At 39.7% G+C, this 72,089-nt stretch overlaps 4 protein-coding genes across 5 annotated transcripts in view; 3 read left to right on the forward strand and 1 right to left on the reverse strand.

The window, feature by feature from the left end:
* Positions 1-27,389: 27,389 nt before the first annotated feature.
* foxq1b (forkhead box Q1b) lies at positions 27,390-29,076 on the forward strand. Its single transcript, XM_037537698.1, has 2 exons — positions 27,390-28,388; positions 28,612-29,076. Exon 1 carries the CDS (start codon positions 27,438-27,440, stop codon positions 28,251-28,253), a length of 816 nt encoding a protein of 271 aa, XP_037393595.1. The 5' UTR covers positions 27,390-27,437; the 3' UTR covers positions 28,254-28,388; positions 28,612-29,076.
* A 5,826-nt stretch (positions 29,077-34,902) lies between these two features.
* Positions 34,903-38,594, forward strand: foxf2b (forkhead box F2b). The gene is made up of 2 exons (XM_017682038.2): positions 34,903-36,149; positions 38,159-38,594. The coding sequence occupies exons 1-2, from the start codon at positions 35,228-35,230 to the stop codon at positions 38,335-38,337; spliced, it is 1,101 nt and encodes a 366-aa protein (XP_017537527.1). The 5' UTR covers positions 34,903-35,227; the 3' UTR covers positions 38,338-38,594.
* A 6,660-nt stretch (positions 38,595-45,254) lies between these two features.
* Positions 45,255-47,128, forward strand: foxc1b (forkhead box C1b). Its single transcript, XM_017725735.2, has one exon. It carries the CDS (start codon positions 45,568-45,570, stop codon positions 46,744-46,746), a length of 1,179 nt encoding a protein of 392 aa, XP_017581224.1. The 5' UTR covers positions 45,255-45,567; the 3' UTR covers positions 46,747-47,128.
* Positions 47,129-55,275: 8,147 nt separating this feature from the next.
* Positions 55,276-72,089, reverse strand: part of gmds (GDP-mannose 4,6-dehydratase) — a 70,033-nt gene continuing 53,219 nt past the window's right edge. For both annotated transcript variants that reach the window (XM_017682025.2, XM_017682016.2), the window contains 4 exons: positions 71,728-71,846; positions 71,515-71,611; positions 56,275-56,343; positions 55,276-55,907 (listed from right to left, as the gene is read on the reverse strand). In XM_017682025.2, the coding sequence (XP_017537514.1) occupies positions 55,845-55,907; positions 56,275-56,343; positions 71,515-71,611; positions 71,728-71,846 (348 nt within the window). In that variant the 3' untranslated portion in view covers positions 55,276-55,844. The remainder of the gene's footprint in view (positions 55,908-56,274; positions 56,344-71,514; positions 71,612-71,727; positions 71,847-72,089) is intronic.

Below are 72,089 nucleotides of genomic sequence, written 5' to 3' on the forward strand. Positions count from 1 at the left end.
TATAACAGTAATATTTTTTGAAACATCAGTCAGGATCTGAATAAATATCCCACATGAAGAACTGTGCTGATAACATTCTGTCAGCATTACTGTCATGTTCATGCAGTAACTCAAAGAGCTTCTCGATTTATGCCTCAAACACACTAACACACTAAAAACATGGATCTGATTAACAAGCGTGTACTTTAAAAGCTCAGACAGATAAAGACTTGAGAACAGAGGTTGAAAACTTTTTCCTTTAATGGCTCCGTGTAATCCCTTTTAACATAAAGCAAAAGGAAATGGGGAGATAAGGCAATCATTTGGTAAATAGACAATAAAGGCCTTATTTATGAGCACCGATTCAAGTGCTGCCAGCATAGGCACACTAATTGTGATTAAAGTAACAAGGGAAAAACATTTAAAGAGACAGTTATCTAAAAAAGGATGAGATGGTTTTGAATAATTTTTTTATTTTTCAGGCATCTCCTCAGAATTACAGTGGAAATTAATTTGTTTTAGAAGGGATTGAAGCCATGAGACGCTGATAGCTGGTGAAATAGGTCAGTGGTAAAGGGACATTTTCTGGCTGCATTTTCACTCTGGATTATGCAGTGCAGTATGTGCAGGTAGTAATAGCTTTTCATTTTTTTGTTAGCTTTCCATGGTGAAACTTTCACACTTTAGTTGCTATGAAACTGATATGAAACTGAATTTTATGTATGTAGCATTATGTAAAGCTGCCTGCAATTTTCTGAAATACTCAATTTCAATTGTCTCAACCTTGTAAATCAACCAAAGTGTGAATAACTGCCACCAAACAATGTCATGTCAGCTGATTAATTTCAATCAACACCACAAAAGCCATAAAAATAAAACTCAGGATGGTCTTTTGTGGGATTCAACAAGGAGCTGCTTCTGATTGGCTTGCAACTGTTGCTAGCATCCTGCAACTCACTTGAAACTCAATCGCAACATTTGTAAACTTCTTAACTTCTTGGCACAAGTTTCATGAAACAGCTAATGAAAATGTTGACAGTGCATCATGTGATTGTGTCAAACAACATATTTTCAAAAGATTCATTTCAAACTAGCCAGCTAATGTCAACAGCTATTTAAATGGTCATGTGAGTCACCATTTTATCTTCTTTGTTAGCCTGCTGTTATCACAATCTACATAGCCAGAATTATTTTCTCCAATCTTGTTATCCCCTTATTTTTACACAGAGCTCAGACACATTTGAGATACAAAAGTTGAAAATGATTACAGATGAAAAGACAAAGATGCACTCCTTAATTATGTTGTGCTTCTAGGACAAATGAATGACTTTAAATATAGAGAACAATATGGTGTATCAAAAGTATGCTGTACAAAATTAAGCTGTTAATTTAGCTAGTAGGGTAATCAAAACTGTTTTTTTAGTTTTATTTATGTAACTATCAAGTTGCATGCAACTCACAATGTGCAATTAGCTGCATGAAAGTTTTACAGTATAAAGCCAGCCTTAGGATGAATACCTGGTAATATGCCGGTATTTAAAGGCGTCAATAATAGTTTGAAGCCATCACGTGGACGCGATACTTTAACACTGAGACTTTTTTATGAGCTGAAATGATTGTTAGAAGGGTAGTTGAAGGAAGGTGCACCCGTTTGGAGTGAGATGCCTCTAGGACACTGCTTTCCTTGTTATTTCCTAAGCTGACAGATTTATTTAGGACTGTTGGCCTATTATGTTATCACCCTGGCTGTGCTGCTTTGCTATGTGTGCAGTTTGTCAAACATGCACCTCTCTTCATCTTCCAATGCCTCGAGACAGAGGGACAGAATTTAAAAATGTTTAAAAGCAGATGAGAGATGTATTTGTGTGAGCCCCATCAGATATATTTGAATGGTAATTACTCACTGGCATGTACTTATATAATATGGATTGGATGCAAACATAGTTTCACTGTCATTCCATTCCATGAAATCAGCTCAGTGTTCATTTTCAGTTACTCTATGACTGATAATATAGCAGAATTGGTGCTATGCTAATATGCTCTCTGTTTCAAAGACCATCACCAGCTGAAAGTCATTATAACTAGTCAGAACATGATGACTAAAAGTACCATATTTTTACAACTGTGAGGTGCCTAGAAACCAATCACATACCAACTGAAAGAGGGGGTCATAGAGTTTCTGTCTCTCACCGGAAGATGTCTTGGTCTTCCGTCCTGCAAGGCCTTCAGTCTGCAAGAAGAGTTTTGCATTCTCCACTTCATTAAGAATGAATCTGTCACGACTGAGAAACATGATTTTCGCCAGCAATGAACCTCCAACAGCTCAGAACGTTCATTGTTGGTTCCACAAAACTGGATGATCTGGAAATCGCACTGAAAGAGCCATGAGTACAGTGACACCTGACATGCTCAATCAAGTATGGGATGAATTCGACTGTCATGTTGATCTTGTCTGTACAGCTGGAGGAGGTCATATTCAGCACTTGTAAAATTACAATATAAACGTTATGCTCACTTAAACCATTTATTATTTACGGCGTTGTTCTGTAATGATTTACAAGTGAAATAAATCATTTTGAAATCAGATTTTTTTATCTCCCTCTATTTTTACTGTGAAAGTACTGTAAAATGTAATGGTTTAATAACAACACTGTGAAGTTGACTTTGTCCTTCTTCATTACCACAGTTGCTCCAATAATAGTTCAGACAACTCTTTCAGAAGAATGCTTTGTTGATGGCATATCAAAAGAACACTGGATAAACATTGCTGAAATCTGCTGAAACATCTAGTCCCTGCAACGTCACCAGAGATAAAAAGTTAACAACTCGGAGTGTCCTCTTTCTTACATATTTGCTTGACTCAGATATGCCATCTGTTACACCTGGTATCCTCTTTCACTTTTGTGAGTGTTTGTTGTTTGATGCTTTTTCCTTTTAGTCACTATATTTCAAAAGAAACATCTATACTTTCTACTCAAAACAGGCTCATTACTCTATGTTTTTTTATTTACAAATAAGTCATGGAATTTAAAGAAAGCGGTAGTGGCGAGCCAGCGAATGTTTGACCTACAATAACTGACCTATAAAACAAACACAAAAACCCTGATATTAAAATCTGTCATTTCTATTACTTTCCCAATAATGCATACAGCTCAGACATACAAATTACTTATGCTTACTGTCATGGTTGTATATATTTGACAATTTATCATTTATAATAATAAAGAATATCTTTTTTTGGAAAATAAATAAAAACTTCTTTTTTTGACAGATATTTTTTTTTCATTTTTACTTTAAGTACACCTGGAGGATGTCTTTTTATAGTTTTGCCTAAAAAAATTGCCAGGGTCTATCTGTATCACAATCAAATCAATAAAATCTACAGTAAAACATAAATGAAACATACTGTATCATCTCAGTGTAAGTGTAGGTTACAGTGGTGGACTGCTATGAAACAAAAGAATGAAGCCCCTTAAAACAATAATCTCCACAGTACAAACTTCTTAAACCACATAGTTTTGTCAAGGGTTTACCACAGATGAAGAACAGAGTGCAGACGTAGAGGAAAGTAAAGTTAAACAACTTGAGGTAGACATTGTGTGTTATTATATCATGTTTCAGTCAATTCCATTCTAGTTTATAAAGTGTGTGCATGTGTGTGTTTACACTCTCAGCAAAACGTTTCTATATCGTACCAAAAAGAGAATATTTTCTCTACATTTTTGTAAAATGTACTTTTATTTAACAGAATCATCATATTGCATTTAAACTCTGCATTTACTTGAGTAATATTCATATTTCATTGCTAAGTTTTGGTTGAAAAGAGTTAAAATTATCCAAAGCTTCTAAAATGATATTTTCTAGGATGATACAGCCAAACAAGCTCTCTCACTGGTTAGGTATTTAGGATCTAGATAGAAGGCCTTACATGTTAGATTGACAATCAACATTATTAAGTGACAGAGAAATCACTAAATGCTAAACCTTCTATGAATCCTAGATACTGACTGTGAACACCAGCAGTAGTTAGAGGCAGAAAGCAGAGGCAGCAGTTGCCTCTTTGGTGGTGCTCTTTACTGAAACAATTACCATAAAACTGCAGCATACACAATACAATATCTGTAAAAGTCTGGGGCAAGCTTTAAAGAAAACATATACAATGTCTTTCAAAAGTTTCAAATGGTCTGTGTTTAATCCAGGACCACCAAAAATGTCCAAGAGTACCAGCATTAGTATTAGAAATCCCAATGGAAATTAGCATAGGTTTTTCATGTTTTTACCAAGTTTTTATAGTCTTGGTGGCTGTAGATGATGGCTAGTTTAGGTAAAGAAGTCAGCAATAAGAAAAAAAAAACTTTCAGAAATGTTTTTTGTGGTGAAAAACATGATGACACAAAATATGGGATCATAGCCACTGCAGATCCTAATGTGGCAAAACCATTATATGTGGTGTGCACAGAGAAGATAGAGAGTTAGGCTATGAAACTATCAAAATTTTGCCATGTGGAGAGAAAAACCACAAGGTCGAGCAGGCACAAATTTACTAACTGTCAGTTTGAATATTTCTTTATATCTTGTTAAACTGTGATAGTTTCCATACTCGTTTGGTGTGGGCCTACTAAACGTCTTCTTCAGTTTGGTCCAATTTGACATGTGAACCCTCCACCTGTATACAAGCCCACACCAGACAAGTTTTATTCCGCTGCTTAGTGGATGCTGGTTTAGTGTGCTTCTGGAGGAAATGCATGTTTAAGGTGGTCCAAACCAAACAAGTGAATTCAACAACAGAGGGAAAACCCTTCAGAGCTGTGGTATGGTCAGTAAATGGAGAATATAATAACTGACCATGTTAATCAGGAACCTGATACAATGACACACTTAAAAATGAAACCGTTTCTGAACAGCATTTTCAACATTCAATATTCTACATAGGACCTTTTCTTCACAATGGAACTTTGAAGAACCCTTTTTAAGAGTGTGTGTGTCACCTAGCTTCGTAAAGCAAGCACACCTGGGCCACGCCCAAACACAAACACTGACAGGGCCCGACAACCACTTCAAAAAGAAAAAGGTGAGCAGAGGAGCAGAGAAATGAGAGTAAAGAGATGTTTGCAGGAGGATTGTATCGTTTCCCTCAGAGCAGAACAGCCGAGCTAGTCTGAACACTGTTTGATGTCTCTGTGTGTAAGTCTCTCTGAATAGAATCGAGTCACTGAAACAAGAATGAAAAAGGAAAAAAGATAGAAAGCAAAAGATAGAGAGAGAGAAAGAGAGAGAGGGAGAGAGAAAAAGAGAAATAGAGAGGTACAGGGTGATGTTTAAGAGCGTATATCTTCTGTTAACCTGCACTGAACAAAGAGAGGTTTACACCGCAGAGGGATTCAAAGAACTTTTGTCAGAGAAAGAGCGAGACAATGGAGGCAAAGCCGAGAGCGGGCCTGACTCTAAATCTGCCACATTGTGCTGCAGGCTTTGATCCCCTCAAACTTGCCCGCATGTGTATGCTTTTCAGAAGAGCCACACTTTAAATACATTAAGACTTGAGGCGCAGGATGAATATTTGCCCAAAGATTAGTTTACTTAAAAACACAGCGAGAGACACAAATGGGCCCTTTCAAAAGCCCAACACACAGCCTAATCTGCCAGGCAGAAGAGTATCACTACTTTGTGTTGTGTTTGTGTTACATGTGTGTGTGTGCCTCTGTGTGTGTGTGTGTGTGTGTGTGTGTGTATTAGTGTGAGTTAGAGGATCAAAAGACTCTAATTTGTTCAGCGGTGAAGTATTTTGTATAACATTTGATCCGGGAGCAGCAAAGATATACACATGACAATCGCAGAGTCAGGGTCTTACAGAGAACTGAGAGAGAGAGAGAGAGAGAGAGAGAGAGTGAGAGAGAGAGAGAGAAAGTGAGTGTGTGAGTGTATGTTTACCCCACTGTGAATAAGCTTGCAGTGTTGTTGTCCCAAAGCATATTTAAAAGAGTCACTGAAGCAAGTATGAGCAATTTGAATGTACTTAACTAAACAGCAAACAACACAAAACACTGACTTGACTTCATAATAACTACATTCTAATCTCTAGAAAATATGTGCTACATTGCGACATTGTAGTTAAACTTGTGTGCTTTGGCATTATGTTAACATGCAAAAAAATATGCGTATCTATTGGTCTGTTGGTGTATACACACACACACACACACACACACACACACACACACACACACACACACACACACACACACATACACACACACATATATATATCCATCCATCCATTTTCTAAGCCGCTTCTCCGTCAGGGTCGCGGGGGGTGCTGGAGCCTATCCCAGCAGTCTTCGGGCGGAAGGCAGGATACACCCTGGATGGGCCGCCAGTCCATCGCAGGGCAGACAGACAGACACAGACAGTCACTCACACACTCACACCTAGGGGCAATTTAGCATGTCCAATTGGCCTGACTGCATGTCTTTGGACTGTGGGAGGAAACCGGAGAACCCGGAGGAAACCCACGCATATATATATATATATATATATATATATACCTATGTATGATGATAATTTTCAAAGCCCAACTCTAAACCAAACCCTAGCCGAAAAACCATAACCAAAAAAATAGGTTTTTTACAAACAAAAAAAGCATTTTGTTGGTGCAGTAGATCTGCACTTCTTTCATCCAGAATGTGAATGAAAACAAACACACAAACACACACACACACACACACACACGTGTTTTTGCAGCTAAAAAGCAAGCTAGTCACCACTGTCTACATATTTTTCCAGCCTAAGACAAGGGGCCATGTAACGCTATACTCTTTGTATCATCCTCAGATCTTCACCTTTCATCCCTAGAACATGGCTATTGTGATGCAGTCAAAGTTACCAGTTTTCAGAATGGTCATTTCTTTGATATTTAGGAGATCCATGGTTCATTATCTGTAATTGCTGTGTTTGGTGAAAATATAAACTTTTTTCCTAGGACTGCTGGATATATTATTAAAACAATCTGCACACACACACACACACACACACACACACACACACACACACACACACACACACACACACACACACACACACTTTTTGCAGCTAAAAGCGAGTCAGTTTCCAGTGTCTAAATGTTCTACCAGACTAAGACAAGAGGCCATAATGTTATACTCTTGCCACTTGCTGACAGGTTATGGGGTAATTAGGGTGAGGCCAGGTCATACCAACCCAGAGATTTGGAAGTCAAAGGTGAAGTCTTCGAAAACCGATTTGCCACTCAAAAACCTTTGTGAATAAGATGCATATATGCTCCACTGAGCTTTAGCCTAAGATTCACTTTCTGTAAGTGACAATTACACTATAATTTACAAGATAAACAGTAAGATTTCAGTTTTCTCTGATTTTGTCAGCTGCTGTCAAACATCCCTATTGTATAAATTAATGGTATGTGATTAAAGACACTGTACTTTTGTTAATGCAGTAATCATTTAAATCTTGTTCCAAATATGCATACCCAACTTTTTGACTGATACTACAGTATATACACAACTAGACAGAAGATTACTCAGAAATGAATAATGGTCTAAGCAAGAATGAACATCTTATAGTTGCACACCTTCATTGAGAATGAAGTAGAATGAAAAGTATGAAAAGTATTAAAGTCTGTATAAATATTCAAATGTTGTGGATTCACTGCAAACCTTTTGTTTAGATGAACATGAGCAATGTTTTATATAATATATAATGTTATATAACTCAATCTTCAAATTAGTTTAAAGAATTAGTCCAGCATGCTAAATTACCCCTGGGTGTGAATGTGTGAGTGACTGTCTGTGTCTGTCTGTCTGCCCTGCGATAGACTGGCGACCTGTCCAGGGTGTATCCTGCCTTCCGCCCGAAGACTGCTGGGATAGGCTCCGGCACCCCCCCCCGCGACCCTGACGGAGAAGCGGCTAAGAAAATGGATGGATGGATGGATGGATGGAATTAGTCCAGGGTTTTTCAGCCTTACAAAGTATAAGGAATGCATCATTATTATTGTCTGTGTGAAGTGATTGGATGTTACAGATGTGGCAAAAAGAGATCAGTTTAAACAATTCTGGATTATTGCTTCAATATTTCCTCTTCTAGTACATGATTATGGCAGTGAAATACAAGCTGATGCCACAGCGAACATGTTTCCTGTCATGGTGAGAGTGATTTATTTCCTGGTGTGTTTGGGGTTGTTCACTTGCTGTCTGATGCTCTAATCCCAGCTACCGTCTGCTTAGTCACTTAACACATCTTAAGAAAACAAGTCATCAATTCGAACACACACAGTTCTCATGCAGCCAAGCCAAACACACACACACATGCAAAGACAGACAGATACACACACACATGCACACACACATATGTTTGAGTCCAGCCTTTATTGTTCTGAATGTTTTTTGTTTTGAGTGATAGTGAGTGTTTGAACTTATCTGATTTGTCAGTTTTTTCTTCCTTTTTTTTCCTTTCTTGAAAAACAGTTTGAGTTTGAAGATATGCTTTCAAGCCCAATGATTCATTTTGTAGGAAAGCACAGCCTCCCCATTGATGTCCATTGATCCTCCATGACGACTAATTACTGCTTTACATGTTTGTTTCTTTTATAATGGTTTGATTAAATTGGGAAAGAAATGAGCAGGACACCTCCTTCACTCCACAGGACATTCAGCATGCCTGAAGTTCACTTGCTTCGCTCAATCAGGCCAGATAAAGCAAACTGACGTCACACACAGCATTCCACAAAAACAGAGGAACCATCATACAGTTCTAATCTTACATGTTTTCTAAGCTGCTTATTCTTCAGGAAACACCCTGGACAGGTCACTAGTCTATCACAGAGCATCTAATCTTACAGAGAAAATTATTTCTAATGTTGATTCCCTTTGAAATTTAGTGCAAAAATATGTTTACTGTGTAACTGGAAAACCATAAGGGAATCTAGGCAGAGACCTGAAGTTATCAGATTAACTAACATGTTTAGGGTCAGACAGTGAACATTGCTTTACAATGCAGCTAAACCTGTGAGACTAAAAACGTCTTCTGGAAGACCTGCACTCAATACCTGACCAATGCTTTTTAGACAGACAGAAAACATCCACAACGCTACACCAGTTTGTCTGTAACAAGCCTCAAATAAAATGTGGAATGTCTCTTACATTCATTAAATGAATGTGTTTAGTAGAGAACAGCTGAAAAATGTTGATATGAATCACCATTAACTTAGTGCTTACATACTCCTAGAATCCCATAGGGGCACTGCTAGAAATTAGTACTGCCATAGAAATGTTTTTGACTGTTTGAGGTATGTTTGCCCCAGACTGAAGGCCAATGTCTAATAGCCATGTTTCCTCACTGTGGAAAACAAATATAGGTTTCTGTCAGTAATTCACTACGCAAAATTCTGACAAGTCCTGCCTCCCTTAGTTAACATCTATCTGTAAACTTTTACCTCTTTAAAAAGAAATACTTTTTTTTGTTTTAGTCTATACATTTAATCTAGTGAGCTTTCATTTCACATTGTAATTTGGCAAGTGCACTAAATAACTTTACCTATATCCATACCTATGTCCTGTCGTCATCATCACCTAAATAGGCCGTGTTTACCCATACTTAACACTGATTGGTTTGTAGAGTAGCATGCGTCTGTCGTTGGCATTTTGTCAGTTTGGCGAGTAACCATTTAGGTTTGAGTGGAGAAAGATTAATATCCTTTTTGCTTCTTTCCTGGTTCTTACTCTTCTTCTGTTGTTTAATGGGTGAAGTGTTTTCACACTGTAGACAAACTGAAGCATGGTTCAGTTTGATGCGGACCGAGACCTCCTCCCTTGTGTCAGACCAAATTTTGGTCCTTTGGTCTGGACTGTGGTCACCTTTCATACCAGCTATTTTGTTGTAGACCAACAAAAAAAGTCTAGATGTGATAACACCCCTAGACACACACTGCAAAGTACATTTTAAGCAAACAATTTAATATTCAAAAATAAACTAAAAGCTTTGCAGGGAAAGTTTTTATTAAGTGCATGTTAAATTGACAGGTTTTCATGTCTAATGAGGATAAGGTTTATGCAACAGAAGCAATTTCTTCAAATGAGCTAACACTAACACTGGAGCTAGTCAATGCAACATTACATGTTAAATCAAACCTTGAGTGTTAAAATAACCACGCTTGAGACCATTAACCTTTTCAATTCCTTGGGACCACCGGTGGTTCCAAAATGCACTTCATCATATTCGTCATAACTTTTATATTTCATAAGCTTCATTCAGAAGGTGGGTGTCATACGAGAGCTGTAAATGTCTTCTTTCCTGTCAAATAGATGGGTAATGTAATTTTAAAATTTGAATAAGCTGAACTAACAATTTTTTTTCTACTGAAAGTTGACCCATTTTCCACAAATCAGTGCTATAAACTGGATCCCAGATGGCGTCTCTTCAGTGAGCTGCTCCGTAATATTTGTTTTTATAAAATAATACAAAGAGCATCTAAGATTTTTGTCTTTCAGCAGTAAATTGTAAGCATAGAGCTATATGTGTATGATCATGAAACACATTTTCTGTTAATTTGAAGGGAACCTTTACAAAAAATAAATAAGTAAAATAAAATAAAAATTTACGTTCATTTCATGCAGTTACTGAATAATTCGCCTTGCGATTTGGGCATGTAAATTCAGTTAGAAAAACCAAAATATACCATGGTCAATAAGCATCACAAACTATCCCAGAGAACTTCCCTTCTGCAGTTTGATCAATCTTTGTGTTTCACACACTAATCTATTACTTTAGTCAACTATGTCAACCACATTGTGTTTTCAATCTGAGTTGAAACTGAGCTCTCTATGTTGGTAGATCTCTAGCAGAAGGTTGATTGAATATTCCACCCTTGGCTCTATCCCTCTGACTAAGGGGCCACCTAGTAGTTTTGTTTATGGACCTCGCAGCGCGTGATGTTTCATTTAGCCTGGATGACGCAAGCGCAGTGCCTGAGAAGAGTTTGTGTATGAGAGACTTACACTGGAAATGCGAGGCACTTCCAAGTGTAAAAGCCCAAAAGGGATGACCATAAAGTCGGTACCGTGATCACAAATCTGGTTATATAATTCTCCCACGTCCCATCTTAGTTGTAAAAGTTTGATCACAGGAGTCAAATTGATTTTCATGGAAAAATAATGTTGTACATATAATATCCATCCATCCATCCATTTTCTAAGCCGCTTCTCCATCAGGATCGCAGGGGGGTGCTGGAGCCTATGTTGTACATATAATATTTCTGTGAAAATTCAGAAACAAAGTCCCTGGAATTTGTTTGAGGGCTTTCGTGCGATGAGCTTTGTTCGTCCCTGCGCTCTAGGAAGTGTGTTTTGCAAAGCAATTTAAACAGTGCTCAGAGATGTGTATCAAGCTCAGGGCATCGGGGCTCCTGTCCTGGGCACTTATGTTTCTTTTTTCTCCTGCACAAAAAAACACAAACCAAGGAAGCTGCACACTCTGAGTCCAGGCCCGGTCCCTAAACATTCTTTTGCTATTTCTTGTCTTCTCCAAGCTGATTTTATTCACTCCAAAACAGCTGTATGCAGCTGATGTTAACTGATGATTAATTGCCATATAAATAATTGTGATGAACAATTTACTTGTCCTTCATGTAAATTACATAGAACCATTAAAGAATATGCCTAAAGTGGCAAAATTAGCTGATAAGCTATATTTCTTTTTAGCTGTCAGTAGTTTGTAGCTTTTTACTGATGACAGATACAGCTCAAGCTTAAACTAACAAACATTATGCAATGTTGTCCTATTAAGGTGCTATATAGCAGCAATCAGAAGCGTGGACTTTTTTGCTTTAAAAGACCCAAAACATCTCAATAAATGTGTTTTTTCTTATTTCTCTTATTTACATGCACTTGCCTCAACGCTACTTAAAAACACATCTAGTTCACATTGTGTTTGTAGTGATGTAAGCATACAATTGTGAAACGACTGTGGACAGAAACATCACAATCAGATCAAATAATAGTGATCAAGCGGTTGTGTAATAATTGGGACTTGCTGTATGTGAAGCTGGAATTCCTGTGCATTTCTGCTGCATTTATAGTTACAGATGAATACACCACTAGATTTCCACCACCATTTTACTGAGTTAGTTCAAACTGACAGTATATAACTAAACAATCTATTTACATTTACATTCACAGCATTTAGCAGATGCTCTTATCCAGAGCGACTTACAAGAAGTGCTTTGTCTATCTAGAGAAAGTATCTTTGCTAGTTACCAATAGGTTAGAGAGAAAGCTAGTCCTGAGCTCAGATACTGCTAGAAACAAGAAGTCACTGTTCATGCCCAGAGTTAAAGGAACAGAGTTGAACACGGAACAGTGCAATACAATACAATACATAAGTGCAGTACAAGACATTACAATCAATACTTAATTCATTGCTCATTTAAGTGCTGTATAAAGATGTGTCTTCAGTCTGCTTGTATGGACAGCCAGTTAAGCTCAAGGCAGTAACTGAGACAATAAAAAGCGAAATATGTACAAACATACTTTCTGTTGGGAGGTGTCTGTCCAAAATGTTAGCCCCTAAATTTTAACTCGTGAAAATAATATATTTAGTGTTTTTAAAGATGTTTTTAAAAAATCAAAAGATTTTGATTTATCATGAAATGAGTTTCTAAATAGAAAATTTTAATAAAAAATGCTGTCTCATGTTTTCATGTCACTACTAAAAGAGAGTTTTACTGTAGCAGCTCCCATGTATTTCAGAGAGGTAAGTGGGACTGCATCCCTGTCCCTCATGGCCACATGGTGAGCACTCAGATCCCACAATTCTGAAGTAATGTGTCCCAAATTCTGAAAAAAATATATAATCTTAATGATTCTCACACGTTTTCTGCAATTAAGTAAATATAGACCTGCTCAAAGCTGTGTTTGCTGGTCATGTACTGGTGAGTGTTTTTAAGTTATGCTCAAAATGAGCTAAAACTGTCACTACTGAAACAGTCAATACAGAAACATATGAAAGTTTTGTTTAGTATTCTGACTGTTTTGTCAGTGACAAAATGGATTGTTCAATAATTTGTCTCAACACATTGAAAATAATTAAGCAAACACATTAAGTTTTATATTATTATTGACTCATGAGTTTTTGTTGTTGGGATGTTTTAGATGGTGTGTGATAGTATTTACACTTTGATGCATTCAAGGCAACTTTGGTTTTTGCCTCTGGCTTAATGGAATAAGAGAAGAAATCATGACTCAAGTTTTTTGTTTAGTTTGTAAACCAAATTCAAATGTACACACAAACATGTTTAATCTTTCTTTTCAGGTCTTGTTTTTTTGACGGCTTATTTATTTCCTGTGCATTATTGTTAGAGTTTAGGGGACCTCCAAAGATGCTAATGCCCAGGGGCCTCGCAAGACCATAATCTCTCTCTCTCTCCCTCTCTCTATCTCTCTGTCTTTCTCTCTCTAAGCCCACATTATTTCTATTAAATGCATTCAGACCTTCCAACACAGTTCCTAAGCAGCCAGACACAATTAAAAAAACAGACAAAATAAATTGAACACAGAAAGACTACTTATCTACAGTGTCGTTCACTGTGATTATATTTCCAGATCAATATCTCAATATATTGCATGTGTGAGATCGATGGTGAATTACACAGTGAGGATGTATTACCTCGATTTCTGCTCCACTGTATCTGCACATCCGTTCATTCCCGTCTCACTTCCTCCTCCTAATGACCCGGGCAAATACAGCACATTAAAAGCAGATCAATAAGAATGTATAATAGCCAACAATAACATCTGCCAGTCCACCAGTCTCCCCAACTACCCTCTGAGCCTTCAGAAACCAGCAGATAACAGGAAACCTTTGTTAAATATGAAAGCGCTCCAACAGCTTAGACCTACAGCAGATTAAAGTGGCACTTGAAGAAATGATTGAGAATCAAGGTGTTAAATCCACGCTTAGCGAGGTTCAGTGTGGCTGATTATACGGAACGGGCCGTAGAAATTAACGTATCTAATGTCTCGAGTGCAGAACATGTGACTTGGGCTAAAGCCTGATGTTTCTGTTATAAGAAAATGTATACTTCTCCTACAAATGGATCATTTTGGATACAGAAACCGGGGTAAATGAGTGATGCTGTACCCATTGTTGTATTTCTAAGGCTGACAGTACATGTTCAAAGCTTTGTAGGCACCTGCTCCTTCAACATTCCCTCTGAAATAAAGGGTGAGTACTTTGCACACTCTTTTCTGCAGTTACAGCCTCTACTCTCCTGGATAAGTTTTCTACTAGATGTTGGAGCATTGCTGTAAGGATTTGACTGCATTCAGCTACAAGAGTGAGGTCAGATACTGATTTTGGATGGCTAGTTCTGGATTGCAAACAACTTGTTTCAAAGGTATTGGATGGAGTAATATCACTCCAGGAACACTGTGCCCTAAGACTGGTTTTAAGTAAATTATCTTTGTTCTGTTGGCTGCTGTGTGTTACGTCTTATTCAAAAAGCAGTCTAGGGTTAAACAGTCTTTATAACTTCAGTGTGGGTGGGCAGAGCTAAAGTGATGCAGGCTGAATAGGTGAACACAAGCAAATGAGTTGTATTCTGGGACTTCACAAAAAGAAAGAGTTCAAACAATACTTGCTAATTTTTATATTCTCCATCACACTTTTCAGAAAGAAGGAAAATCTTGTATTTATTTATAGTAAATATTTGTAATGACAATCCATATTTTTACCTGCATGTGGTCTTAAATTGAATAAAGTTTCTGTTAAGAGCCTGGCACAGGAGCGTCTCGTGCGAAGGGCCCTTCGTGAGGAGCGCGCGCACGGCTGCCCTTTCAAGTTTAGACAAAGACGGCGGAACGGCTGCCCTCGTCAGGTATAAACACACAGATCCTGCGCCAGCGCATGTGGGTAGAAGCAGGAGGGGGTGTGGGGTGTGTTGAGGGGAGTTTGTTTGGAGGGGGTTGGCTGCTGCTTACATTTTCTCCCAAAATGCCTTTTTACGCATGCAGGCCAAGCAAGTGTACTGTCTGTCATCGCGCGAGGCAGAGTGCGACTCCTATCAGCTGGTACACTATCAGATGTTTTCTTTTAAAAATGTCTTTTGTAATGTTTTCTCCGGGCTGCATGCGAACGGGGTGGCTGTAGCGTGTGAGGAACCGAGATAAAGTTTGAGAGCCACATGCAATAGCAGCTGGTGTCCGAGCACTTTTTACACTACACTGCAGACTGATGAATGCACAGAGCTTCTCTAATACACACTTTTAGATTCATGTACATACATACATTTTTGGCAGCAAATAAAATGGGCATATTTGTGTTGTTTATTGTTGTTGTTGATTATTCAGAAAGTTGACAAAACAAAACAAAACAGTAGAATTATCACACTGTCTCATTTTTCATGGCTGTAAAATTCTACAGACCTCAGTGTGATTGCACCACCTGCACATACCTACATTACTACTACTCCACTTACAAAGTTTGAAAACACTTTACTGTAGGGCATAGTTCATAAGGCTACACGACACGCACATAAGCTTGTCATGACAACTGACATAACCCTACATAAATCTTTACAAATGCTTATTCCAATAGGCATCATCTGTCATAAAGGCTACTTTGGCTAACTTGGCAAATACAACTTTTATATCAAATCTGTTGGAATAGGTGTTTAGAAACATTTAGGTCTATGTCAGTCATCATGACAAGCTTATGTAGATGTCATGTAGCCTCATGAACCATACCCTACAGTAAAATGTTACCCAAAGTTTTATGTAAACATAAAATATAATTGTTTTTTTCAATGAGATAACAACGCTGACTCTTTGACCAGATGGAAATATGCGTCTTAATTTAAACTAGTTTCATTTTTTTCAGTGTAACATTTGATACTAAACATTAATGATACAATTACACATGACAAATTACTGAGCCATAGTTCATATTATTGAATCATGCCTGGGTTATTAACTGTAGCTATATAAAGTTAGCTATAACTTCATTTGCATAACCGTAGTTACTGAAAGACCGAGATAATTAACTTAATTTGAAATTGAGTGGAAGTGGGTCTGTAGCAGAACAGGGGTACTCCATGACCTGAGTGGACTGTGTTCATAAACAGCACAAATTTTGTGTTATTCAACAGATTTTGTGTTAGACCACAAAAGACATATCTCTAATACATACATTTAAGCACACTGTTAACATGTTACATATTGTCATATCTTTAAGTTTAAGTTTACAAGTTTTAGGCATAATTAAGTCAAATGAAATGGTGTATTGCAGAGAAACATACTGACCATTTTACAGTGGTGGTGATAGGAACCAGGTGTCAGAATGTAAACAACAGAAATATACCCATTTTAATTTACTATCCAAAATGCAGTGACCAGTGAACTTACATGTGTCTTTTAAGATTTTACATACAATCTTTATAATGATAAAATAATGATGAATACATATCACTATATATACTACATGTCAAAACTATGGTAAAATAATAATTCAGACATCAGGTAACATATTTGCAACTATTTTATGTAATAACTTTCTGTGAGGGAACTTTTAGAAGCATTCCTTAGACGTCTGGCTCCTTTTACCACCCTGTAAATCCTGACTTAGCAAGTTTCTCTACGATGAAGTTTTTCACATCAAACAACACTGAGGGACTTTGTTTACATCTTAACCATTTATTAATGAAGACATTTTGAAAGATCAGTGGAATTCCCCTTTAATTTGATGTAATGTTCTATTTAAAAATAACACGCCGCATGTTGTTTCAAACAAATCTTCATATAAAAACTTATATATAAACCTCATATAAAAAATAACAGTGTAATAACTGCTACAGGCCATGCACTGAATGCATGTTATAGCAAAAGACACAAACGCATTCCTAAATACTGAAACACCTACACAGACAAACACACACACACACACACACACACACACACACACACACCACCGCTCTGTGACCTCCGTTCTCACCTGTGTCTGAATTTGTTTATTTTCTCTTGTCTGGTTTGGCAGGTGAACATCTCCTCAGGTAAGACCTCTCGGAGTGCAGGAGAGCACACATACACCATGAGGACAGGCTTGTTTTTAAGAGTTGTGGAGAATTCTTGTTTCCGCAGTTTAAATTCTTCTTGCATGAACACACACCTCTCATTTTAAAACATCTAGCAGCCGAACCTTAAGCAGGAATCATTTTAGACGTGATCTGGTATGCAATGCACGTCTAAAAGCCAAGATCAGCCAGGCTGTGCAAAGAACCTTTACATTATATCAAGGTTCTTTTTTACTTTAAATTGGTTCTCCACACTCGCACATTCTTCTTCTTTGGCATTTCTCCAAACCCTTTTGGCACATTTATTTTTGCCATTATTTACAGGATCGGATGCACTGTAGGAACAACCTTGTCTCAACTGTAAGCCAGCCAACACTATTTTAATTTCAGTGATTCAGACTTAAACATTCCATATCCAACAGTGTACAACAACTTCAGTTTGGATTTTTCAAAAATGTGGAAACGTCCATACACACATGCATGCCTTCTCCTTTTAATTACACACAGAGTGAAATACACAACTATGCACTGTATCAAGTTGCAAACTAGGACCAGCAATATTAAGAACAAACAAACAGGAATCCAGAGAGAGAGAGAGAGAGAGAGAGAGAGAGAGAGAGAGAGAGAGAGAGAACTTAGTAAACCTAGTCAGGCATAAAACAGGTGCAGTTTCTCTCACGGAAACTCTGTTTTGGGCAGGTGTGCATTTGGATAAAGGATGTGATTAAAAAAAAAACTCTCTCCCTGGCTCTCTCACTCTCCGTCTCTCTCGCTCTCACTCTCATACGCACAAACACAAAGATATTTCCTCCCACTAACAGCTGGCCAGAATCACTATTAGTTTCGTGTGATTTTATTTTGTAATTACAGTGAAAGTGCAGAGAAATTCACTGCCACATCATTTCTTACAGCTTTGAGCTTTGATGTACACAAACATACTGCATGTATGCACAGAAAACTGGAACTGTGCTTTTACTGTTGGCCATCAGTCGAGTACCGAAAGGTCCTCTTTTGTGGGTTTTGGTACCTGCTCATGATTAGTGCCAACAGAACCTAATAGTACTCGAGAACATTCTCCTTTGTGTTTGCTAACAGTTGCAGTTTAGCAAATTCTTTACTATTCCATGTGAAGATAAAGTCACCAAGCACTATTACATGACCAAATAATAAAGCCTGAATGTGAGCTAGAAGGGTATGTTTTTGAGTTCATTGCTGTATTTTAAAAATTACTTTGTAAAGTGATCACTAAGGTGACACTAGTTACATAGGAAGCTTTGCTAACAGTATTCACAGATCTGCTGGCCTCCACAGATGCTGGTCCTACTTTCACAGTCTCAAAAGAAAACAACAAAAATAAAAATAAAAAAATAAATAAAAGTGCAGTATATCCTTGATACCAGCCAAAAGGCTAAGTAGCTAGCCAGATAGCTAATTAGCCAATGTAGACGCTTTTACAACGGCATGTTATGGTTTTGGCGGTCTCTCAAATGGGTGGAAATGAACTAGTATCACACAAGTTCTAAGTCGAAGTTCTCTTGTTTCCCCTTTGGATTATTTATTTTTTATGTGAATCTTCAAGCTAACCAGATCATTTAACATTACAAAGTTTTCAACATGTGATATATGTCATCTTGTTTGCGTTAAAAATGTCAGATTGTAAATACAAGCAGAATCCATATGAAAATGTGATATATGGCCATAAATACAGGGTACATGTATGTAAACATCAAATATTGGACATATAGACACAATACATGGATAATAATTATATGTCTGGTAAATCAACTTATCGTTGCTGTCCAAAGAAAAACAAGTATCTCCAAAGTAGTAACTTTACAGGAAAAGACAAAAACACTCCTTTACCTTTTAATGTAAGTTAATGTAGAAAGATTTTATTCCAAGTGATTTTACAGCACTTCTATTGGTCCATGCATCATTAATTTTTTTACAGATGGACAGATGGCGTGTTGAAATAATGTAGAAAACTATGAATCAACAAAAATGGAGATACATGGTTTTCTTTGGACAGCGACTATATACATATGTGTGTGTGTGTGTGTGTGTGTGTGTGTGTGTGTGTGTGTGTGTGTGTGTGTGTGTGTGTGTGTGTGCGTTTGTATATGCTGGTCAATGGCTAAAATACATGGCCAATTTCAAATAAGTTGACATATGATCCTGTGATCATATATGACGTCACATACACGTGGCTATATGTAACAAATATGATTTATGTAATGCCATATGTCAGCTTTCTGTATGGGAAGCCTCAGCATAAATGACAGATCAGTACAGGCCAAATCAGAAGAAGAGATTAAGCTCAAACATTCACACATATGATAAGTTTAATTGTTTATGCATTGCAGTTTCATAACCTGTTTGTTGAAGAAACAGGAAAGTGAAAGCTACTGGAAAAGTTCCGCTCATTTCTCACCTGATCTTTCTCTTTAAAAGAATACAATAACTGAGGCCTGACACATGAGGTTTCTATCTGAAAGAAAAGCTGCTTTTGCATGAAAGAATGCGAATAACACAAGAGTATTTACGCCAGAATCATCATTCAAAAACTCTCTAATTCACTGCATCAGCTAACTATAATCTAAACACCATCTTTTACTCCGTGAAATTATACTCTTTATGGGCTATGGGGCAGAATGTGTATGTTTGAGTGGTGAAGCTCATAACATCAAAACAGATGCTCATTTTGGCTCCTCATCTGGAAGAGATAGTCTGTCTGTTTGTGTTTCCATCTCACTCTCCTTGATCTGCTTTCACATTCTGGTCTTTATTTTTTTTTGACCTAGGTTAAGGTACATCTTGTGATTTAGTCCAATAAAGGTGAGGCATCATCTGGATCCTAAAAACTGTATAGAGGAGCTAACTCTAAATCACCTGAAAGTAAAATTAAAGAACAGATAATTCCCATAGTATGTATTCATTTGTTCTAGATCAAACACTGACATTTGAACCTTGTTAAAAACCATTCCATAATTAATTTTAAATTTGTGAATTTATGTCTATTGACATATATTTGACTTTTTGCCCTTATGCTGCAAATTTACAACTGTTCTATCATACATCTGATCTTCATTTCTTACAACTGACTCATCAGGCTTTGGCAGTTGATGATCCAGAAGTTCTGGAGTTTTTCTAGATGTTTTTCCTCACAAAATTGGTCCCACCCATTGTGAATCAAAACATAATTGGTTGATTCCACTGTCACTGCCTAATTATGTTGGTGGTTATTCTGATGTATAAGGCCTCTAGTTCAGCTTACTTGGCTATATCCACCTAAATACCACAGCTTTGTAAATCCTGATTGGACAATTTTTCACTGGGTTTCAAGATTTTAACCTTTTGCTTCCAACTATAACAATGAAATAAGAATATTGCTGCAGTACTTGCAGAGTTTGAATACACTGGTTACAATGACCCTGTTAAATGAAATTCACTACAAACCACAGACATGGTTTTTTATGTCTCAGAAATCCTTAAGCTTCCTCAGGAGATCTATAGAAGGCCCTTAAGGCTCTACACTGGTACTTTAAAGCAGGCAATTTAAGGTACACTCTTTAAATCTTCATTCTTCAAGGGTTCTTTGGTAAAACCAATGATCCTCTAAAGAAACATGAACACTCAAAGAAACTTCTGCATACTTCAATACTTCTTTTCATGTTGCATGGTTCTTTAAATTGATGAAGAATGTGTTGCATATTGTTCTATATTGAACCTTTTTGAAAAGGGTGCTATGTAGCACTATTAGAACTGTTGTTCTATTGTTAGAAGCTTGACATCAGAATAATAGAAGAACCCTTTTTTGTGCTATATAGAACCATATACAATACATTCTCTATCAAACAGAATAATTATTTTGCCATGCAAAGATCCATTTTAAGCATGCAAATTGTTCCTTTTATATAGAACCACTGACTTTACTAAAGACCCCTTGAAGAACTATCTTTTTTAAGGGTGTTCTATGAGGGGAGACTGGTTTAGTGCACTGACATGGATCTCAAGTGATGTATTTGCATATTTATTACTGCATCTTAACCTTTTAGACATCTGCTAAAGCTTTGTGAAAACCATATGTGAAGCAGTTCACCTCCTTAACCAAAATATGTTTTTCAGCAATCGAACATGTTTATAACATTCTGAATATTTGGTGACATTTTAAATGTCATTTTCAGGGTTGCTTGGGCATTCGAGCTGCTGGAAGTCATTTTGTTTTGGAACAGGAAGGAACATGACTAAACTCGATGCAGAAACACAATCTCACTTCAGCGGTTTGGATCCGCTCTTTGGGCCAAGTAACTAGATTTGTATTTATTTTAGTTATGGCTGGGGAATCGGAAGCAGCTGAGGCATTCGAATGCATGCAGGATTATTTAGAGGCATTGTAACCTCTCAACGAAGATGTGGTCAGCTTTATACATCAGGACATGATTTATTCCACGAGCGTTCATCAAAGCAAATTGAAGTGTATGCTTTAGTGGAATGTTTTAGTGGAATGGAGGCTAAGTCACATGTGAACTGTTTCTAAATGGGTTTGGCAGATGGATTGCAAGGTAGTATCAGTAGTCCTGAAACTTATAGCACTGCTCAGATGAACTCATGTGAGCCTGGAGTCTGTTTCATGTTAAAACTAATGGAAGTGATGGTGCCTGTTAGAAAGAAGCAAAAAGGATTAAATATTTCTCTATGTTCTGGTTATGTGATTTGTTCTTCCCCACTGTGAAGTACATTCTTATAAAAATTAAGGTGTCAAAAAATGTTAGGAGGATAACTGTAGGCAGGAACGAACAAGAGCAATCACACTGGGATATGGTGCAGAAGGGCCTGTGGTGACAGGGCCCCCAACATCTTTATTGCCCTTTAATCCCATTATATAGACACTGGCACAATTGTATACTTGTGACTTACAGAAAGAGACACTTTATTGACAACATCCCTCATTAGTTAGCCTCTATCAACAGACTGACGACTGACGACCATTTATCTCCTTCTTATTCATATCTCATACTCGATAACCATTTTCATATCTGTCCTGCAGTCTCCAACATGATATCTTCAATATGAATAACTTTAAAACCTGAAATATGAATTGGAAACAGAAGCCCATTCCTGCCAGGTAGAGATTTTTATTTATTTTTTTTTTTTAACTTGCTCTTTGTTTCTGGAACCACTATGTCAAATGTTTTTACTTAGAATATTGAAACAATTGCTTATTTTCACCAGATATTTACCAAATATCCTAAAACAGTTACTAATTTTCTCAAAATATTGACTTATCTGAACTATAACATTTTAATACTATGTCAAAATAATGAGTTATGAAATTTCAAGAAAGCAATTATTTTGTAATAATAAGATGCTATTATAGGGTACAAAGTCATTATTTTGACATAGTAAGTTAATATTTTGAGAAAAAAAGATACGATAAGTTTGACTTCATATTACATTACAAGTGGCTGTAGTAGCATTTCTTGAAAGCATTAGCTTTTTAGAGTCATAACAAAGTGAGTTAACAGGCAAATTCTATTTTCCTTCTTTTCTCATTTAAAAGTTATTTTCTTTAGGGGTTATTTCAAAAGTGGCTAATAAAAACAAATTACCACAGAATCTGTGCTCAGAACTTGTTTGCATGTAATCAGAGACCGTGTATTGAGGATTATTTCTATTCAATAATGTTGTCCATTCCATTTGTCAGATGCTAGAAGGTGATTGTGAGCAAGTGCAAAATTAATGGGTTCCAGGGAAGCTTTTCTGCAAAATCATTGTAAATAGAAAATGCACTACTTTCCTGAATAAAGAAGAGCATAAAACGTTTCAGCACTGCTGCTGTATTTTTGAGTCCTTCAGAGCTCCAGTTATGGGATTTTATAACAATGCATTGTGCAAACCAACCAATGAGCTGGTCCACTCACCAACCAATCAGCACACAGTAATGATGATGCTAGTATCCTACTGTTCAGAAACTGTTTGCTGAAAAAGAAAAAAAAATGGAATGACTCGGTTAATTTATCCTACATTTTTTACTAAATACGTACGTCTACTTTCCAAGGTTAAAGGAACGTCCTGCAAAAACGGTTAAAAAAAGTTTCATTTTTTGATTTTAGCTGTTTAGTTTATTCAACCCCATTCACTGAGGACCCGCTGGCAGAGTTTTGGAGTGATGCCTTTGGTATGATGAGGGAGTAGGAGGATGCCAGACATGCCTTATATCAGCTCTAATCCCCCTACAGTATCCCACTGATGACAAGGAGCTGATGCTACGTTATAATTATATTCTAGAACTGCAACTACATGTGTGCTAAAATAGCCCAACTCACTCTGACTGGGCTGAGGGGCAGACAGTTGACTTAATATCTCTAGTAGACATGACTTTTCACAGTGTATAGCATTGCTGCACAGAACACTTTATTTTTAAGACTGTTCAAAAACCAAAACTGAATCCATGAGCTGGTTTTGGTTTGACTTTCAATATTAACACTTAATGCTATTTCTCTGTCACTGTGTGTTCTGTATGTGAGTTTGTGTGTTCTGTGTGTAAGTTTGTGTGTGTGTGTGTGTTGTATGTGTGTTTATGTATGTGTGTGTGTTTTACTTGTGCGGTGTGTTGTTTGTGTGTATTGTGTGGTTGTTTGTCATGTCTGTTTTTTATGTTGTTTGTGTTGTGCATGTGTTTTTGTGTGGTTGTATCTGTGTGTGGTTGTGTATTTGCATTTGTGGTTGTTTGTCATGTTGTGTATATGTGTTTATATGTGTTTGTGTGCATGTGTTTTTGTGTGTGTTGTATTTGTATGTCTGTGTGTGCTTGTGTGAGTGTATTTGTTTTTGTGTTGTTTGTGTGTCTGTTTTTTGTGTTGTTTGTGTGTGCATGTTTTGTGTGTATGCCTATTTATTTGTGTATGTGTATTGTTTATGTGTGTGTATCTGTGTGTACATGTGTGGTGTGTGCATGTATGTTTGTTTGCATGCTTGTGTGTGTTTATGTATATATGTGTGTGTGTGTGTGTGTGTGTGTGTGTGTGTGTGCGTGTGTGTGCATTATGTGTGTATTGTGTGTGTATGTGCATGCACTTATTTGTGTGTGGTTTTTGTTTTTTGTTTGTGAGTCTTTTGGTTTTGTGTGTTTGTGGGTGTGCATTGTTTATTTGACTGTATGTGTGTGTTTATGTATATGCTTGTGTGTGTGTATGTTTATGCATGTGTTTTTGTGTGTGGGTTTTGTGTGTTTGTGGATGTGTGTGTTTTACACATGTGGTGTGTGTGTTGTGCATGTGTTTTTGTGTGGTTGTATCTGTGTGTGTTTGTGTATTTGCATTTGTGGTTGTTTGTCATGTCGTGTATATGTGTATGTGTGTTTTTGTCTATTTTTGTATGTGTTGTGTGTATGTGAGTATGTTTGATTTATTTGCTTTGTTTGTGTGTCAGTGTCTATTGTGTGTGCATGTTTTGTGTGTATGCTTATTTGTTTGTGTATGTGTGTATGCGTATTGTTTATGTGTGTGTAGTGTGTGCATGTACATTTGCTTGTATGTGTGTGTTTTGTCCGTTTGTGTATGCTTGTACATAAAAATGTGCATATTTGTATGTATGTACTTGTGTGTATGCGCATTTGTGTGTTTATGTGTTGTGTATGTTTGTGTGTGTGTGTGTGTGTGTGTGTGTGTGTGTTGTAGAGGCTTGTCTGTCTGCTCGATGAACCCGGTGAAAATACACACTCATTAGGTGCTGATGAAAATGGATTCATGCGAAATGAAAATATCCCGTGGGCTGCTGCTCCTAGGTGTGGCAGAGAGGACAAGTTAATGATTATCAGCCGCCTCATGGCACGCGAGGAACTCAGCTAACTTTACACAACCTTCAGCTGTGAGTTCATTGGAGTGAAAGACAGGAATGGAGCCTGAAGTCAAAGCCGGGCTGGGGAGGGGGGTTGAGAGTGGGCTGGAGTCAAAGTCATTCAGTATGGATAAATCAGGTTTAGACTCATGTCTACAGCATTAAAGCTTAGATTGCCCTGCCCTATCCAGATGTCACTCATTGACTCATTCATTTAGAAAGACTTGAGCAGCCTTTCACCTTTCTGCTGTGCCAGGAACTGTCTGACCTTCTAGTGACCTGAGTAACTGCACTCACCTATACAATTATCACTCACACACACACCTTCTCTGTTTCTCACCTGCACACACTGCTTATGTGGCATCCATCCAAACACACAATGCCAACACAACACTTCCCCATTCTTCTGCGTGTCAGGAAGCGAAGCTGTGAATTTTGTTTCACTTTAACAAGGAAAGTTCACTCGATACAGAGAGATGGAGTGGCGGGTTGAGAAGATTGAACTTATCTTGGGTGAAATATAGACACACGTAAAAATGAAAGAAACAGCATAAAACGTATTAAAGGGCCTATAGCCTACATTTTTCTTTTTGCATTTTATCGTGTCCCCTGAGGTATACTTATGAATTTTGTATGAGTCGTATATCAAAAGCAGACGCAATCCATTTTTACATGGTCATTTTCCAAAATTCCTTTATCCCTTGTAGAACCATTGGTCCTGTCTTTAAATGGCCTATGTAATGGAAGACTAAATTTACATCACTTTATAAATAAAAGAGTTAAAATAGTATGTAAACATTGTTTGAAAACATACTGTTTACTCACTGGTGCATACAGTCCACATCGTCGCTGTACAAAGAACACCAAGCATCTCCAACTTTGCAGAAGAAGGCAAGAATGTTCTTTACTCTGACTTTAAGTTAATGTAACTAGATTTATTCTGAGGAATTTTGGAGCATTTCTGTTGATGAATTCATCATGACATTCTCACACAGTGTAAGAGACAGTGATGATGATGTTCAGCAACCAAGAGGCAAAAAACCCAACAGATCTACATATTATTTATTTCGGCCTATAGCAGTTCTCCAGACCCATTTTCATTGAAATTACAATGAGCATTTCAGTTTTTTAAATGACGTGCATCATTTAAAAAGCAGTCTGGGCCAAAAAACTCAATAGGTGGAGCTAAACTGCTGTTGGCTGAATACTACATTGGTTTTGTGATGTCACAAAGAGTAATTCATTCAAAATGGGCTTTTTTGCACTTTGTTGTCCATACATTGACTGTTTAAACAACATGTAAACTATCAAATATGCCATCAAACTCTCGTTTAAATAAAGTTAGAAAACTGGTTTTCCATTTCATCCATCCATCCATCCATCCATTTTCTAAGCCGCTTCTCCATCAGGGTCGCGGGGGGATGCTGGAGCCTATCCCAGCAGTCTTCGGGCGGAAGGCAGGATACACCCTGGACAGGTCGCCAGTCCATCGCAGGGCAGGTTTTCCATTTCATGAGCCTTTAATTATAATCAAGAACAATAAATAACTTGAATAAAAAAATAGAACCTCATGAATAAATAAGCTTCTAAAGTATTGTGATTCATACAGAACTGCAATTCTAGTTCTCAGTACAAGCAGCATCTGTAAGTCATAGGAACTGAAGACCATTAGTCTCTTCTTCTTTTTTAGGATCCTCTCAGTTCTATAAACTGCTACAAAAATGCTCATAAATTACAGGTGTGAGCAACAGCAAAGCAGTCCTAGTGCTGAACGTAATTAATTCAACACCAAAAGAGGAATTAGGAACTCAGAGTGAATGAAGAAAGAAATGGAATTCAGCAGCAATTAGATTGTTGCCTGGTGAACATCCTCTACTCTTCTTATAGGGCTTTAGACTGGATGTTGGAACTTTAACTCAGATCTGATTGCATCACCCTGAGCATTAGTGAGATCAGGTACTGATGATGTTGGGTGATTCGTTCTCCAGTTCATCCGGAAGGTAGAGGATGGAGGTCCTTCACTCCAGAGAACATAATTTCACTGCTGGGGGGCTTTTCTCCCCCTAACTAATCCTTGGCATTAGGCATGGTGACCTTAGACTAATGTGCATCCCATTCTATTGTCAATGCTTTTCTATGGAGATTATATAAACTGTTTATGTGCAACTGGACACCTGTATCAATGATGGGCTCACCTTGAAGTAGCTGGATTCACTCATTAGACCTGCTGACTGCAGTGGATTCTTTCTAAAAATGTCAAAAGAAACATTGCCTATGATCTTACACACTGTCCCACCTACTGGCCAGCAGCAGCTGAAAATGTTCCCGCTCACTAGCCCACAGTACCTGAATCCACCGTGCAAATAATTTCCACCTCAAGCAGGTGGGTACACTAAGCACCGCCCCTTTCGTGGGCGGCCTCTTTTGTTCAGCTCCTGTTTATATGTTCTCCCGTTAGGCTCGTGCGCGCAGTTGTCCCGTGAGGACTGTTTCTTCTCCCCGCTGATGAGTACAGCAGCTGTTCGCGGACATGAAGCTGGAGGTTTTCTCTGTCGCCACGATGCCGCCGGACTCGCCACTGTCCGGCGAGGACGAGCTGGGCTCGGACGGAGACTTCGCCGCGTGCAGTCCAGCAGCGGCAACGACATTGGCGCCATCCGAGGACGCGGAGGGGTCGCGCGCCCCAGACAGCAAGCCTAAGGCGTACGCGCGCAGGCCGAAGCCGCCGTACTCGTACATCGCCCTGATCGCGATGGCCATCAGGGACTCAGGCTCGGGGCGTCTCACTCTGGCCGAGATCAACGACTACCTGATGAAAAAGTTTCCGTTTTTCCGCGGCAGCTACACGGGCTGGCGCAACTCGGTGCGCCACAACCTGTCGCTGAACGACTGTTTCCTCAAGGTGCTGCGCGACCCCTCGCGCCCCTGGGGCAAAGACAACTACTGGATGCTGAACCCGCACAGCGAGTACACGTTTGCGGACGGCGTGTTCCGCCGCAGGAGGAAGCGCATCAGCAAGAAGCCCGCCAGGGACTCCGGGCCGCGGGAGCGCGCGCTGGACCACGCTCCCAGGGACAGTGCGGGCGCGCGCTTCACCGGCCCCTTCGCCATTGAGAGCATCCTCAGCAAGCCGTCGTTCAGGCGCAGGGAACGCGCGGAGGACTACGCCCGACTGACGTCACAATTCACGCCGTTTCTTGTAAACTGCCCGGCGCTCCATGCGCCTTTCGCTGCACTCGCGCCGCAGCCGGCCTTTCTGAGTGCGCTGCCGCAATGCCACGCTCCCTACAGCGCGCCGCCTGAGGCTCCCTATCACCCCTTCAGAATCGAGTCTCTGCTGTCCTGAGGATGCATACACACATATGCGCGTGCACGCGCGCACATGCACAGCCAGTATCACACATGCTAGGTAGTTGCGTGAGAAAGTCACCTCAGAGGCGCCGAGGAGACCAGAAAGCGCACAGACTCTCAGAATTTAAAGGTACTGAAGTGTCACTGGGGCCGTACCTGAACTTTGCCATCATACATTGTGATTATATATATTTTAAGGACCATCAACTCTCTATGTCACATCCTGAGTCCTGGCTGTATTTGTATGTATTTTCAAGTTTTAATGTGAGGTTATGAGCTCTATTACAGTTGTTTTCATGGGAAAGAGAATATGATGTACTTTGGTGAAGTAAAATGTACCATTTTTCTTACAGTGTACACACAAAACACAAGAGATCTCTGTTTGCACGAGAAAGTTACCCACTTACCCAGCCACCCACCTGTTCTGTGCACTTTTCCTGTCGTGGTTTTTGGACGCCGTAGACTAACAGCTCTCCACTTCATCACTCAGCCAGTATGTGGATCATCATTGCTGTATGTGCTGTGCGCTGTGGACGCGCTGATTCCTGTGTGTTTGGTACTGATTTCATTTCCATTCTGTAAAATACTGTACGAGAAAGTTTGGTTTAATATATGTGTGTATTTAAGTGTATATAGTTTGTAACAGTGATGTTGTTGGTCAAACATCTTTCTTCATGTGGGTGTAAATGTGTTTTGGTCGTCGGCGAGCGCGCGCGTTTTAGTTGCAGCGCTGCGGACAGGCCGAGCTGCTGCTCAGAGAGAGAGAGAGAGATTTCAGACTGGACTTCTGTTAATAAAGAGAGAGAGAAGCTAATGCAGCGGTGAACACGTGTGCGCGTGTTGTTTCTTTCTGTTTTGCATGTGTATTATTCACACTGTGAACACGTCACACTCCACACAGCTCTGTCCTTCCGCAGTTACTGAGGGAGTTCAGGAGGAATGCAGCACGTGCGCGTAAACCTCAGAGCTCGCACGCACCTGCTCCCAGTCACTGTGGCCATCAGTCATCAGATCAGCCTGCTCACGCGACAGGAGAAACATCAGGACACGCCTCATTTCACACCTTATGTTAGGAATCAGCACAAGTTATTAAGATTTTTGGCAGCATGTTATTAGGCATCACCAGTGAAACTGATAGATGTCGCGTGCAGTTTTTGCGCATTTTCTTATATATATTATAACAACTATTACATTTTAATACATGTTATTTGTGCATACTTTATTATAACCCCATTTCTTATTCTTATTGTAGCTGTTGTTGTTAGTATAATAATAAGAAGAACAAAGATGACAATAATCGTCATCATCATCGTCATAATGGTATCAATATCGTATATTTTCAGATACTACACTGTAGGCATTGGGTATGCTTAGTCGGCTGCCAAAGTTTAGGCACCCCTAGTCAAATGACATGTTCTGCTGAATTTTCTAATTGAAAGCAAGTTAACACATCCTCTACTGAGAACACACTTCTGCACAATGTAACACACAAATATGGTTTATTTGCTGAATCGAGCTGGGGGGGGGGGTCAAATGTCGCCTGTGTAAAACGTCTAGCACATTTTATGCTTTATTATTTTTTCCCAACATGTTAAACTCAGATAACAATTAGAAACTGTGCTGCAGATAATTTAAAATGGATGAACTATTTTCACCTACAAAAATCAACAATAACAGGGGTGCGCAAACTTTTGCATACGTGTAGATGTTGTTTATCAACTAAACGGAGTGGGAAACCAAAGTATTTATATTTACCCCATTCCGCGTTCATAACAGTGAACAGTGTAGGCTGAACAGGTCCGGCTGACGGGCTCAGACAGCATTAATCACATAATTAAACGTGCCGATCATTAATGAGCTGACAGATTACAGAGGGGTGTTTATGTGTTTATTCTCTTCTCACTGTTCTTCTTTTGAACTTTAATGAACTGCGCTGTCCGCGGTGCTGAAACAGCCGTTAAAAATAGGATTTAACGTTTTAAACGTCGTGTATTTCTATAACCCGTTGTGTTCCAAAGCGCACGTATTGTCCGATGTCTTTAAACGACAGTGTAGATCATCACAGATTCATCATAACAGTTCATCTGAAGTGACTGTGTGCTGGTCACTCACAGACACAGCGCGAGCACATACTCTCACTGACATATGAACAGATGTGCTTTGAAGCCTGAAATCATAAACTAATGTTCACACAGATAATGTTCACACGGGTTTGGATGCTCAGGTGAGATGCTGCGACCTGCAGGTGAGCTGGAGGAATAACACACCTGCACAGGCGCGGAGGAGAAACTCAGCACTGCGCACCGAGGAAGAAGAGAAAGTTCCACAGTTAATTTACATAATATGATGCTGACATCATTTCAGTGTCTAAGACAAAAAAAGAGAAAGGTTAAGTTAATAATTCTTACTACAGAAATCAGCAGAAACAGCAATCTGTGAGAAAATCCGTGTATTCAGTACAGTATACAGTCATATGCATCCATATATCACGGTATATTAAGCTAAAGCAAATGAACAAAATTGTACACTAACATTTGTAGGCGAATGTCGTATTTAAGTGTGTTCTCTGTGCAGGATGTGATAACTTATTGTAACTTAGGAAACTAACATAACGTGTAATTTGCCCAGGGGTGTGCACTACGGGTCCACTATAGATATTTCTCTATACAACAGAGCCTCGATTACCAGAATTATCACAAACCTCACTTTCACATGAATAAAATATGTCAAATCGTTATATTTGATATTATATTATATTAATTATTGCTGAAAGTAAATTGAAAGACAAAATCTTAACATTTCTCATAGACATAGCCATAGGGGCTATCACTTTTTTGTTATGTGAGTGTAATGATTAGGGAGCCAGCCAGACAGCACTGTTTAAGGTAATCTACAACACACACGTGTTTAACTGCTTAAAGAATGTAATTAAAATGAATATTTTTATTTCTATTTGAACTAAAAAATATATATAAACATATCCAAATAAGGAATTAGGGTTGACTATTTTTTGGTAGTTAGTGCAACATACCATGTGGCTCACAGAGCAGCATTGATTTGAGGACTCACCTTTTCTCCTGTGTAATTTGGCCTATCACAGCAACATATACTATATATTAAGCGTCAACCTGCTCTTGTAACTGCTGGTAACAACCTCCAAGGCAGAGTTTCACCACAAAGGCTTATTATCATTATTGATTAGGTTGACTGATGATGGTTGACTGTCTCACTTTCCATAACTGGGTTGACAAGAATGATGGCCATGCTTCATTCTAGCTGGTATTGGTCACCCCTTTGCTATATGCCTCTGTGGAAAGGCTGAAGCAATAAGCACCATTACACCTCTGGTAGTTAAGGTAGTACTTGAAATGTTTTGTTAAAACTGAGGGAAGTTGAGTCAAGTCAAATTACTGAGTCAAGTGTTTATGCCTTTGCATTCTAAATCAACATTATACCGACACAGATATAAAAGACAATTTTATATCTTTATTTTTTTATATAAAGACAAGTAGACAATTCACAGGACCTTCACCAAGCCTTAAAGTTCTCTTTAAATACTCTTTCAACTCTCTTCACAATCATCAGATTCATCCCTCAGAGGAGAGGTCCAAAGCACAATAAAACAAAATATTTTTTCACATGCAGTTACACATTTCCACAACAGAGGTCTCCAAAAACTTATATAGTGCAGCTTCAAATAACCAGCTCGATCAGGATAATAAGCAGGTCTATATAAAATATTTAATAAGCTATTTTAATTCTTCTCCAAATGACTCAACATTTACATCTCAGACATTGTGACAGCAGGAGGTACAGCGGACGTTTACAATGGATGTCATAAATTAGCATCTGGGGGATTATTCTTGTTACAAATTGCAGGTAAGACTGGAAATCACACACTGTACTGAAACACGTGATGTAAAAGTGAATGTGCTTGATACAAATTTGAAAAAATCCACATCAACAAAACTATTGTAAACTTGAACAGATCTGGTGCAGCAACTTTTATTAATTAGAAATCTTATGCAAATTTGAATAAAGCACATTGCCTGTATCCCTTTTCCAGTAATGAGTCAAAAGTCAGACCAAAGTGACGTGTATGTCTCAAATAAAATAGCTGTACTTCAGTTTTAGCACCTCTTAATTTCACACTGTAAAAAGGACTTTGATAATGGAAGTTATGGCATAGAGGTGTTGGACTGACAGTATCGGAACAAGATGCTAACAGATTATGGACAACGAGTTATGAAATTGCTGCAATGCTAATTGAGGAGGATTTACTTCCCCATCCCAGTCAATCGAAGTTATTTTGTCAGACGCGACTCAAAGACATGTGAAAGATAAAGTGAGGTAAGACCGCCTCCGGAGACCCAGGAGGAAGGGAGCTGAGGGGCTGAGAAGCAGCACGAAGACCAAATCCGTGAATAAGCAGCCCATGTTCAATATAAAATGACGTGAACGCCCCAGACAAAAGATGATATTTACTATAAATCTTTATTCACTAACGGGCGGCACGGTGGCATGGTGGGTAGCGCTGTCGCCTCACAGCGAGGAGGGCCTGGGTTCGATTCCCCGGCCGGGCGGCCAGGGTCCTCTCTGTGTGGAGTTTGCATGTTCTCCCCGTGTCTGCGTGGGTTTCCTCCGGGTTCTCCGGTTTCCTCCCACAGTCCAAAGACATGCAGTCAGGCCAATTGGACATGCTAAATTGCCCCTAGGTGTGAGTGTGTGAGTGACTGTCTGTGTCTGTCTGTCTGCCCTGCGATGGACTGGCGACCTGTCCAGGGTGTATCCTGCCTTTCGCCCGAAGACTGCTGGGATAGGCTCCAGCATCCCCCCGCGACCCTGACGGAGAAGCGGCTTAGAAAATGGATGGATGGATGGATGGATCTTTATTCACTATTCAATTTACTTTCCACATGAATGAATGCGTTACATCAACCGTCGATATCGATGGTTAGTGATCCAAAAAACAAGAACTGAATTGATGTGCTTTATAAAAAAATGCCTCGATTCTTTCCGTGTAAACAGTAAGAGAACATCAGTGTGTTTGGACGTGTAATCGTAGCTTCAAAGTGCAGTAGTGAAGCTTCCTTTCGGCTGGGATGGTATCCGGGCCTGGTGGGGGTTTCGGGAGGGAAAGCGCCCCATGCACATCCTCCTGGGGTTGCTGATCCACATTGTTAACGGAGCCTTCACTTATTTACAACGCTGAGGTTACATACTGTGTGTGCCCTCTGTGTGGAGCACATCCACGGGGAATGTCCTGTTTCTGTTCTATCTGTACTGCACGTTCAGGCCTGCACGAGAGTTAATAACACAGTCCGTGTGAACTGACAGTCTTTTGGGAAATAAATGTTGGCAATAAATGTTTATCAGGCTAAAATGGGCTGCAGTGAGTGGTTCATGAATAACATATGAATAACATAAATTACATCAATACAATATTGACAAGAACTGCGTTGATGTGACATGCACGCGCAAGAGAGGGACAGATTTGAATCGTTTGAGTTTAGAGCAGCGTTTTCTTTTCAGAAGGCATTCATAGTGTTACCGAAGTGAGGCATTTAGTTCACTTTACAGACATGTGCATAATTTCTGCATGAATAAAATATTAAACACAATTTATTCTTCCATTTTAATTTCATTTGGTTTTAGTAATAATTGTTTTCATGTAATAACGTAATGTAATATAATCACGAAATGATTTACACATTGCAGTCAGGCAAGTTCACTGAAGGATATTTGTCAGTTCTCCAGCGGCGGCGATTAATCCCTAATCATTAACATGGTAAATCACAAATCAGGAAAATCCATAATTCACCGTCTTTTCCGTTTTCTATAATGCGTCTTATATATTAATACTTATATTACATATACAGACTACCAGTTTTAGGGGAAATTTGTAAAAGAAAACCAGATGTATAATATTAAAAATAATAATAAATAATAAATAATAATAATAATAGATTATTGAGTGATTAGCCGTCTGAACAGTCAAATACGGCTATAAATGTGATTTTGTTTTGTGAAAAATGTCAAACGTACATGGACAGGTTTAATAATTTAAATCAGTCATTTAACTTGAGCTACTCGAATTGAATTTCTTTCTTAGGATTCAGTTCGTCCAGTTTGATGAGTCATGTAATGTCGACAGGATGATCGGCGCGGTGTTTCTGTTGAGCGTTTGAGTAGCGGCTCAGTAGGAGTGACAGAGAGCGCTGTGTGTGGCGCTGCATGGAAAATGTCTGTTTCTACTCATGTCAAAATCATTTACTACAGTCACAGAGAGAGAAAGAGCGAGCGAGCGAGAGAGAGAGAGAGAGAGCGAGAGAGAGAGCAAAAGAGACAAAGGCACACACAGATAGATAGATAGATAGATAGATAGATAGATAGATAGATAGATAGATAGATAGATAGATAGATAGATAGATAGATAGATAGATAGATAGATAGATAGATAGATCCTGTCTCCTGGTAGCCGGTCAGAGTCAGTCAGGGTGACTGTCAGGGGAGGCGGGACTGGCCTGAATACAGGTGGGAAAAAAACAGCGCATGAAGGAGTGGGAGGCGAAGAGGAAGAAGGAGGGATTCCGAAACGGGGAGGGGGGGTGTAACAGAGTGATGGGCTGCCGCCTCCTGTTTAGCTGAGGGGGCCTCTCGCGCTTAAGACTCTCCGTTCTTTCTCACAAGGGGATTATGGCCATCCGGTCCAGCGCAGACCAGCTAAAGCCTTCAGCATTAACGGCAAGTCATGAAGATGCGACTCTGGCGCTGGAAGACTTCATCTAGGAGACCCCGAGACTCTGAGCTGTCGATGTTCAGGCCACTGAACGTGCAGACCTCTTTATTAATTTATTAACCGTTTTAGTAAGACTGGAGATGAGTTAGCATGTTTTAGCTTATCCCATCGCTGCTGGAAGTTTTCTCCTCTTTTTCAACTCCTTCTTCCAACACTATTGGTCCAGACAGATGACGACCGAGGACCCAATGACGGACCCGGTGAGGACCGGCTCAGCCACTGCAATACAGCCTGGCCTCGTGAGCTCTCAGACCGAGTTGGGGAGCCAGGACGCCTTACCCAAAAGCAAAAAGGGCAACTCTGGACTCCGGCGCCCCGAAAAGCCTCCCTACTCTTACATTGCACTAATAGTGATGGCCATTCAAAGCGCCCCAGCAAAGCGCCTGACCCTCAGCGAGATCTACCAGTTCCTGCAGGCACGCTTCCCTTTTTTCCGCGGCTCTTATCAGGGCTGGAAGAACTCCGTCCGCCACAACTTGTCCCTAAACGAGTGCTTCATCAAGCTCCCCAAAGGCCTCGGCCGTCCAGGGAAGGGCCACTACTGGACCATAGATCCTGCCAGCGAGTTTATGTTCGAGGAGGGCTCGTTCCGACGCAGACCGCGAGGCTTTCGGAGAAAATGTCAGGTGCTGAAACCGATGTATCGGATGATGAACGGCCTCGGGATCGGTTCGGCACTTCTACCCCAAGCTTTCGACTTCCAGACTCCGGCGTGTCACGCCAACGGCTACAACCTGGACATGATGACCGGGAGCGTGACCGGAGGCGGTTATGACCCAATAAGCATCGGCCACTACGGACAGCACATGTCCTCCAGCCAGAGCTCCGCCATGGCGAGCTGCTCTCTGGCGATGAGTGGAGACTATGGAGGGAATAGTCCAGCTCCTTCTTCTCCTGCTTTAGCGAGCCATCCTCAGTACTCTGGAGCTTCTCCACCCTGGCCCTCCTCCAGCGGCTCTCCTTATCTAAAACAGCCTCCTCTCAGCGCTGGCAGCCCGGGCTCATCTGCTCTACACCACAGCATCTCACCATATCACTCCATGGAGCAGGCCTACCTCCAACCCAGCTCGAGAAACACTGGGGATATGACAGGTACCCTGAGAACATCTACACAGAGAGAGGTCACTGAGTGGGTTTCGACGGTTCTTGGAAAACGCTTAAATGAGAATTCCACCAATTTGTCAAGCAAAATGATTTGATGTGATTTTTTTTATTGTTGAGAAACTTACTCACTGTATTTTTACAGTGGTGATGACGAAAACTTGGGATCACGATAGTCTATAACGTAAATATAGCCATTTTATTTACTGTCTAAAACCACTAGTGAATCTACAGGTGTCTCCTGAGTTTATGCTTGTAATGGTCTGAAAAAAGTCTGAGACTTTTCAAGGCATCAAACGCTTCAAGCGTCTGGGTTCTATTACTGCAGTTGCGAACAGCTCTGAATGGCAGAACTCAGACCTCTCTGACTTTTGTTTACACCCCGAAGATTTAATCAGGTAGAAATTGGTGGAATTTCCCTTTATTCGGTGCAGAACATTTACATTATGATCAGGTTCTTCCAACTTCAAAAAAGGTTCTACACACCCGCACATATCATTTACTAAAATGAAGAGTCCGCTGAAAGAATCTCAAGGGAACCTAAAATGGTCCTTCTGGAAGAGAACTCACATTCTGGCACTTGTGTTCTCAGTGTTCAGTGCCTCAATAAAGCACGTGATCATAAATCATTTGAATGCTTTATCACACCTAAATCAGGCTATAGGCAACGCAGACTAGCTTTCATGTTGTGATGAACAGAGCAACGTCCAGTTCGAGCAGCTCCCATATTTTAGATAGAACCACTTAATAATACCAAACTTTTGTGTCCTGACGCTTCTGTCATCCGCATGATGACCTTCAGTCAAGCCTTCTGACCTGAGGAATCTTTGGGTCTTACATCATCGCACCACTGACTTTCACCATGGGACTTTATTCCCCTGAGTGCTGCTGCAGTTCATACAACATTAATATCCAGTGATCTGCTAATGAAATAAGACCACCAGCACAGCATGTTTCCCCTCGAGCTCACACTGTTAGCACTAAGCTTGGAGATCAATAATCACATTAAAACATTATCATTGCGCTCATATTATTACATCCAGACATTACAGGTCGCTTAGGGAAATTCATGCAGCAGTCAAAGGCTTTAACAGCCGTTCATAAACACAATAAAATCACCAGATACTTGATCAGTCGTAGTTTCCTTTCTCTAAAATATTCATATTTTATTTCATGTCTGTAAAATAGGCTGCAGTGTCAACTGCGTTTAAACCTATTTTACCTAAATTTGCTGGTTATTGTCTAAAATGAATTAAACACAACTCTTTCTACGATATGCGTTACTGGGAGGAACGAGTTTCACACTCGCAGACATATTAGCGCTTTAATATGATATGAATACGAAAAATCATTGGCAGGGATTGTGTTGATGTGTGTGTGTGTGTGTGTGTGTGTGTTTGTGTGTGTGTGTGTGCGCGACTTTATTCATGTAATATTGATTTTAATCATGTAAATGTAACGTTTATTTTCAGCGTACGTTAAACATCAGCTGCAATTTTATTTTTACCAGATGTTAGTTTGATAAATGTAATTTAATATCACAAATTAGGGCAGCATTTTGAATGACATTCTTTACTTCGCTGCTGTCGGAAGAAAACCTCATTTTTTGACGTTTTCACTTTTTGACATTATTATTCTTATTGTTGTTGTTGTTGTTGTTTCATTATAATCTATTGGTGCAGCAGCTGGACTGCTTTACTGTTGCTCACATCTCTCACTATTGAGGTTTGTCATTTTATTTTAGACCAAAAGCTTTCAAAAACAGAAGCACAGAGCCCATCTTCACTTTCTATACTGATAGATGTTGGATGTACTAAGAAGCTTCACTGCACAGTTTATTTTCGCTCCTCATTAATAAAATCTTCCACATCAACATTGCGAGTGACCCTCTAACTGAAATAAAGGCATTCCTCTCCAGGTTTGATTCCTCTGCTTCTCTCTGTTATGGAGCCGAACAGCTTGCTGATAAAGCCTCATGCTGCTGTCTCTTTTCTCCGCAGTGGGTGTCTCGTGCTATCAGCCTCACTCCTCCGCTGTGGCTGAACGGAAAGACTTTGTGTTGAACTTCAACGGAATCTCATCGCTGCCTTCATCTGCGAGTGGATATTACCATCATCACCATCTTCACCATCATCACCACCAGAGCGCTCATCAGGACGTCAAGCCGTGTGTGATGTGAAGGTGGAGAGTTGACGATCTCTCAGACGCACAAATGAACGCTGGACTGCTTCTGTGGACAGAATGAATGCTGTTGTCTGAGTGACGCTCCACAGGCACGCGCTGTGCGTAACGGAGCCCGCGCGCCCTCCCAGCCTGCTGACCGAGTCCGCGGAGACGCGCGCGCTGGTGTTCACTTAAAGAAAGAAGTGCTGATATTTCATTATTCCTGTGCAGTGTCCGTGTATTCTATAATAAAATTAAACAGATGAAGATGAACTGCGTGTCGTTTTTCTCCAAATAACTCTCTTTGAGCTGCTTTCTGTTTTGTTATTAGTATGATTACTATTACTATTATTATTATTATTATTATTATTGTTGTTGTTATTATTATTATTGTTATTACTACTACTACTAGTACTACTACTAAATGTTCGTTTTATGCTTATATAAAGAAAATGTATGTTGTAAATGTATCATCCAACAAGCCAAAAGCAGTTATATTACACTTCTATTCTACACACAATTTCTCATGGGTCACTATTATTATCCATTCACTGTTGCACTCATCTACACTACTTCCGGTTTGCTCACAACAGAAATCAGAACAAATCAGATTTATTTTTATCCAACAGCGAATTTTCATTGGTAAGCTCAAAATAAACCAGCGGGATAGCGTAAAGACTGAAAATGAAAGTTGAGCTTGTAGATTAAGATCATGAAGAGAGATGGATCTGAATTTATCTTAGTGTTTACTTTGTGACACTGTTTCAATAGATGCGCAGAGATGAAGTCAGAAGGTGATTTATCTGTATCATCTGCCACTGAAGGAGATCCCAAAACACTCAACACAACCTCAAGTAAAACAAAAACACTTCATGTTCACGATCAAGCCTGAACGATGGAAAAAGAATTGCAGTAAGTCTGAAAGAAAAGGGATTTTTTTTTCACACAGTTATGAAACAATAATAGGCTTTTCTATTTCTAGAAGACTGACTCAGAGATTCTGTTTTGTAAAAAAAACACAAACACTGGAGATAAAACGGTCCTACCTCAGTCGCAGTGATGTTCAGAGTCATCAGATGGCATTATCGGAGAAGATGTACCAGACTAGATACTGTCAGACTTACCAGAAATCCGTAAGTTTCGTAAAATTCAAATTCACCTTTGAACTGTGCGTGTTGCGCACATCGACCGTGGGTGCACTGCACAATGTGACCTGCAATGACACGCAACGCGGCATTAAACCATGAGATGGTGCTACCGCGCCATCTAGCGGCGACTCGGTCACAGCCGTTGTGTGCAAGCATTTATCAGGATATTAACAGCGAGTGAACCAATAAAAGCAAACACGAGCTACAGACACAATCTAAGCTCCAGTTCACCCAAAACAAAGGCAGATCTGAAAAAGTTACAATATTCGAACAGCAGGGCTGCAGACGCGGATTTCAGCCGTGACCACACCGCCATCTTGTGGGCGGAAAGCTGTAAAAACATTCAAAAATATTGGGCCTCATTCACCACCCGTTCTTATGAAGAATCCGTTTCAGCAGTGTCTTCTTGTTTGGGATTTGTTCTTAGGTAAGAACAGAATCTACACACACCCAAGAGCGCAAAGGTGTGAAGAGTTCTGCGGTTTAAGAACACGTCACGAATCTGACGTGGACTTTTTCTCAGCCCCTTTCTCGAGAACTAATTTAAGAAAACTCGTAGGAAGGGATTGGTGAATGAGGCCCATTGTTCTTGGCTGATGTGGAGTTTTGGGAAAGCGAAGAGATGTTGTTGCTTTAGTATGTAACCCTGGCTATTCTACAGGGAGATTCACTCGAAAGAGGCCCCGGGAATTCGGTGATAACTCTCGCTCGGATGGAGCAATCTGAACCAAACAACGCGCAACGTGCTCCTCAGTATACGGAGCTTTCGAACAAACCGGGATGTCCTTTCGTTAAGAAAGGCCGGAAAGCCGTCGCGGCGTTTAACCTCCGTTTGCTAATCCCCGGTGCATAACCCCGCACCCCATCATGTGTCTGGCAGAGAACGCGGATCACTTCCAGCGTCGCATGTACTGCAGTTGATTACGCATACGTCAATGTATGTAGTGTATTTTTTGGTTCAGATTGTTTCATTCTAACCGGAGTTACAACAGAATTTTCAGGGCCTCTTTCGAATGAATCAGTAGACTGTCCAAAAGTGTCCACGCAACTCTTCTAATTAGTGAATGCAGCTACTTTAAGGAGCATCCACGACTGACGCAGATGTTCAATTGCACAAAGAAAGCTTGTATAATCTCCATAGCAAAGCGTTTTCAGTACGAAGGTGCACTCTGGATCATTAGCCGGGGTCACCATGCCCGTGGCAAGTGTCGGCTAGGGGTATGAAGTCCCCCAGCACTGGGCTGTGGAGGAGTGGAAGAGCGTTCTCTGGAGTGAAGGAGCTCCATCCAATACCACTGGGATGGGTTGGGGTGGAGTTTGTGACAGAACTAACCGTCCAATATCCTCTGACATCACTACCTGACATCACAGCAATTTTCTTTATTAATCCCCTTGATTTATAATTCCCATGATCCAGAATTCCCAATCTTCCATGTCAAAACATTTCCCGCTTTATTTTTGCAGTACACACGTGATAGCAGTTTACTACAAAGGGGTGAAGATTCTGCCTGTGACTCTACACTTGATATGATGTGAAGGTTCTGTACCAGGTAAAGGCCTTAGAACCATATGACTTAGTCAAGAACCACTTATAAACCTTATTTTCAAGAGTGCACTTTTGAGCAGAAAGTGTGGACAACCATAGGGTTAGGGTTAGCAGCTTCAACACGTTCAAAACATCAGTACTGTTTCTTTATGAATTTTCTCTCATGAGTAAATTATACACCTTTAGCAAAAACAGTTTTATAGTACCAAAAAGGTTTGATAACTTGTAGCAAAGCAGAACCATTTTAGTACTGTATAAAACCATTACTCAAAACATTCTTTAAAGAACCGTATTTGACAGGCTTACCATCATAGAGAAGAACCAAATAACCGTGCCAGTGGTTTGCTGAATGTTCACGGTTCTATGTGGAGCTATGGCCTATAGTAAAGAGCCCTTAAAGAACCACTTTCTAAGAGCACAGAATGGATATTAATAAAAAGCACTGAGTGTTTATGCTGCATGTTTGTCCCAGAGAGTTCACACTGGCTAAACTTGTTTAATGTAAACCTTAAAGTCTGTAATGTTCGACAGTAATTTCTCAACCTGATAGTCTAAAAGTGTCAAAATATCTTATCTAATATGATCTTACAGTAAACAGGATGATCTGCATTGCACATATGTTGGATTACTTGTTAAAACAACTCATTATTACTTTTCTTTTACAAGGATGTAGATTCATCTGGCCATCTACACTGTAAAACCTGATTAGTTAAGTCAATTGACATGACCTGAGGAAACTGGTTACCTCAAATGTTCAATAAATCAAATCATTTGACCATACATAATTACCCGAACTGAGTATGAACAAAACATATGTTTATTGCTATATACACTTAAGCAAACTGAATAAATTGAACTAACTCTGTTTGGTTTGTTGATATGAAAATGATGAGTATTTGTGATGTATGATTAAGCTGTACTAACTCAGTACAATAAAGTAATTGTAAATTAAATTAACTGCTAGTCTAAACCAGGCCATGATTTTAACAGGTTTTGCAGAGATATGATCATAGACATTCATAACAATGTTTTGTCTCACTTATTGTTACATAAGACAACCTCTCCAAATTCTCACAGTTCTGTCCAGAGTGCAGCTGTTTAACTATGCCAGAAACTGTTGTTTCTGTTGTGTTTAGCCACAACAGAACCACAGAACTACACCCAGCAGAGGGGAACTTGGTAACTCAGCTCTCTGAACACTGATGTTTGATCAAAACTGATTGGCATGAATCAAAATCTAGTCGACACAAGGGAAGTTAGGCTGGGAAGAATGACAACACACAGAGACTTTGAGTCTGAAATAATCAAAATAAAGTCCAAATCATTTAAATGTAAACATTTATACTGTCTATCACATTCAATCGCACTACATTTTCAACAGGCTTTAAAAACGACCCATTACTGGCCTGTTGTAATGTTACCTCAACTCAGAATATGCTGAATAAACATTCTCTTACTCAAAATGACTGAGTTACTATCTCAGCAATTCTTTTTTTGAGTTAATTTGAATCTTTCAGATTAAGTTATTCCAACTTTCTGTAGTATTTAAGTTTGTGCTAACTTATTTCTTTCATTAAGATGGGCAGAGAGGTTTACAGTGTACACTGATGTGTTGATGTAAATGTGTGTTATGGTTTTGCTGTGAGACTCTTAAACTCAGCCTGAGTGTGTGATATAATGCCTCAAACCCAGTCTCTTTCCTCAGAGGGTGCTTCTCACTACAATTGCACTTCTACTTTTCTGAGCGGTTTATTTCCGTTAAACGTCTTTATTGGCTTTATTTAGTTTCTGCTTCAAAGAGATCAGATGCGCATCAAAACAAACTCACACCATATAATAATAACCATTGGATGATTCGTTATGGTTTGATCGGCTAGTTCGCTGACTCGGAAATCTGCGTTTCATTGCGTTTCATTTTAATCAGTAGCTTCTCAGGCGACGACCACAAGGGGGCGACCAATGACAGGACCCTCTAAAATGGACTGGACACCCAACGTCACACTCATCACACTGCCGCCCGCTGTTCTGTGCTACACCAGGTTAATTAATCCTGTTAGCACGTTTCTTACAAAATCTAAGCAAATCAAAACTGTAAAATGCAGGCAAACGGAGCTCGCTTCACACGAAAGAGTCACAAAACAAACGGAAAAACACAAACAAAAGTTCCCCCGTCAAACAGGTGTTAAACACAGATCACATCAAAGCGACGCGCTCGGAATGAGAGTGGAGGTCTGGATAAAGCTGAGCGAACAGTCAGTGCAGCTGAAGAAATGCTTCACTGTTATATTATATTATATTATATTATATTATATTATATTATATTATATTGTGCCCTGCGATGAACTGGCGACCTGTCCAGGGTGTATACTGCCTTCCGCCCGAAGACTGCTGGGATAGGCTCCAGCATCCCCCCGCGACCCTGACGGAGAAGCGGCTTAGAAAATGGATGGATGGATGGATATTATATTATACTGGTTATATAGACTGGACTAACATCTTCCTCTGACTGGTCCTGTGGTTAAATATCACTTTAATCTCCTGAATATTATGGAAACGAACAAGCTCCTGAAATAAATCTATAGCTATAAATAATAACAACAACAACAACAACAGTAATCCATCCATCCATTTTCTAAGCCGCTTCTCCGTCAGTGTCGCGGGGGGGGGGTACAACAACAACAACAATAATAATAATAATAATATGACTAATATTACTAATAAAAGTATTATTATTATATATATATATATATATATATATATATATATATATATATATATAAAAATATCATTAAATTTGAGTACACTTTTTCACGGTTAGCTTTTTTCATTTACTGTACACTCTTAAAGAGATGGTTCTGTTCTTCAGTAAAGGCAATGGTTCTATTGAGAGCCATGATTTCTGTTTAGAAATCGTTCATGCTAAATGGTTCTTCAGACTGATAAAGAATGTGTTGTAGATGGTTCATTTTAGAAAATGACTCTGCATAGCACGTGGGTTCTTCTACTGTTACACTGTCGAGCTTGTAACCACAGAAGAATCCTTATAGGTGCTATATAGAACCATTTTCAAAAAGCGTCTGTACAGGACAGGAGCTATACGTTCTCCATCCATCTGAATAATGGGTCTATGTAGAATCTTTTTAAAAAGAGTTCTATAGCACCAAAAAGGGTTCTACTATTGTTACAGATGTGACACTGTAAAAAATACAAGAATCCCCTTTTGGAGTTATATAGAACCCTTTTCATAAACGTTCTATATAAGAGCCTTTTTTCCTGAAGAACAAATGAAGCTAAATTGAAATGAATGATGTAAACAACTACATGTATTATGTTTTTGAAGTAAGGCTCTTTCATATTTAAATAAAACTTGAGTTAAGTGGCTTAGAGATCTTCACCGGCTTCGGGGCCAGTTTCATTCCAGTCGGTGGTCAGGACTGCAGGACTGCAGGACTGCAGAATGTCAGGACTATCAGAGCAGACCAGAGCTCGCGTGGCTGCACGACAGTTCATTTTCATTTTGCTGTATTTCATTTTTTGTGCTAATTCATTGTTACATATGTGTTCATGTGTTAGTGTGGTTGTTTGTGGCTTGGTGTTTAATACTTTATTTCATGTTTTATTGATTCAAATTGAGCACGTAACTGTGATATAACTGTGAAACAAATGTCGCTGGTTCTCCTCACTGAGGTGAGAAACGCTCTAATCCACTTTGAGCTGCACCATTTGGGACACGCACTCTTTTTCCGTGTGCTCCTTTTGTTCTCCCCTCTGCTTCACACTCGCTTTTTATTCTCTCCAATCAGCTAAACTGAGACTTTGTTATAGACTCACTACCCTCAGCAGACAATCTTAAAAAAGGAAAAACAAAAATAGACGGAGAGAGAACTTTTCATTCCTTACGTTGAAGCTTCAACGTGATACTATTTCTGTTTCTTATTCTCTAAAGACCCTGCTTAACATCTGGGTGCGTGGATGCTCGCTTATGATCTACTTTATTTTTTTCCCACCTATATTCCGGCTGAATCCCACCTTCTATCCCACAACTGGCTGGTAAATCATACTAAGCGCAGTCCCTCAATCCTGGCTCAGCAGCAGGGACCCCGCTAGCCAATCCCAGCGCAGAACGTAACCCTGGTAGGAATAGGGGTGCAGCAGGGTTGGAATACGGGTAGGGAACATATCACCAGCGCGTCCATGTCCACGCACAGATCTGATCTCCCATTGGCCGAGAGAGTGCAGCTGGGGGAGGAGCGCGCGAAGACACGCACGCGGCCAAAAGGCAGCAACTATTTTCCTCCAAAAAAGTTTCTCTGAAGTGACGGATGCTTGGAGTTCATAACTTTTCCCTCCTCCGGTGACTTTATCCACGTTTTACGTTTTTTCCCTTCTCACACTTGGACGCACGAGCGAGTGGACTTACAATCACTGACTGCAAAAGGTGGTCGAAAAGCGTCACCCTCTCATACACGCGGTGTATTTTTCTGTTTTCAGGTTTTTTTGGATGCCGTGAGTGAAGCCCCGCTGCTCGTGTGAGTTTGTGACAGAGGGCGCGATGCAGGCGCGCTACACGGTGCCCAGCCCCAGCTCTCTGGGCGTCGTGCCGTACATCACGGGCGAGCAGGGCTACTACCGGGCAGCAGCGGGCGGCGGCGGGGGCGCGAGCTACACGGGCATCCCGTCGCCCATGAGCGTGTACACGCACACGGCGCACGAGCAGTACGCGTACGGGCCGTACATGCACCAGCAGCAGCACCACCAGCAGCACGCGCAGCCGTGTCCGCTGCAGCCTAAAGACGCGGTGAAGCCCCCGTACAGCTACATCGCGCTCATCACTATGGCCATCCAGAGCTCCACGGAGAAGAGGGTGACGCTAAACGGCATCTACCAGTTCATCATGGAACGCTTCCCGTTCTATCGCGAGAACAAGCAGGGCTGGCAGAACAGCATCCGCCACAACCTAAGTCTCAACGAGTGCTTCGTCAAGGTGCCGCGGGATGACAAGAAGCCCGGAAAGGGCAGCTACTGGACGCTGGACCCGGACTCGTACAACATGTTCGAAAACGGGAGCTTCCTGCGACGCCGGCGGCGCTTCAAGAAGAAGGACGCGGCGCGGGAGAAGGAGGAGCGCGCGCCTCGCCGAGAGGAGCGCCACGAACACGAGGAGGAAGAGCAGGAGGAGATGATGGGAGCGATGAAGAAGGAGAAGGAGAAAGAGGAGGAGGCCCGCAGAGCCGTGGTGAAGCTCGGCGAGGTGAAGACGGAGAACGGCGCGTGCACGCCGCCCCAGGCGCCGCATGTAGCCTCCACATTGCTCGCGTGCGTGACTAAGAGCGAGAGCCCAGAAGCCGGCAGCCCGCGCTTCAGCACGGCGGACGGCGTAGCTTCACTGCCAGCGCACTACAGCCCTCCCTGCGGAGGCCTGCCGGCGGCGTACGCGTACGCGGCAGAGCGCGCGCACGAAGACGCAGCTGCGGCCGCGGGAGGAGTGCCGGATTACTCGTGCCACGAGGCGCGCCAGAGCCGGATCGCACCGTGGTGCCTGGGACAGAGCGCGAGCGTGATGGGAGGACAGCAGCAGCAACAGCAGCAGCAACAGCAAGGCTGCTTTCCCAGCTTCCAGGCGCTAAACGGGACGTCGCCGGTAACCGGCTGCCAGAGCGTTTTCCCCGCAGCGACGCCGCCGCTCTACCGAGGCGCAGGAGCATTCGTGTACGACTGCAGCAAGTTCTGATTCAACAAACAAAACACATAACCGCCTCTCTAAAGCGGGACTGTAAGAGCGCGTGCGGTTTATTCTCTAATATTAAACGGAGGGGTTGGGGTTGGAGTCGGAGTTGGAGCAAGCGCTCCGCTACGTGGCCGCGGTGAGTAGAGGAGGCTGAAGGTGCTCTCTGGAGTTTAAGCGGACTCTACTCCACACTCCTCAGCACACTTAATTTATTCACAACAGCAGGTTCACCACAGATGAAATCCCAGTGCTATTTATATTCAACACGGAACGTGACTGTGTAGAAAATCTAACATTTCTTTCTCTCTATTTTCTTTGTTTTTTAATTGTTGACCTGATTCCAAATATATTATTTGGTGAATAAATCTTTCTTGTTGAAGCTGAACTCTGGAGTGAGTGGTCGGTTTGCTTTGGCGCAGTAGTCGCGGCCAAAGGTGATACTGAGATACTGATCAGCATCTTTTATTTTAATGTCAGTCTGAGCACAGAATAGTGTGAAGAGCGTTGCTGCGTTAAGGCGTTAATGTGTTAAACCTGTTATTAAAGTTTCATCCTGAATTATTATCACGAGCGCAGAGCTCCACAGGCCTCGCGGACTGTTTACAGATTTAAAAAAAAATAGATCCTGTTGTTATTTTAGTGTTATTGCTAATGAAGAAACAGCAGCGATAACTAATAATACTGGACATTACAATAACAACAACCATAACCAGAATAAACACAGTGAAAGCAGCTCGTGCCTTTAATCTTTCACTTTAATCTGTATCTGTTTCAATAAATTCCAAAAATGGACCTGATTCACGAGCCTTAACGTCAGAAAACGTCAGGCGGATTTACACACTGTTACACTCTCACCTTAAGCCTCACCACCATTTCAGCCAACGGTTGAATGGAAATAAATGAACAAATCACGGTAATAGAAGAAAAGCAAATATGATCAATTGTAACAGAATTGTATCCATTTCTGTAACGTTTAACATTTACTTTTAATACACTTATAAATGAAGCTTAATTCATGAGCTGGTTTACTGTAAATAAGACATGGCTACAAAATCCACAGCCTGAAGTTGAGCATGCATGAAACCAGCTCTGTTTCCACTGAGTGTAATTAGGTCTATCAGATAGATGACAGTGTTTGTGCAGCTCTGCGTGTTCAGCACTAAACAGCTTTATTTTTAGCTGACTGACCCCAGACTGCTGCCAGCGGAGGCTCCGTCAGTCTGAACGGTCACAATTAAACCTCACTTTTGCGTTATTTGTCAAACCGTTAACAGACGGAGTCAACGCTAAACTGCGATTACAAGCTAAACACGTGCAACTGAAAGCTCACAGGCCTAAACAGCGACTTAATTGAGTTTCAGCCTCAAACGCCTCGGGCGAGTTTCAGTGGAACGTGAAAAAAAACCCAACTTGATACTTTGAATCGACTAAATTGCGTTAAGTGACACAAATCACAATTATTGCCAAAAACAGGGAGACTTAAAGAGAGCAGTTGTGCTGAAGTACTGTAATTTCTTTGTGTGAACACGACAACCATGAAACATTTAGGTCAGTGTAGGTTTCACCAAGTTCAAGTTTCGAAGACTTAAATTTTGTTGTTAAAATATGGATTTATGAGGCCACAGCTCTCCTACTGGATTTAAAGCTACAATGTTTTGCACAGCTGGATCTGGTCAGTGTGTCTAATACACGCCTTCGGGTTAAATGATGGAAGGCTTTGGAGATAAACGGCATTGTGAGAAGATTAGAAATAGAGAGAGAGAGAGAGAGAGAGAGAGAGAGAGAGAGAGGGAGAGGGGGGGAGGCTGTAAGTGGGTGTGTATGTGTTGCTGTGTGTTTGTGTGTGTGCCCGCAGGGTCTGTATTAGGGTCTTTTTTTCTTTTTTGTGCCAAACGCAGTGCAGGTGTGTGTTCAGGGCTCGTGGCAGTGAAAGGCTCTTTGTTGTGATCGTTCAGACCGAGAGGGGAACACGACACCGCGCCGAGGCCCTGCGGGAGTTAACGAGTCAAACACGCTTCACACACACTCACACACTCACACGTCTAGTCCACTGATGCGGACGAAAACAGTCGCTCTTTTCCGCAGTCATTTTATTCAGAAGGAATGTGCTCATTTTTTAAAAGTGTTGACTTTCAGGCGCAGCAGGTTTCAGTTATTCTGGCCACCAACTAAAACAGTTCAACATTTTCAGAAACTCTTGTTTATTGCGATTATTCTCATTTTAGCTGATGCTTAGCAGGACAGCGCAAGAACCAATAATAATAAGAAGAAGAATAAGCACATAAGATAAAATGATAAAATAATGAACATAAATCCCGAGCCTTTGACCTCCTTGGAGGTGTTTTCCTAAATGTCTGCAGTGCAGAGTAGAGGCTGTGGGCGACTCTAGTGGTGGAAACTCGTGTGTTTTCATTTCAGTTTTGTTGCAGCATACTGCCAGATTCGTTCTTGATAAGCCTATAGAACAGCGTTATTAAATTAGTGGGACACTGAATAAAATAATAATTATCATCCATAATGCATATGGCATCCCTTATAATAACTCATAAACTCTCGTTTATTCCAGCCTTGCCTGATGATTACTGATGCGTTCTTCTTATGTGAGTAAAAGTAAAGGCCCGTGCTTATGAGAAACAACTACAGTGGAAAATATAACAGAAGAAAGGTGCATCATTCAGGGCTTTAGACATGCGCGCTCGTCTCACCACATTTGCATGATCACGAAAGGCCAGCAAAAATACTAAACTAAGAAAGGAAAGCAGGGAACACCGTGCATACATAATCAAACGCAGTACAGTACCCAGACAGTTGTCAGTGCCTGAATCTGAGTCTAGATTATTTAATAAGGGAGATTTCGCTCCAGAACAAGCCGAGCTCCATTCGGTTGTAAAAGCTCTGCTGCTTTTCCCGTGGGCTACAAACACATCTGCAGATATGGCGTATTTAATGCGTTTGAAGCAGAATCTCAGTCAGAGGCAACAAAACGATGTTATATATATAATATTTCATAAAGTCGTTTGCAAAAGTTTGGACACAAACTGTTTTGTTGATTTTCTAAGTGAAAATAAATTCACGCTCTCTCACTTTTGAACAATTTAATGCACGCTCACTGCGTGTTTACTGAATTTAACATGTTGGCCTGTGCTATGGCAGGTTATGACATCTTTAATATTTTCTATTTTTTCACATTTCAAACTCAGCAAATAGACAGAAATTGCTCTAAAATCTGCAGAAAAGGGACATATTTAATTGTGTTCCCTGTAGAGGGTGTGTTGACTTATTTTCCCTTAGGAAATGAACGAAGCGTAAAATGCGACTGGAACTCCATCTGGTATTACTTCTCGATATGAATTGAAATCCTTGACTCCTCGTATGATCTGCTGTCCCATACCATCTAAAATGCACCAATACACAACACCACACAGTGGGAAGACCCTCTGCTCGAGCGGCGGGGGACCACTAACACTGGAGTCTACCGCGTAGCACAGGGAACTGGCGAGATCTCTCTCATTCACATGAGTTGCTCTGTGCTCAGGCAGCTGTGTGTGAAGGCTATCAGGGGAATGATAATTGTGAAAAATGAAAAATCGTGCTTTTATTATATGTAAACAGTTTAGGAACCACGTTGGGTTTTACAGCCTAATCAGACCTTTAATATTCTCCCGTGACGACAGACCTTCCCCCTAAAAGACATGTAAAAGTTCAGCGATGCAGTGCTATTGTACAAAGCAAACTCGGGCGTAGAGGATTCACTGAGGTTTGTTAGGGACGTATTTAGGACGGTTTTCAGCGCAGTAAGACAGCTCAGTTTTACTTTCCTATAAAAAAAACACTCTCATTAGTTTTCTCTCCCATCTGTATTTAGACAGGTGAAGCAGCAAGTGGCTACTTTAATGTTTAGCTGCCGCACAATAGAAGATCAAAACAATCACGGCTCCTGGTTTTCAAGATTGTACCGGCGCTATTTAGACTTTTTTATGCCTTTATTCATTTCCAGGAAATCATTGGCGTGCTCAGTATTTTACTGGCTGCTGGCTTCTAATGGGGAAAAGCTGGAAGGAAACAATGTCATTTTTCTTCTTTATTCTTCCAACACAGGCAGTCAAATCAGAAATAGCCGAGAAATTTAAAATAATGAAATGACTTAAGAAATAAAGTGAAGCCTCGGCCCGCTGCGCTGCTGTATGTCTTACAGCACCTCTCTAATTAAATGAACCCTCCTACATTTACTAACACCGTTTTGTCTTGTGGTTTCAGCAATTGATTGTAATTACAATTGTTAGCCAAGTTTCTGTGGCAGGTAATTTGTTTCTTTGCAAAAAAGAAAAGTGTCAATCATTTATTTAGAGACGTCCAACATTAAATGACTCCAAAAATAATAGTATCACAGAGAATTTTCGCTTAGTTTTTTATCTGGTCATGTATTTAAATTCCTTGAAGTAGAAAAATGTGGGTTTTTGTTCAGCATTTTATCCGAGGCACAAAACGTACATGTAAAGTTGTCGTTCTTCTCAGCTGGATAATTAAATCGACTGATCAGTTTAATTAACACAAGATCAGCGATCTGTGGTCTGTGAGCAGCGCAGGCTGGAGTCGCTGCTGCTGCTCCGCTCCAATCATTTACACCAGAGGATTTAAGGCTGAGCCCTCAGACTGAGGGCTTTACTCTGCTCTTATTATCATTGAATGCCTAACCCAAAGAAGACAATGCGATTCTGAAATAACTGGTAGACGAATGAACTCGGCACTCTGAACTATGTGTTAAATATCAGCACAATACCTTGTTAACGGTTTTAATAGGTTTTTGTCACATTGTTTCCTGATTGATCACATAGTGTGTTAAAAGTAAACATCAGAGTGAATGGAAGATGCTGTGTCAGCGCGTTTTTAAGATCAGAAGCAGAACTGACAGACGTAACGCGTTTTATTCACGCGCAAGATTCAGAGATTTGAATCCTCAACAATTTGGTCTGCAAAAGTACAAAAAAGGGAGTTGAACCTCTTCAACATTGAACGCGACCTTTCAGATCAGTGGGTGAACCTGAGTTAGTGTTCTGTGCTCTGGTCTCAGCACGAGCTCGATTTTTCCTGTATTTTCATATTTTTATATACAACAACGCACAATCACAGTCACCGGTTTGTCTGCGGCCATCAAGCGTCTCGGCTTGTAAACTGTGCTGGATGGCACCGAGATTTGGCCCGGGATTTCAAACAGAGCTCCAGCTTTGCCTCTCTGAGTTGGAATTCACTGTTCACATGCTTTCCATCTTTAAATGTCTCCCACCGCACACACAGCTCTTTCTGTCAGTGACGCATTTTGGGGGGCGTTCTGCTGCGCTCCGTGCACCTGTGCGACACCGCTGTTTTGGCTCACGGGGGCCCGAGGCGCCGTCTGCTTTCAATCAGGTCCGCGCACACTGGCTCTGTGTTGGAGTGGTTTAAATGGCACTCCGCAGAACTCGACGTGCAGTCTGAGGAAAAAAAATAATAAATCCTGAGCCTTTGCCCTTCTTATGGAGGCTTTTTCCATAAATGCTGATGTAGAACAGCCTTTCCAGGAACCTGACACGCGCAAAGCGGTTGGTTCAGGTATTGTGGGGGGCGCTTTAAGAAACTCGTGTTTATTTTACTTTTATTCGCTGCTCACAAGTGAGTTCCTTCAAAAAGGAAATATATAAGATCAAAATATAAATAAATCCATTTGGGTAAATAGTCTCGTTAAAGAGCGACTTCAAGTATTTAAAAAATGTCTACAGAATGAAACGATTGAGATGTTAGCAGTCATTCAGAGTGGTTTGGTGGGAAATGATCTGTTCTAGAAAAACGAAGTCGGTGCTTTTCACAGTGCTGGTGATGGGAACCAGACGTCTGAATAGTTATATGTTTATAAAAGCTACCTTACAGAAGGTGATCACACGAAATGGTTATGCCTGAAAACACTGCTCAAAGAAAACCTCTCAGATTTATTTCCACTATTATTCATCATCACCACCAATACCTGCTAAAGCTCCGTGTAGATCCACTGCTCGTTTTGGACATAATAATAATAATATTTCTTAATAATAATATATACTTCTTCCCATCACCACGACACTGTTAGTAATGAAGGTACTGTGCAGGTAAATGTGCCCTCGAAGGCACAACAGTGGTTGTAAGGTCCAAGATTTTTTTCTTTACTAATCAAAACCTAATGTTTGAAAACAGAACAATAAAATAAAACGCCGGGAGACAGTCGGGGTGTGTGGAGTCAACTTAGAAAATATCATTTCAATGGACTGTGGGAGAATTATGTTCCCTGACTAAAGGTACTGAGATGTACCCTTGAAGATACCACCCCAGGGACAAGAGTGGCACTGTCCCAGTGACCGTTCTCTGAGAGCGCACTGTAAAGATATCTGAGCAGGTAAGCTTCTCCACAACCATTTCATCTCAAACCACTCTGAAATTCAATGGGCTTCACTCCCCAATATTTTCCTAATTTTTTTCTTAGACGTGGTCTTGAGAAAAGTGTTAAAAAAATCTACGTCAGGTTCGTAAAGTGTTCTTACACTGCAGAATGTTTTTACGCCTTACCCAAGAACAAATCCAAAATCCAGAATCAGTCGGATTCTTCGTGAAAACTGCGTTAGGGGGTTTTAAGAAGAGATTTCTTCTGAAGAACGGTTGGCGAAGGAGACCCTTTGTTTACACCTAATTACTGAATTCTCTAGATGCTTAGAAAAATCAGTGCTCTTTAGGAGCCCATATTTATTTCGATTTTCTTCTATTGTATATTTCGCTTTTGAACGAATCCACTAGTAAGCAGCCAAAACTGAGATAAACACGTTTCTTAAACTGATATGGGCACAGAAATGTGGGTATTTGAATAAAAGAATGACCGTCATTTAGGGCTTACTGTAATACAGAATCCAGCACTGTTTCAGCTGAAGACTCCACTGTTGTCCGTTCTTCACTTCATCTCTGTCTCCTGACTAACACGACGCGGTTAAATATCACTGGTGTACATTTTTATGTACATCTAGTTAACCAAACAGAGGATGAAGCTGCAGTGGAGTGCTTGGGCTCTCGCCCGCGGGGCGATTAAACTCGAGCCGTTTAACGAGCAGAGCGCGAGGGTCGAAATGACCCACTCGGTACCTGCAGGACAACAAGGGGCCAGTTGTGTTCGCTCAGGCTTTGGCAGCGAAGGAGAGGGGTAATTTGGTGGGTATTTGTGGGAAGGGCTCAGTGACCCTCCGGTAACCTGAGCTCGCTGGCACGAGCCTCCGTTTGACACACCAAGTCCTGAATATTCGCACTCATTTACGCACTGATTTACGACGGAGAGGCGGTCCGCACAGGTACTTTTCATAGAGGCCCCCTCAGAGGTTCATCACTGGACTTTATGAGGCCAGATGACTTTCCATCGACGGTGAGGCTAGAAAGGCTCTCGTAGCAGAAAACAGCACAAATCAGTGCCATTTAACCCCAGAGTAACGGTTCAGCGCGCAGAGCTGCGCAGCATTAAACCTGCCAGCTAAAAGACTTACTAGTATTTACGAGCTATCGTGCAGGATGAGGCTTAAAGTGTGGGACTGTGGCCGTCCACTTTAAATTAAACCAACAAGGGCTAAATGAATCTCCGTTATCACTGGCCTACATTACACGTCTATGAAACTGTTGGACCTGTTCACCTTCCAGTGTTCAGTTCCAGCATACCTGATCCAGACAGACCAGGTGTTTATGGCAATCCTAAAGTCCGAACAGGACCAGGTGTGCTAGATTAAGGTCCAAACTGAAGCCCAAATTCATAACCACAGCGCTGTAGCTTACTGGGATGCATTTCAGTATCAAAGGTAACATCTGCTTTTAATCCGAATGAAGTCCATCAATGGCAGACTACAAAACTCATTGAAAGAGTAATTCCACATAGTAATATTGCTGAGATATGAACAGAGTCATTCAGAGCAGTTTGGTGTGAAAGCTCTGTTCTAGAGAAACATGCAGGGACTGAACTGTCCACAGTGGTGGTGACAGGAACCAGACCTCCAAAACCTTTGATGGCTCTAAAAGCTGTATCAAATAAAGTTATACAAAATGGTTACAAACAAGTTGCCTGATGCCTTTGTTATGGTACTTAACTATAGTATTTAGATACCATATTGGCATAAAAGTTCATTTTAAATTAATATTAAAGATGCGAATGCTGGGTATCATAAGGCAGAAATAGTACGTTTACTCAGACATTTACCATTGTCAACATCATATTTAAAACTCAGAAGAGACATGTAGGATCACTTGCCATTGTGGACAGTAAATAAAAGACTACATTTGTGTTGTAGACACAGTGAGTCCCGGGTTCCATCACTACCACTGTAAAGAAATGGTTAAGATGTTGGTATATTTCTGTACACTTTTTCAAATTAAAGTACACTGAATAACTTTTACATCTGAAAAACTGAATTTTGCAAACATTTTGGAAAATCGTCTAAACTCCCTTTTTAATATTAGTCAGAAAGTTGATCAGGTGAATGAAAATAATGATAAAAGGCATTTGTTTGAAAATGATCAAAAATCATTTTTAATAAACAAAATCAAGTCTAAATATTTTATAGGTAAAGGACATGATTTCACATACTCAAAGATGGGAAAATATTTTTTGAAGGATGATTATCAGGATACCTTATGACTCTGACTAATTCACACAATCTCAGTCAAAACTCTAAATCTAGAGAACCATCCCTTTATTTCTGCTAAAAATCTATAATTTAATTTAATTTAATATTACCTATATAGCCTAATAATTATAATGACAGTACAAAACAAATCATATAAAAAAAACAGATAAAAATTATTTCAACCAAAAAAAAGGCTAAAAAATCCCATACAACCATGATTAGAAATATGCCAGTGTAAAGAGAATGGAATGTAAAAGGCCGCACTGAGTCTTCCTGTATCTGAAGGAACTGCAGGCAGGAGGACGGAGTGTTTGTAAAGAAAGATACTTAAGCGTGCTCTTTCATGCATCTGAATTTCTCTCTCTCTCTCTCTCTCTCTCTCTCTCACACACACACACACACACACAATCTCGGCATGTCAATGTGCTGCTATGGCGTGTGGGCTCATGCATTTGGGTTGGTCCTCATGAGCTCAATATCTGCATCCACCATCTCCTTAACCAGCTCCTGTCAGACAATATTACACAAACAGACTGTTAGAATCACAGTAAAATTATAGATGGTATACAGGGTCAACAGTGAGTAACAATATGCATTTTAACATTATTTATTTACAAGATGCTGCAAGACTAATCTACAGCTAGATATTATGCTATAAACATATTTTGATGTGTGCCATACTGATAAACTGGAATAGTTTAGGTGTTGATAAAATCACTTGTATTCAAAGAGTGATAATATAAATACACACAAAGGTATTACAATTTCACCAGGTGCTGTGGTCTTTTTTGGCAAACACAATTACAATACAGATCATGAAATCTGTGTGGCAATGATCAAGGGACCATCTGTCTAAATTAGCTGGTATGCTCACCTCAAATGTAACTTGTGGCTTCCACCCAAGTATTTTCAGAGCTTTAGTGCTGTCACCCTGAAGATAGTCCTGTAGAGAGACAGAGAGCACGAGTGAAACAAAGACACAGAAAAAGAAACACAGAGAGGCAGAGAGAGACAGAGAGAGAGAGAGGAGACAGTAAAAGAGAAACAAAGAGAGAGAAGAATGAAGGACAGATAAATGAGAAAGAACAAGATAAGAGATGAAAGTGACAGAGAGAGAGAGAGAGAGAGAGAGAGAGAGAGAGAGAGAGAGAGATAGAGAGAGAGAGAAAAAATTTAATCTTATTAACAAGATCTTCCACACTGTACAACCCCCCCCTTGCCTACGCTACCAACACACACACACACACACACAGGTGTCAGGCTGTGTCTTTTTGGGAGGGTGGATAGTGGAAGGTGTACGGTTAGGGCAAAGGCAGACCATCTATCCAACTCAGCCCCCTCCTAACCTTTGAGCATGATGGATGATGTGGCTCTAGTGGCCTAACTAACCCGCTCTTGTTCTCTCTGCCTCCCTCTGTCTTCGTGCAGCACAGGCAGAATGAGAAATGGACTTTCAGAAGAGATTCTCAGAGTGCCAACAAAGAGCTTAAAGAGCCTTTATGGTTGATCTGATTACACTAAAGCGCTAAAGAACCAGAAAACACACAGGAGCACACACACACACACACACATGCACTTCAACAGCTCTGTGAAGACCAGATTTAATATAAACTCTCGATTCATATGTGAACCAACATGTTTTTTTTTTATTAAATGGCATCTCTACTCTTTATACTTTAATTTTAGCATCACTGACGTTAACTAATTCACAAACAGATCTAGCTTAGAAACTAATTAAACAAATAGCTTTCATTTATCAAGTATATGGAACAGCATGCAACTATCATAATTAAGGCCTATATTAAAGCAGTATATTAATCATAATCAGATTCTACTGAAGGCTAAATTAATCTCAGCTGTTTATGTCACCCACCCAATTCAGCATGCATCACATAAAAACTACCAGAGAAATATTCATAGATAAAGTTTGCTATGTTGGAGTTACGAAACGAAAGGAATGTGCATGTTAATTCATGCCTCGTGAGTATGAGACTGAAAGAAAGACTGAGTGAGATAGAGAGATACGACATGAATATTACCGCTTAAAATGCACTCTTGGATTTGAGTTCAGAGCTCTGAATGTTCTAAAACAGTGGCAGTAGGGGGGTGTGGGGCGTGACTGACTGGACATGAGAAAAATAGAGAAAATGAAAAAGGCTGCATTGTGGCTTTAAAAGAAAGAGTGAGTTGAAGCTACCAAAACTAAATACAACGGTCACAGAGAGAAGTCAGCATACTTAAATGTGGAAAAGTATTTGACTAATGAGTGTGCATGTGCAGGATTGAGTGTCACTCATAAATCAATGCCATTCATACCAAGAGCTGCTCTGCCAGTCTGTAGTCTGATAGCACTGCTGAAACGATCTGATAGGGGCTGGGAAATAATCGCTGTGGTTGCAAATGTAGTAAATAAAATGCAAACAGAGAATAAATCTGTGCGAGAGCCACCATCATCAGGGTGGATTTTTATAATGTGTGACTGAGTGCACTTAATGCAAAGGGTTTCAGGACAAAAAGAAAGTGGGCTCAACAAACATCAAGGGACCTGGGTTAACCTCCACACACACGCACACACACGCGCGCACATGCACACACAATTCACCTTTATTCCTGAGTGAATAAAATTGGCTGGGACATTTTGCTGTGAATTTGTGAAGACACAATGCAATCAGTCATCAACAGAGAATTTGCTTTCCTTCTGAGTGAAAGATTGTTATCATTAAAATAATGCTGGACTCTCTCTCATTCTCTCTCTTGTGTGTCTCTTGACTGGCTGTTGTTTACAGAGGAAAATCATTAGGATGTTTCAGACTTTCACACATCAGCAACAACCTGAGGCAGCCCACATGAAGCCTATAGCCCCTATAGATTATTACAAACAAACTTTCTGGTGATTCTCCACAGCATTAAGGTTAGTATTAAGTCTCGAGTTGAAGTTAAGATAAACATGAGAGAAATTAGGATAAATTCTATACACATTTAGTTGAACACAAATTAAAATTACGATGCACGTCTACATAGCATCTACTGTGCACCATTCAAATAAAGCTTGCTCATCAAGTTCTCAGTCATAAACCAGTGCATATTAATAGGGATGCACAATAACATCAGAATCATATCAGTATCAGAAGATAACTGCTTACTGAATAGATACTTGTGGACATATTTCTGGAACTTCAGAAGAACAGAATGTTTAAGCAATGTTGGGCTACCGCACTAAAAGGTCTCCATTATATTCATTTTACTTTATTGGTAATCCTCTACAAATAAATGTTATTTCCGTAATTTCCGGACTATAAGCCGCTACTTTTTTCACATGCTTTGAACACTTAAACAATGCGGCTTAAACAATGATGCGGCTAATTTATGTTTTTTTACGGGCTAACGAGCTTCATGCTACCAAAACATTTAGCCTCGTCTCATCAGACCAAAGAAATTACCGAACAGGTCACAGTGGACCAACGAAACTGTTTGAATTAAATCAAACGCATTCACACTAAATTCTTCAGATCAATCATTTTGCGCTTCATGCACACACCCTCATCATGGAAAACACACATATGCTGCATATGATGCAGCTTTCAAGTTAAAGGCGATCGATCTGGCTGTCGAATAAGATCTGACTGAAAGCCAAAATAATCGCCACCGAAAAGAAGATTGAAGATTTTAGAGGTGGACCAGCGTGGTGTCTCATATTTATGAGATGGAAAGGCCTGTCCATCAGGGCACGGACGACTCTGTGCCAGCAACTCCCTGCAAACATATGCAAGTTCACTTAAACAAGGATAGCCGAGAATTCCATCGGACCAAACGACATCATATATATGGATGAAACACCTTTGACGTTTGACCTGCCTCTCACTAGGACTGTTACCAAAAAAGGTGAATCGTCCATCATGCTGAAAACAATTGGCGATTAGAGAAGAACGCGTTGCACTTATTTGAGCTGCTTTATTTTTTTAACCAGCCATGTTACAGGCACTGTTCGGAAAAAAGCGTTTATGGTACACATTTAATTAAAAGTTTAAAAATCTTTCTGCGTAAATATCTCGTTACAACATGGACAACTGCGGCTTATAGACAAGTGCGGCCTATATATGTACATTTTTTTTCTTTTCAAAGTTAGTGGGTGCAGCTTATATTCAGGTGCGCTCAATAGTCCGAAAATTACGATATGCTCCATAAGCCTGAATCCACCATGTCATAAATGTTTACGTATCGTCATCAGCAGATATGCATCTGAAAAATGTAGAGAATTGACTTAACCTGCAAATTCACCATATTGGTGCATCCCTACATGTTAGTCAGCCTCAGACGTCGACCCACACCACAGAGCTAAATGGACACTCTGATATGTTTTATATCAATAAGGCCATAATTATGGGATTTATATCCACACTACCATGTGTATGCACACTTTGTGCACAGTTTTACATCAGTCTGTCAGTAGTTGACTGCTCTGCATATGCTCTTTCTGAGCAACACTCTTAAAAAGATGGTTCTTCAAAAGGTTCTTTAGTAAAGAGAATGATTCTATATAGAACCATGAACACCTAAAGATTTGAATGCTTAAAGGGTTCTATGAACGGTGAAAAAGTGTTCTATGGATAGAAGTTTGAAATCATAACAACAGCAGAACTCTTTTTAGTGTTTTTTTTTTAGTGCTAACCTTCCTGAAAAACATTTTCTGAAACATTTTCTTTTCTGCAGCACGATTTTGATCACTCCTACGTTAACATCATGCCAAAACAGCAGTTTGTGATTGGTCGCTCTGCATGTCAGTCAAACAGCCCTTTCCTGTCAAATAGCTGTCAAAAGGCCTCTTTATACACTGCTGAGAGACTAAATTGAACTTCTCCATAGTGTAATTGAGTTTAAATGAATACATTCATCTTTCTTTCTCCCTCTCTCTCTCTCTCGTTCTCATTCATCTCATTCTCCCCCCCACCCCCAACACACACAGTGTCAAATATTTAGTGATGTTATCTACTCACTAGAGGGGCTCACTAAATCCTGTAAATATTTATAAAACGCTTAAAGGAGGAATCTAAAAGAGAGCAAGAGAGAGTGACCGAAGAGGCCAGTGAGAGTTGTCATAGATCCCTCTGCGATCCGCTGTCTATTTTGTCTATTCCACAGGAGGGAGAGCATGCATCCCAGTTTTATTCTGAGGTTACAAAGTCTCCATATACAATAGAAGTCAGAAAGAAAGCACAGAGATGAAAAGTTCATTTTAAATTGCCATTTATACTCAAAACACACACACATACACAAGCGTCCGGGGTGTGTGAGGGACAGGAAGTTTGCCGCCCACCTCTGAGGGCTTGGGAAATCTGGTTATTCAGTGTTTTGTGGGTCTGACCTCTGACTGCAGACATACAGGAGTTGGCCAGCCATGTGGGTGTGTGGGAGAAACTCTTTGATGTGATTGTCGTTTAGTTGCAGACTGAATGAATGTCAGAGATAGAGAATATCCCCCATACATAAATACTGATGTTTACAAAACATAACTGTTTTTACTGATTGTTTTGGGGATGGTTAGAGTGCAGATTTAACCGCTATAGAGAGAATTGTGTTGCATTCAATACAAACTCATTTGGCAATTTTTCAACTGTTTTCAACTTTCAGGTTTTCCAACAGTCTGAAGCCATCAATGTGGCTGACTTATCCTTGTGTACGAGATCTGCATGTTTACTCACAAGACTTTTAAAGAAGGAAAATATCCCATTCTAAGTTACTTTGTTTATTTTGCTGTTATATATACACACACACACACACACACAAATAAATAGACTAAGAAATAAGTGTGACCATTCATGCTATGAATACACTCAAAGACTTAGTAGAGATGGAAAGTGTCAGAAACAAAGAAAAGACAGAAAGAGAAAGAAGATGAAAGAAAGGGAGAAAAAGAAAAATAGAAGACAATGAGGGGGAGAGAGAGAGAAATGAGTGCCTTAATGCTTAATTTCAGTACTGTCTATTGCAGATGGTCTCAAGGCGTGTGCTGCACCCCACAATTTCCCAAATTAAAGGCTACTTCACACTGGACGGCACACAGCATCTAAAAACTGCATTGTTTTAATGAAAGTGCACATGCTGCCACAGACAATGTATGTCTGCTAAGTGACAACTCGCGACATTAATCTGCATCTCTGAGCACCATTCAGCATCTAATTATTACTGTGTTGCATTAAAACCCAGAACAAAACAACAAATCCAAAGTGACGTGGCTTGAAATTCACACAATGAAAGGCAGTTCAGCCTATTTTAAATAAACAAACAAGCAACTTCTATTTGTCTTATATAACCTCAGCTAACATTAAATACAATTTAACTTGTTTAGTAGCCTTTCACAGTGAATTGTGAATTAGTGAGCCAATACCAAAAGTGATTTCAGCTGAGCACATCGGTCATTCTGTGGTATGGAATTGTGTCCTTGATAATCATTGTTACACTGCATGGCATGGAGACAGTTATGATTAACACTTAGAATTAGTGTCCCCAATGTTAGAATTTAACTTTCTAATGTTGGCATGTTTAATGAGTCCTTACTAGTCTACCCTTAAAAGGAGGGATAAGAAAAGTGTAAACATACAAATATCAAAAAGAACACATGACATAGATACACTTGTTTTCTATTGTCATTTATTTACCATTCACCAGATATGCAAATACTGATATCTGGTGAAATGTGTTTCTGCACCTAATTTACTGTGCTTTAACAGAGTAATAGATTATATTATTGTGAGGAGATCCTGACAGACAAAAACATTTCCTGTTGTTTTTATGATTTGCTACTGATCTTAGCATAGCTGTGTAAAAGGTATGAGAAAAGTAACCTGATTTCTACTCCACTTCAACTACCCTTTTGTACAGAACAGCCACAGATGCGTGTGTAGTGTGTAACACATAGCAGTGAAAGATGCACATTTTTTCATGGTATAATAAAGATAGGGTCCGCTAATATGACCTTACACACAACACAGACAGACTGATAAACAAACAGACAGAGGTGAATGCTAGTAAAGTTAAACACCCCCCCCCCATATATTTTAACCCTCTGCTGTGATCTTGACTGTGATGAAAAATGGTGTAGTCTGGGAGGGAGAGGGAGAGAGAGCGCAAAACAGAGAGAAAGGAAAAGAGAGAGAGAGAGGAATGTGAGGTGTCAGGAGTTCAGCAGGCTGACAGAATATGAGTGAGAGAGCCAGAGTTAATTACTCAATCAAGATAACGAGCCCAGAGACAAGCCATTTACAAAGGGCAGCCTGCAATTAACCTGCTCTCTCTCTCCCACACACACACTCAATTCCAGTCCCACATACTAACACATGAAATATATATATATATATATATATATATATATATATATATATATATATATATATATAACATGTACACATACAGAAAAACCCCCAACTGTGCAAGACCTGGTGGACCACCAAAACCGACACAGTGCTTTCATCTTGAAGAAAATCAAGTCCCACTCTTGCTTCACAAAAAAGAAAATACACACAACAACAGATATTTTAGTCCATGCTTACACTGTGAGAAGATAAATCAACAGAATGTATAGCTGCCAAGAAGCTGCTACTGAGAAAAGGAAAATTTGCAAATCAAAGCAAGAAGATGGTGTTGTTCTCTTCACAGAATGCATTTGGGATTAGTTGAACTCTGCAAAGTAGAAAATGCAACCAACTTGTAAGACTGAACTTCGGTGGTGTGAAGAATCTCTCTTTTTTAGAAAGTATCATCTTTTTTAGAAAGTAAGCTTTCTAAAAAAAATGAAAGCCGGAATAAAGACAAAAAGTGGACATAATAAATATTGAACAAAAACAGATTTAGTTGTTGAGGTTTCTGTGTAATTTTCTGTTAAATAAGTTAAAAAAATAATGTGTACTTAAAGGCTGTTTGAGGGCACAGCAATTGGTCACCTGGTCTTAAAGGGGACAAATAATTTTATTTTGCTGTACATTTTATATCTTTATTCCTTTTGCTATTGTACATCAACTTTCCTTCCAACTGTCCTTTGGACGTTGCTACAAAACAAACCGAAACAAAGAGCTAAAAATCATCTGCTTTGTGTGCCACATTTTGCGCAACTATTTCTCGGTTATTGTTTCTATGAACTTTCTCTTTTTCACTAAACTGTACTCTCTCTCTCTCTCTCTCTCTCTCTCTCTCTCACACATTTTCCCTCTCTCCCCTCTGTGGGGCCCAGGGTGGTTCCGCTCAGTCAAAGTCCTCCAGGAAATACCAGAGAGAAGGCCAGGGGAGAACTTACACCCTCTCTCTCCCATTTATTTCCCTGCCTCAGCCTCCCTTCTTTCCCACTCCACAGCTCTCTTTCGGTCTCCTTCGCTATTCATCTGTCATCATTTCACTCTCCCTCTCTCTCTTTCCGTCTCTCTCTCACATACTGTCAGTCTCTCACACAGTCATCTCTAACCCTTCAGGTTTAGTATCATGTTGTAAGTTGGGGCAAGTTCCATATGAACCTCAAAGACAGAGTGACACAGACAGGCATTTAGAAGAGGAAAACTGGGCCAAAGAGGACATGTTGAAACACAGTTGGGTAACAATATGAATGTAGTATCTGCCTATAAACAGCAGACTTACAACTCTTAGCGTAGAGTCAATAAAAGAGCAGTTTATATATACAGTCACCTAGAGGAAAGGCTGGGCAGCAGAGAGCAACTTTACTGCAGGTTGGAGCTCTGCCTGGCACTTGGCCAGACTCTTTACGACATCATTCACACTCAGCTTTAACAGCTCTGACCTATTACACTGCATATCACCATAAACCTGTCACACGCCGCCGGCCCCAGAGTCGCACAGTCTACAGAAACTACACTACCCATATAACCTTATACACTGTACAAACTACAATCTAGCAAACAGCATCAGAGAAATATACAACAATTTGCCACAAACCAGTCACAAAGTCAGCCAAATGTGAGAAACATTAAGAACCATAAAATCTGAGGCTATAACAATAGCAATATCCATGAAAACTACAGAAATCCGAATACCCAGACATTTTGGGACTATACCACACATCTGTGGTTCAAATGTGCTCAGTCTTCTTAGATTTGTGACTAGGGCTGCAACAATTACTGCAACATTGTGGTGGTAATGCGCATAAAGGAAGGTCACCACAATAACCACATATTTCATTTATTATATTGTTTTATTTGTGTGTATATATATATATATATATATATATATATATATATATATATATTTAAATTTTTTTTTTTTTAGATTTTGAAATATTCCAACTGATATGCATGTGTATATAAACTGAGGCCATGGGCATGGACTTGTTAAAACAAGTAAGAATGACACCATTCAAACGTTGCTGCTCACCAATTAAGTGGACCAAATCCACCTGAGGAGGTGCATCTCCGTACACTTCTAAACAAACTCTAAACACAGAATGAAGAGTCATGTTCTCTAAGTAGGCCTTCTTCAGTACCTGCAATGAACGGTACCTGTTTTGACATGTGCCACATTTGTTCATAAGCTCTGAAGAGAACTTTTATAATGGACTTGGTTTGCAAAACAAGGCTGAAGAATATAAGCCATTATAAAATATTCAAAATACACACACATGAACTATCAATTATATTTTGGATTAATGTGCCAAGTTTTCTCCATTTTACAAATGTAGTAAGCTACTCAAGGCTGTATGTTACAGGGATTTCACACCATATGACATCATGAGAAAAGCACAGTAATACACTGTAATGCATAATATGACCATAAAAGCCACAAGGTTAGTTAAGGCAGAGTACAGCACAGCTCCAAAAGTTTGTTAAATATTATCCTAGCTCTTGTCTCCAAAAGTACATCATAAAATCACCCAATCACTTGTGACCTTTTATCCAAAAGACTTTTGTTACACCTTACTGACATAAAAAATGTTAATATGAACACTAAATGAACCAGAACTAAAACACAATGGCGTATCATTCTCTGCCTTCCTCTGGACCAAAGGAACCGAACTACAAATATAAACTTATTCTACATCAATTTATCTTAATGTATCTTTATACAAATCAAATATCATGGTTAATGCACTGCTGCATGAGAGCAACCCACACAACTACACCGCTTCGTTCATTAACAGCTGGCCACTTTGGGGGTTGTTGCTAAAGCTGTTGTACGTTTAATGTTAAGAGTAAAAGTACATGCAGAGCTGAAGTCTAGTTCTGAGCCTCGAAAAAACACCAGTGACACCAAGCCTTATGATGTTATTAAGAATGTAATTACCTCCCACTGAAAGTTCATACATGTTTGGAATTACATTAATTTCCATCTCCCACTCAATGTACTTTCAAGAAGCTTTTCAACACTAAATTCAGTGTGTGGGTTGATTACAGTTGTGACATATGATGAAAACTGTATTGCGCCATATTTCAACAGCTTTCTTGGCTACAAAATAATTTCTTATTTGCATAGAGTGTAAGAGTGTGAAAGCAAGCATGTGCTTGTAGGGCACTTGACTTTGATCAGAGGACAGCGTATTCAGACACCCTGCTGAAACCCAGGATGGGCAACACCACTGAAGCTGGACAAGAGAGAAGAACTAAACCACCCTTTCCACTCAAAGAGCAGCAGGCCCAATTGGGCTGTCTTGGACTCTCAGTCACAGACGGCTATAAAAAAACCCTTAAGTCTTTAGTAAAACTTCAATAAGAATACTGGGGGATAAATTATACATCATGATGTCCATCTGTGGCTGTTTGAGGTTCTGCCAAAAACATGTGTACTGTGGTAATATCACTGAAGTAATTCCTCTTTAATCCTACCCTGCTATAATCCTAATCCCTGATAATCCCCATAATTCCATAATTAAAAGGAAACAGCAGCTCAAGGAAAATGATTCTCTAAGTCAACAAACATCAGCACCAGGACTTTTTTCATACAAGATATAATACACCAGAGAGAGATAGATAGATAGATAGATAGATAGATAGATAGATAGATAGATAGATAGATAGATAGATGGATAGATGGATAGATGGATAGATGGATAGATGGATAGATGGATGGATAGATGGATAGATGGATAGATGGATAGATGGATGGATAGATAGATGGATGGATGGATAGATAGATGGATAGATAGGTAGAAAAGTAGAGAAAGTGAGGATGGGGGGCGACAATATCTTAAAGAGTGGGGAAATCTTTCTGTGATACTAAAAGCACTGTCCTCACTGCACTTCTCACTCTATGCTCTCAACAAAGAAAAAAAAAGAAATGGATGAGGGTTTCCTAGGGACTGTCTGGAAAATGAAAAGAAAAAAAAGGTTTTGGCTGCCTACAGTCCTCTTTCACCAAAGAGCCTCATAAAACTCTTTTAAATCAGCGTCTCAATGAATAAAATGGATGCATAAATTCATACTGGCTAAATGGAACAGCAGTATTGCCTGAATGCATACCGAGCAGTTCACCGAGAGGTCTTCAGCTGCTTTCAGCTCTGTCTCAGGGGCCACGTTTACCAGTCCAACCAGGCCCACTGGTGACCACATTCACTGGAGACCACGTTTACCAGCTCACACAGGCCCATATTTACTGGCTCAACCAATCCCACTAGAGGCCATGTTCACCAGCCCAACCAGGCCCAATAGAGGCTACATTCACCAGCCCAACTAGGGCCATATTTACTTGTCCGACTGGGACAACTGGAGCACAATTGGAGTCTATGTGCACCAGCTCAACCAGGGCCCACTACAGGCCACATATTCATACCCATACCCAACCAAGCCAAATGAACACCAATGTTCCACAACCCTACCAGGCCCACTTGTAGGCCATGCTCACCAGCTCAAACAGGGCCAGTGGTGATATTTGCTGGTTTTGAAAACTGAGGAGAATGTCTTGGGACAACACATAACTACAACTGAATGAAGATGGATGATCCAAGTAGAATGTGGCTCTCTTCTCTAATCATTTGACACAGAATATGGTCAAGATTTAACTGGTATCTTGTAAAGTGTGACATGCAGGTAAAGCAAAGTCTTTAACAGGTATTAAATCCTCCGCACAGTATTAAGGTTTAAGTGCTAACAGTAAACACTCTTCCATGCGTGTGTGCATGCTTTTCCATTGCATACAACAAAACATTTCTAAAAATCAGTAATATTCCAAGCATCATTTGAAAACAGCTATTTTAGGATAATTACATATATTTTAACCCACACAGACAGATACACTGATCGGATGACTGTGATATGCAGACAAGTCCAGGAGTTGTATCTGCTTTTCTCACTGTGAAAATAAAATGTTCTCAAAGGAATTTGTGAGTGTTTTCTCATTGTGTCCTTATAGAGCAAATCTAGGTACAAACTGCGGTGCTTATGAGATGAATAAAAATTCTTCCCAAAAAAAGGGATGAGTGATTTAGGTTTCTTGCAATGGACTGCCAACCCGTCCTGGGTGCGCCTCTCTCTCGCCTCTCTCTCGCCTCTCTCTCGCCTCTCTCTCGCCTCTCACAAGCACACATAATTACACACAATTACACACAGGGTTTTTCAGTAATTTATAGCTTTATCAAGTGGTCTTTGTGTTTACAGATCATTATCTCTGAAGATACTCATTTACAAATAATAGAATTGGTTTATGCTAACAAGAGAAACACCTCTGTAACATGTACAACAGGGCTCCTCAGATGTCTCACACAGTTTATTTGACCCAGTAGTACTCTTTGCATAAAGAAACAGGATAATCATGCACAGGAGATTAGACTGAACAGGCCACTGTACTGACATCACTGACTCATGCAACAGATTCATATGAGGGGTGAAAGTAACATACACTACTGATCAAAAGTTTAGAGTCACTGTTTCAGATCATATAAAATGATAACTAAAAAGTATTTAAATTTAAAACATACGCAACTTTACAGGTTTAATATAACTAGTAGGTAAGATATCTTTATATGTAACGGAACAGTAAATTAACCAGTAGCTGATTTTAAAGTGATTGAGAAAGAAGTATAGCACTAGTAACAAAGTTCTAATAAAATTAATGTCTAGAAAGCCTTAGATTTCAAAACTGGTGAGCAAATATTAAGGCAGATATCTTGACAAAAACATTCGTGAATAGATAATTACCAAATTACTCATCAGTGAATTACTTCCTAAAAACTGAGAAAAAAAAAAAAAATCTTAGATATCTTTTGATATCTACAAAATGTCAATGTTGCATTATAGTGTATTACTGTAGACAAAATAACAAAAAATATTTTGCCTAGTAATTTCCAACTTTCGAACAGTGCTAAATAAATGTATAAATTATGAAGAACTGTTGTGAACTTCAAAAAGTCATTTAAAATGCACGTAAAATTAGCATTTTAGTTTGTTTGTTAACGATTAGTTGATTAAAATGTTGATTTGATAAAATATGTTATGCTACAGTTTCGCATTCACCAAGTGGTCTATGTATGAGTTTGGAAATAAATATTCTATGATAAAAAGAAAGGTGAAAAGTGAAACTTGATATTTCAAAACTGTTATTAAATGGTTTCATTAAAATAGTTTATTGTTTATTGTACAGGAGTGGGCTGAACTTTCTGAGAAAGGGAAATAACAAAAATAAAGAGAGTAACAGTAACAACTAGAAAAATATATATATTTTGATGAGCCTTTCGTTTGTTTTTGCCAAGGACTCTTTTGGTATGTCCTGGAGAATTCTGCATGTTTGCATGTGACTTAAAAGGGGGATCTTAAATCTATTTCAACTCTAGCAACCTCCAGGTCTGAAGTCACCATGAAGAAGAGCAGCCTACTTCCTATATCAAGAGTCAAAGGTCGATGCACTTCCTATCCCACTGGTCAAAGGCCAAAGGGCTCCTCATTGTCACATTGAGTTTCTAGTGACGGATAAACCACACTCCTTTTGTGTGTGTGTGTGTGTGTGTGTGTGTGTGTGTGTGTGTGTGTGTGTGTGTGTGTAAAACCGGTATTATTTCCATAGTGCAGAACCTCCTCATAATCCTCTTTTACATCTCTTTTTTCACTGTCAGCACCATACAAGCCCTACAGTGTCAGGAATGTGGGGGCCATCACTCAGTAAATATGTGTATGTATGTTTTTTGTTGGTACCCTTTGAATTTCTGGTTCAGTGACCTCTGTTGTGCACAGTCACACAGAGAGATATAAAGAGAAGTCTGTGTCTGTTTATCAATCTACAGATAAAAGTGTCCTTTACATAATAACTTGTAATCAATTTCAGTTTAATAAATGTGCTGAAATGTTCTGAAAAGTAACACTATTCACGTTATTACACTTCACTACTACAATATGCTGAATGAACAGCTAAAGGACAATTTTGTATAGATGAAAAAGCTCTCTATCATACACACACATACCAAAACATCTTTCTCTTTTCATCATAGACGGAAGAACATGAGACTGAGACTCCCTCTGACTTTTTCAGGGTGTATTTATATGGCCTGGTTTAGTTGAGCCAACTGCACTGTTAGTGGACATGCAGTGACTTAAATATGATACTGTTGTGACAAATGGATGTGTGTTTCCTAATTTCTTCATACTAATAATATTGATAATTAAAAATATTTTAAAATTGTATAGTTATATACTTTTGTTTTTTTTTTTTCTCTAAAAGTCACTGAAACATACATAATATAAACAACACTGCACACATTAGTTGAAATCAGTGATTTCAGAAATCAAATGATTAAAAGCTAGACAAGATAGTTGGCTATACTCCCAGGTCTATAATGCATCAGGATCAGCAGTAGCAGCTCATTTTAATTAGCAGTAAATACAAACAGAAAAGACTGTACCAAAATATCGTCAATAACGTAAAAACTTTTGCGTTTGAGGCTATAACTAAAAAAATCTATTATGAAAACTACCTTTTGCTTTATTCATGACACAGCTCCCCCTATTGTTCTTAAGTCTAATTTCAGGGCATGAAACCGCAAACAAATGCCACTATGCTAGAGCTCCATCGTGCTTCAGTGTGATTTTACTGCAGTGAAAAACATGCTAATATCACTGGCTGTCACCACAGAGCAGCTATCTCTGAAAAATTCCTCTCATCCCCATCTAAAGCCAGGAAACAGGATAACCGGGCAAGGTAAGACATATACTCAAGAACATATGGCTTCAGATTTCAGTTTCCCCCATTTTCCAGCTTTCAAAAGCTGGTAGAGCTGGATTTAAAATCCAGGGAATAAAAAAATTAACCCCACACTGTCCAGTTAATCATTAAGTTAGCAGAGAGGGAAGATCGGTTAAAAACATAATCTAAAGACACCAGAACAGCTTTAGTAGCACACAGGTTTGCCAATACCAACAACAATGACATTAGGAGCATAGGGCCTATAATTTGTCAGTATTTAATAATGAATATGTACACAACAAGGTATTTAGATGTCATTAGATCAGTGAAAGAGTTTGTCTTCTCTAGCACTTTGGTTAAAGAACTCTCAAATAACTATCCAGATTATTGCAAAATCCTGTTGTACCAGTGCACTGCTAACAGTGTTATTCACATGGAAGTTCTTTGTTATGGCATAATGTTTTGTCCTATAGTGTTATGAATAATCTCTGACCATTGTGTTGCTTGGACAGCAAAACTTATTGATAATTAACTACAATGCTTAGTTAATTGCAGTGATAACTAATAAAAAACTAAATTATTTATTGAACATGTATTTTTTTCAAACTGTACTTAGAATATTCAGAATATTACCATCACACTAGAATGATTTTATACATGTACAGCATCTTTAACAAAATTGGCTATATATAATTAAAAACAGTGATTCCAGTCTTTTGAACAGTGAGTGGAGACTTCTGAATGCTAGTGTACATAAAACCTATAAGCGCATTATCCAAGTTACTGTTCTAAAATATATGATTAAATCTGGTTTTGTCCATCTGACTTGTAAATTATGTCACTTTGAACTAAGCCAACTAGAACTTGTAATAACATCTGGTCTTCTGCTTTGTCTACACCCTTAATTTTCGTCCTGCTAACGAAGCACTCCCTTGGCCACGCCGTCTGATGAGTGGACATGAAGTGCACAGGAATAATCGCCACTGCTAAATATCAGGGGCACAGGGGTACTTACCACTTCAGTGGGACGGTAGTACTTTGGGTCCACTCTTACATGGATAGCACCTGTCTCCTGACACCGGCCCACCTCATTCTCATTTTTCCCCTCCCATCTGCACAAGAGAAGCATTCAGACATTTCAAAATCCCTTTCGGAGGAGGAAGACAATTTTTGCATAAAGAATATCCATGCTTGTGTATGTGTATATTTATTGTGCATATGTGCTTACACAATGGTCTTGTCAATATGTTTAAAAGCTTTTTCCACGAACTCCCTCACGCTGTGTACCTCTCCGGTAGCTATGACGAAATCTTCTGGTTCCTTCTGCTGCAACATCAGCCACATGGCCTGAGACATAGAAATAGAGAGGGACTGTAAATTACCTTGCAAATGTTTAATCTGAAAATTCAGAATTGGCTATTCTGAAAACTATTTTTTGTTTATTACATTTCCTTTTATGAAGAAACACACAGACAGACACACTCACTGGATATACTGCAACATGTGTTCAATGCATTAATGTTATTATTTTTTCTTGTAAAATAGTGTAAAGCATTATATTTTAAATTTCATATTACAGTTAACAACTTA

This window comes from Pygocentrus nattereri, chromosome 4 (genome assembly GCF_015220715.1).
Source record: "Pygocentrus nattereri isolate fPygNat1 chromosome 4, fPygNat1.pri, whole genome shotgun sequence".
Taxonomy (NCBI): domain Eukaryota; kingdom Metazoa; phylum Chordata; class Actinopteri; order Characiformes; family Serrasalmidae; genus Pygocentrus; species Pygocentrus nattereri.

Excerpts from the sequence above, each read along its gene's own strand:
- foxq1b (XM_037537698.1), top strand. The coding sequence starts at position 27,438 with ATGAAGCTGGAGGTTTTCTCTGTCGCCACGATGCCGCCGGACTCGCCA.
- foxf2b (XM_017682038.2), top strand. The coding sequence starts at position 35,228 with ATGACGACCGAGGACCCAATGACGGACCCGGTGAGGACCGGCTCAGCC. Across the intron at positions 36,150-38,158 it reads AAACACTGGGGATATGACAG|TGGGTGTCTCGTGCTATCAG; the intron begins GTACCCTGAGAA and ends TTTTCTCCGCAG.
- foxc1b (XM_017725735.2), top strand. The coding sequence starts at position 45,568 with ATGCAGGCGCGCTACACGGTGCCCAGCCCCAGCTCTCTGGGCGTCGTG.